General features: G+C 46.2%; 4 protein-coding genes and 1 pseudogene across 6 annotated transcripts; 2 read left to right on the top strand and 3 right to left on the bottom strand.

The window, feature by feature from the left end:
* Positions 1-9,900: 9,900 nt before the first annotated feature.
* On the bottom strand, positions 9,901-16,106 carry LOC123411565 (cyclin-dependent kinase F-4-like). Of its 3 annotated transcripts, none has more exons than XM_045104530.1 (17): positions 15,917-16,106; positions 14,300-14,696; positions 14,068-14,205; positions 13,760-13,949; positions 13,590-13,668; positions 13,171-13,239; positions 12,992-13,081; positions 12,765-12,903; positions 12,033-12,135; positions 11,902-11,954; positions 11,754-11,820; positions 11,359-11,467; positions 11,208-11,273; positions 11,040-11,108; positions 10,885-10,951; positions 10,557-10,805; positions 9,901-10,470 (listed from the first exon to the last, which is right to left on the bottom strand). In XM_045104530.1, the coding sequence occupies exons 4-17, from the start codon at positions 13,765-13,767 to the stop codon at positions 10,190-10,192; spliced, it is 1,449 nt and encodes a 482-aa protein (XP_044960465.1). In that variant the 5' UTR covers positions 13,768-13,949; positions 14,068-14,205; positions 14,300-14,696; positions 15,917-16,106; the 3' UTR covers positions 9,901-10,189. The 3 variants fall into 3 exon arrangements, with proteins under 3 accessions (XP_044960465.1, XP_044960464.1, XP_044960466.1); XM_045104529.1 differs by having other exon boundaries at positions 14,068-14,202; XM_045104531.1 differs by having other exon boundaries at positions 10,557-10,793; positions 14,068-14,202.
* Positions 16,107-24,219: 8,113 nt separating this feature from the next.
* LOC123411535 (60S ribosomal protein L22-like) lies at positions 24,220-25,285 on the bottom strand. The gene has a single exon (XM_045104501.1). It carries the CDS (start codon positions 25,145-25,147, stop codon positions 24,398-24,400), a length of 750 nt encoding a protein of 249 aa, XP_044960436.1. The 5' UTR covers positions 25,148-25,285; the 3' UTR covers positions 24,220-24,397.
* A 3,497-nt stretch (positions 25,286-28,782) lies between these two features.
* LOC123411534 (putative serpin-Z6A) lies at positions 28,783-30,422 on the top strand. Its single transcript, XM_045104500.1, has 2 exons — positions 28,783-29,450; positions 29,558-30,422. The coding sequence occupies exons 1-2, from the start codon at positions 28,929-28,931 to the stop codon at positions 30,359-30,361; spliced, it is 1,326 nt and encodes a 441-aa protein (XP_044960435.1). The 5' UTR covers positions 28,783-28,928; the 3' UTR covers positions 30,362-30,422.
* Positions 30,423-41,466: 11,044 nt separating this feature from the next.
* Positions 41,467-44,897, bottom strand: LOC123411533. Its single transcript, XM_045104499.1, has 4 exons — positions 44,724-44,897; positions 43,325-43,469; positions 42,916-43,242; positions 41,467-42,323 (listed from the first exon to the last, which is right to left on the bottom strand). Exons 2-4 carry the CDS (start codon positions 43,466-43,468, stop codon positions 41,679-41,681), a joined length of 1,116 nt encoding a protein of 371 aa, XP_044960434.1. The 5' UTR covers position 43,469; positions 44,724-44,897; the 3' UTR covers positions 41,467-41,678.
* An 8,542-nt stretch (positions 44,898-53,439) lies between these two features.
* Positions 53,440-54,573, top strand: part of LOC123411630 — a 2,373-nt pseudogene continuing 1,239 nt past the window's right edge.

The raw sequence follows: 54,573 nt of genomic DNA, 5'->3' as shown, positions 1-54,573 counted from the left end.
CTGTGACGTGACGTTTGATGAATTTAACCGCTCCCATGGGGAGCAAGTTGATCTAAATGATGCAGGTGAAGAAGACTCTCCACAAGATATCTTAAACATGGGTGTAGGTGCATTTCTGCCTATGGAACAAAGACCCCATTATGATGATGAAGATGATGAGAACAACTCGCATCCTCAAGACAGTTCACTACCCGTACCTCCACAAGATATTAGCACACCCATCATGCCAGTTTTTGAGGATCAAGTGGGAGATGACACTCAAGAACAAGTTGATCTTCAAGAGGTAGACCAAAGTATGGGTATGCTTGATGATGAACCTCAACAGGTGCAACGCGAAGAGGAATATCTTCCTCCGCACATAAATGATCCATATGTTGAGGACATTGATGATGGAAACGAAGTTGAACCTCGTGAAACCTTGACCTCCATCATGCCACGTGTGGCCGGTCGTGTTGGTATTGATCAAATCCTCACAGGCGTATCGGAAGGTAGAGTGACTCGTAAACAATTAACAAACTTTTGTGCTCACTTTTCGTTTGTCTCTAGTACCGTGCCACACAGGGTTCAGGATGCACTATGTGACAATGACTGGCTACTTGCTATGCAAGAAGAGCTAAACAGTTTCAGACGCAATGAAGTATGGTCATTGGTAGAACGACCAACTGAGGAACATAATGTTATTGGAACTAAATGGATTTTCAAGAACAAGGAAGATGAGAACGGAACTGTTCTACGCAACAAGGCAAGGTTAGTAGCACACGGGTACTCCCAAGTTGAAGGTTTGGACTTTGGTGAAACTTTCGCCCCTGTTGCTCGTCTTGAGTCCATTCGCATTTTATTGGCCTATGCTGCTTTCAATGGTTTTACCTTGCATCAAATGGATGTGAAAAGTGCTTTTCTTAACGGTCCTCTACAAGAAGAGGTATATGTATCACAACCACCTGGGTTTGTTGACCCTCATCACAAAGACCATGTATATAAACTTTACAAGGCACTTTATGGTCTTAAACAAGCACCCCGTGCTTGGTACGATCATCTTAAGAAGTTCCTACTCGATGATGGCTTTGTGGTGGGGGTGATCGATCCCACTCTTTTTACTAAGAGGGAAAATGGTGATTTGATCTTATGCCAAATCTATGTAGATGACATCATTTTTGGTTCTCCTAACATCCATTTGTGCAAGAAGTTTGCGGCCTCCATGACCAAGACCTTTGAGATGTCACTCAACACGGACTTGAAGTTCTTTCTTGGTTTTCAAATACAACAATTTCAAGAAGGGATTTTCTTGTCTCAAACTAAGTACCTCAAGGACATTCTTGAGAAATTTGATATGACAAATGCTAAACCAATGAAGACACCCATGGCCACCGATGTAGTTCTAAATGAAGACTCAAACGGTATTCCTTTTGACCCATCTACTTATCGCTCCATGATTGGTTCACTGCTTTACCTTTGCGCATCTAGACCGGACATCATGTTAAGTGTAGGAATATGTGCTAGATTTCAAGCTTCCCCTATGGAAAGCCATCACACGGCGGTTAAGCACATTCTTAGATACCTTGTTCACACCCCAAAGTTAGGCTTATGGTACCCTAAGGATGCAAAGTTTGATCTTATTGGGTATTCTGATGCGGATTGGGCCGGTGGTAAAGTGGGACGGAAATCCACTTCCGGTGCATGTCAGTTTCTTGGACGCTCATTGGTAAGTTGGTCCTCGAAGAAGCAGAACTGTGTTTCTCTCTCCACGGCCGAGGCCGAATATATTGCAGCCGCAAGCTGTGCTACTCAATTGCTATGAATGAGGCAAACACTGAAGGATTATGGTATCATGTATCGACACGTTCCTCTTCTCTGTGATAATGAAAGTGCCATAAAGATCTCCGTAAACCCCATTGATCACCCTCGCACAAAACATATTGATATTAGGTATCATTTCTTGAGAGACCATGTGCAAAAGGGTGACATTGATATTACCCATGTGGGTACCGACATGCAGTTAGCCGACATTTTCACCAAGCCACTTAGCGTAGCTAGGTTCTGTCAACTTAGGCGTGAACTTGGTATCTTGGATTTTGACAATATATCTTGAAATCTTGCACACATACATACACTCACATTATGGTTGTGTCTTGATGTGCGCATATATTTAGGGGGAGTGCGTAGTAATTCTATGTGTTTCTAAGCTTACAACGTACGCACAGATCATTTCATGCATGTAATGCTTCTAGGAAAATAGTGCTCATAGCTTGTTCTATATATATTTATACCATGCAAGTCATCATCATCAAAACACCCCTCTCCTCCCTCTCTCTCGGACGCCCGGCTCATCTCGGACATCCGGCGCCAGAACATCCTCCGATCGTCCGACACCTCTCGGACCTCCGGACGTCCGACGCCTCTCGGACGTCCGACGCCTCTCGGACGTCCGACGCCTCGGGGCCCCTATATAAAGCTGGGCGCGGGGCTGGGCCTTTTGCCCTAATCCCCTGCGCCCCCTTTTTCCCCCAGCCGCCGCCGCCAGCCCTGGGAGCTGCTCGAAGAGCACCTCCCCAGCGCCGCCACCCCCGAGATCAAGCCGATCTCCTCCACGGATCCCCTACTTCTCCGTCCGTACTCTTCACGGGATCCATCTCAGGTTGCTCCTCCGTCTTTTCTCGCGTGGATTTGATTTATCCCATGTCTCTCCTTGTTCGTTCCTCATTTGGGGATTCTTCATCCGCGTAGGGCTCCATGGGCAAGAACAAGCACACCGCTCGGAAGACCGTGGCCGGCTCATCCTCTCGCATCCCCATGAACACGGGGTCGGAATCGGATGAGCCACACCGTCCCTTCAAACGGGCTGCCCGGCGTTCTCCGCCCCGGCGGTCGCCGTCTCCATCACCGTCTGATGATGCTGACCCCGACTTCGAGGAGGAGCTTTCCGCCGAGGAACTTCCTCAACCCGTCGCTCGAAGGTCCAAGCTCGGGTCTCGCAGGGCATCCTACATGCCACAACCGCCTCCTGCCCAGCCTGAAGGTGAAGCTCGCCGCATCTCCTTAGAGCCTCCTGCCACGTTAGGTCGTAATATCACAAACTTTACCACACTTGGGGCAGCTTCCTATCTTACTTTCCGCCGCGACGTAAATCAATACGAGGTCATCAGTGATTCTACGGATTCACGTTTTCGCACAAACGTCCAGGCGGACGTCTTTTCCACGGTCATAGTTCCTAAGGGCTTATCTAATCATCTTTACATTGATATTGAGCATATTCGCAAGCACCCGGCGAAATATCCGGGTGCCATTGAGCTTATTGAGTCTTCGGGGCTTGTCGCCCCGTTTGCTTTTCATTGCGACTATAATGCTGCTGCCATCCACCAATTCTATGCCACATGTCACTTTGGCTCCGACAACACTGTCACCTGGATGACCTCTGACGTTCGTTTCAAAGCCACTTATGCTACTTTTGTTGTCGCTCTGGGTTTTCCCCATTCCGGTCATAAAATACATAAGGATGATCCTAACCATGCGCCTAAGAATATTGACGTGTGTGGACACCTCCTCAAACCACTACGTGAGCTAGATGAGGATGAGCACCAGAAGGACCTTAACCAGGTATCCATCTGGCGCTCACCCTACTTCATTATCTTTCAGTGTGTCATCCGCACCATCTATCCCAAGATGGGTGATAAGGGTTCTTGCAGTGGCTATTGTATCGACATCATGTACCACTTGTTCGAGAACCCCAAGACCAAAATCAATGTGCCCCATTTCCTATGGCATGAGATTCGGCTTGCTAGCTTTCAGTTCAAGCGAGCCTTTCCTCATGCTCCTTTCATCCAGGCACTTATTAACCACGTTGCTGATTTCTATGTGGCTACCACTCACATCCATCACAAGTGGACCATTCCCGCTCACATGGCGAATGATTTTGCTCCCAAGAACGCCCCTTCTTCCTCTACTACCACTCGCCGCACTGCTGCACGGGCCGCCACCCCTTCATCTAGCTCCGCGTCTCTCGGTCGCATTGCCAAATTCCTTGGCAAAGCTCACTCTGCGCTGATGAAGGCTGTTTCCTTTCAGTGTGGTCAAACTCATGATGTGGTTTCCCGCTTAGTTTCCTCCCAGAATGCCCTCAAGGCTCGTCTGAGAGCCTCGGGCGATCTTACTGTGAGTGATGATGAGGCCCCTCCTGCTGCTCCTTCCATTGACTTTGGCTTCCCTTCTGGTCCTGAGTGGTCTGAGTTCTTTGACGAGGCTGGGGGCAGTGGTTTGGCTGATGATGTTGATGATGATGGTGATGAGCTTTGAGTTTGGTTGGTGTTATTGATGGCTCCCTTTTTGGTACTTGGTGCCAAAGGGGGAGTAATGTATCATAGTTAAAAAAATTATTCTCGTCATTTTTAGTCTTTGGAGATTTAATTTAATGGATAAAACTCATGTATCGCTACTTATGAATGGTTGTGATTTGCTATGATATCATCATAGACTATTATGTCTTGCTCCTTTATTTCTATGATGATCTATTATTCTTCCATGTTGATCCATTTGGAGCTTATATTTGTTTATCATGCATATCCTAAGGGGGAGCTCCGTACTAAATATCTCCTAGACTATAATGTATGGTTAATATTTTTGAGACCTATGTATATGTTGTCATCAACTACCAAAAAGGGGGAGATTGAAAGTGCATGCCATGCCCCTAATTGTCTTTTGGTGTTAATGACAACACATACATAGAAAACTAATCCTATTTGTTGAGTGTATCTCAAGACGGCAAGTACTTTAGTAGATTAAGATTTATGTGCCAAAGGTTGCCTGAAAAGATTGGTGAGTTATATTTCGAGAAGACTCGGGATTAAGAAGTGATGTTGTAGAATAGTCTTTTGAGTTTACTGATATTGAGTATAGGGATCCCGCACTATTAAGAGGGGATCACAGGCTTTGCGATAAACTTTCTCATACCACATCTCTACAACCATATCAAACACCACATACTGTCCACTCTCTACAATTCAACATATGTCCAATCTCCTCGGACATCCGGCTCCCTCCGGACGTCCGAGGGCCGGACGTCCGGCTGGCTTCGGAAATCCGCAGCCAGACACCAGTAGTTTGTTAGGCTTATAACTCGGAAATCCGGCTCCCTCCGGACGTCCGAGAGCCGGACGTCCGGCCAAGCTCCGGAAATCCGGAGGTCAACACCAGTAGTTTGTGTGCACTATATCTCGGAAATTCGGCTACCTCCGGACGTCCGAGCGCCGGACGTCCGACACCCATCGGAAATCCAGAAGCCACCACCAGTAGAAATTGTGCTTTATAACACAGACTTCCGGGCCACTCCGGACGTCCGTATGCTGATGAATTCAAACATGTTCACACACATCTACAGGCCTCGGACGACCGACCCCTGTCGGACGTCCGGCCGCTGATAAACTCAGATGTGTTCCAGTCATGCCTACAGGTCTCAGACGTCCGGCCTCCGTCGGACGTCCGGCCCCTCGCGGACGCCCGGACGTCCGGCAAGTGTCGGACGTCCGGACCCTGTGTGACTTATTGCACCTCCAACGGCTGGATTTCACTCCACAATATAAATACTCTTCTCCCACCTCGTGAAAGGTTGTTCAACACAGCTAAGACACATCCAAGAACACCTTTCCTCTCACTCACTCTTGTCTACACCAAATCCTAGATCCCAAGAGCATTTGTGAGTCCTTTAGAGTGTTGTTCCAATCAACAGATAGATCGTCTCCCTCTCCTCCTTCCCACCAAAGTGATTTGTGATTTGAGCAAGTTTTGAGCAATCCCCGTGATCTTGTTACTCTTGGAGGTTGGAGACTCCTAGACGGTAGGAGTCTTCGGAGAGGAATCAAACCATTGTGATATCCCCCGGAAAGTTTGTGAAGGTTTGGAAGCCACCTTAAGGCTTACCACTAGTGGTTGAGAAACACCTTCGTGGAGTTATCTCAAAGGGAGAATAGGGTGAGCCTTCGTGGCGTTGATGTGCCTTCGTGGTAACATCCGCCCCTCTAACGGTGACGTAGCTTCCCTCCAAGGAAGTGAACATCGGGATACATCCTTGTCTCTCTCGGAGTTTCGGTTATTCCTAACCCTAACTCTCTACTTGTGTTAATCCTTATTACATACTTGTATTTGCTTATTGTTTACCGCTTGCCTTGCTTCACTCCTAATAGCTTACTCTTTGTCATAGCAATTATTAGGCTTACACTTATATTCCGCACTTTAGCCTAAAATTGCTAAGTAATTGTTAAAATTTGGATTTGTACCTATTCACCCCCCCCCCTCTAGGTCCATCTCGATCCTTTTCAACCTTCCCAATAGCTTGCTTTGGGTTTACCTTGGCCCTTGCGCTTGTCGACCCCAGTACCGCGCACTTCTTCTTCTCTGCAATCCTCAGGCTCTTGAGCATAGCTTCCACTCCTTCCGACCCCTCCTCCTTTCCCTTCCCCTTCCCCGACGCCATTCCTCAGCAGCAGCACCACCTCCTCTTTTGGTGGCAGGGGCGCACAACAGCATCACCTCCTCGTCGGCCCCGGGCTCCACGGGAAGCTCTTGGTGGCTGGGACGCACAGCAGCGGCACCACCCCCTATTTTGGTGGCAGGGGCACACAGCAGCAGCACCCCTCGTTGGCTCCGGGCTCCCCGGGAGAGGTCTTGGTGACCGGAGCGCACACTGTTGGAAATATGCCCTAGAGGCAATGATAAAATAGTTATTATTATATGTCCTATTACAAGATAATCGTTTATTATCCATGCTATAATTGTATTGAATGAAAATATAGATACATGTGTGGATACATAGACAAAATAATGTCCCTGGCAAGCCTCTAGTTGGCTAGCCAGTTGATCAATGATAGTCAAGCTTTTCTGACTATATGCAAGTGTTGTCACTTGATAAGTAGATCACATCATTAGGAGAATCATGTGATGGACTAGACCCAAACTATGAACGTAGCATATTGATCGTGTCATTTTGTTGCTATTATTTTCTGTGTGTCAAGTATCTATTCCTATGACCATGAGATCATATAACTCACTGGCACCGGAGGAATACCTTGTGTGTATCAAACGTCGCAACGTAACTGGGTGACTATAAAGATACTCTACAGGTATCTCCGAAGGTGTCCATTGAGTTAGTATGGATCAAGACTGGGATTTGTCACTCCGTGTGACGGAGAGGTATCTTGGGGCCCACTCGGTAATATAACATCACAAACAAGCCTTGCAAGCAATGTGACTAAGTGTAAGTCACGGGATCTTGTATTACGGAACGAGTAAAGAGACTTGCCGGTAACGAGATTGAAATAGGTATGCGGATACCAACGATCGAATCTCACGCAAGTAACATACCGAAGGACAAAGGGAATGACATACGGGATTATATGAATCCTTGACACTGAGGTTCAACCGATAAGATCTTCGGAGAATATGTAGGATCCAATATGGGCATCCAGGTCCCGCTATTGGATATTGACCGAGGAGTGTCTCGTGTCATGTCTACATAGTTCTCGAACCCGTAGGGTCTACACACTTAAGGTTCGATGATATTTTTAGTATAGTTGAGTTATATGTGTGGTTACCGAATGTTGTTCGGAATCCCGGATGAGATCACGGACATCACGAGGGTTTCCAGAATGATCCGGAAACGAAGATTGATATATAGGATGGTTTCATTTGGTCACTGGAAAGTTTCGGGCATTACCGACAGTGTACCGGGAGTGGCGAATGGGTTCCGGGTGTTTACCGGAAGGGGCCCACCCACCCGGAAGTGAGCCCATGGCCTGAGGGTGACGCACCATGCCCTTAGTGGGCTGGTGGAGTCAGCCCAAGAGGGCTATGGCGCCACAAGCAAAAATACCAAAAGAAAAAAAAAGGAAAGAGGGAGGTGGGAAGGAAGAGGAGGACTCCTCCTTCCCAAACCGAATTGGAGGAGTCCTCCTCCACCCTTCGGCCGGTGCACCCTTGGGGCCCTTGTGCCCAAAGGCTAGCCCCTCCCCTCCTCCTATATATATTGGTCGTTTAGGGCTTTTTGATACACAACTTTGCCACGTGCAACTCAAACCTATTCCACATAGTTTTGCCTCTAGATCGGATTTTTGCGGAGCTCGGGCGGAGCCCTGTAGGAGTAGATCATCACCACCACCGGAGCGTCGTCACGCTGCTGGAGAACTCATCTACTTCTCCGTCTTGCTTGCTAGATCAAGAAGGCCGAGATCGCCATCGAGTTGTATGTGTGTTGAACACGGAGGTGCTGTCCGTTCGGCGCTAGATCGGAACCGTTCGTGGGACGGATCGTGGGACAACGGTGATTTGAATCACGAAGCTGTACCACTACATCAACCGCGTTTTTTAACGCTTCCCGCTTAGCGATCTACAAGGATACGTAGATCTTATCTCCTCTCGTAGATGGACATCACCATGATAGGTCTTCGTGTGTGTAGAATTTTTTTTGTTTCCCATGCAACGTTCCCTAACACACAACAGCAGCACCCCTTCGTCGGCGGCCAGTCGGCCGCTCCCAGATCTTGCCGCCCCCTTCCTCCTTTCCTCTCCAGCCTCCCCCTCGTCGTCAAAAAGCTCCGCCCCAACCACCCCAAGGAACAACCCTCATGGCTGGCGGCACCCGCACTGGGGGAGGACACAAGGACGCCGGAGCGGATCCGCGCAAGCGACGGCGGACAGCCGGCCTCTTCCCAAATCTGGCCGCCCGCTTCCTCCTTTCCTCCCCCACCTCCTCACTCGCTGCCGAGAGAACTCCGCCCCAGCCACCACACGGAAAACCGGCTCTCATGGTTGGCGGCACCCGCACTAGGGGAGGACACCAGGACGCCAGCCTGGGATCCGCGGGAGCGGCGGCGGACAGCGGCAACCCTAGTCGCCCACGCGTCGCCGCGGGGTACCTTTCCGTCACTCACGGGGCGGACTTGTGTTCGTTTGAGTTAGAGACGCAAACGTTTTCCGTGGAATCCATCCATCCAAGAACCAAGCATCATACGAATAGGACGGATCCATCCTATTGTTTTCAGATGCGCGTGCGTGTGCCTGATGTCACAAGTGGCAATGATGTATCACCCGGGACGACGACGATGTTTTTCTCTTCTCCCGTCCAGGAAGAAGAGGAGAAAGATATGCACGTGACGCGCGCGCGCGAGAGAGAGGGAGAGCTCATATGAATGAGGGAAGGAAAGGGCGGGGACACGGTGCTGAGGCAACGCAGCGGGCACAGCCTTTTGGGGCTGAGACCATCTGGGAAATGCCAACCCAACCCAACGGCGCGGTGCGGCGAAAGGATGGACTGCAGCGGCGGGACGGACGTCTCGTCGGCCCCAAAAAGGCCGACGCGCTGTACCGGTTTCAGTACTGCCGCTGCTACGTAGTCAAACAAACATTGCACGACGCCCACGCGCTCCTGACCATAACGCCCAGAGAAATCAATCCATCCACCCATCCATCCATCGCGTCACCGTTGGTACCCGCGGCTGGAAAATATTACGTACATCGCGTCGCCCGATCCATGACACCTCCCGCAGAATCTGTCTGCTAGTAGAATATAATACTACTACCACTAGAAACAAACACGAGTAAATAAAATACGGATACGATTGAACTAGCAAGCAGTAAACCGCGTAACAGAAGAAACATCGCTGGTCATGCAGTAGGACACGACCAACCACGTGAGCAAGCAAAGCATCCAACGATCTCCCGAGCCAAATCAAGCAGGTAGGAGAAGAGCTCGAGTCGGTATTCTCATTAAAAAAAAAAAGAGGAAGGAAGCAAAACCAAGCCAAGATGATCCTTGCTCCAAAGATCTTACGGCAACATTTCATTTCAGTTTCGATGATCAACGGGTAGAACCATGAGACAGCACTGGAAGTAACATTGGCCGCTTGGGCTCGCACACAAATAACACAAAGCATATATATCATCGTCCAAGTTTCTCACACTCGAAAGCCCAAAGGAAACACGGCAGTGCTCTTCACTCTCCCCGCTGCAATGCGACCCGAGGAACGGGGGAGACTGGATTTTATTTTCAATCACAACACAAACGATGAAAGAGAGACACAAACTTGGTAGCGACCGCCAGGAAGGAGACCGCCGGATTATTGTGGTCGGGGTGGTGGTGGTGGTGGTGTCGATGATGCGAAGAGGCAGATGGATGGCGGAAGGGCGGGCGTCGGTGGGATGGTCCTCAGCTGACGAGCTTCCTCTGGAGGAGAGCCCTCTCGCCCGGCATCTCATAGGTGCGCCGGAAGGGGTCGTTTCGGGCATGCCACGTGTCCCTGGGTCCCAGAGGCACGGGCCGCCTCACGGGCTCCCCGTGAGCTCTGGTAGTGGCCTTCAGGTCCACAAACCTGTCGGAAGGCATGATCGGCGCCCGGGTGGTGGTGGACATCGACAGCTGGGACAGCTTCTCGGCTATGTCTGGCGCGCCACCACGAGGGATCTGCTCTTTGGCGGCAAGGTAGTTCACTGCACGATGGAATTGATTTGCATTAGAGAAGCGGAAAATCCAGGACTTTGAATGAAACGGAAGCCATTCCAAGTACGGCACTCACTGTTGTTCCTCACTGGTGCTGGAGGTAGTCTGGACCAAGGCTGGTTCATTGCGTTCTCCTTCGTCGTCAGCTTATGGTTGCCCTCTGGTTTCACCTGATGATCCAACTCTAGCTTCCTTTGCACGCCAGCTGCTCTTGCTGGGGCGTTGGTGCTAAGGTAGGAGTTATTAACTGCCGGCCTCCCATTGGATAAAGTCCCCACAGGGTATCTCCTAGCATTCTTCTGGTCCATAGCTCCTTTAGCCCCGACTGCAGAATCCGTTATTTGAATCGCTTCAACAAATCTAATGGAACTGATACAGATGTCTGCGTGAGAATACCGACAAACCTGATGGCGGTGGTGTTGCATATCCTGTCGATCTGTAACGAAGTGAAGGGGGGACATAGAAGCATGGCTGTGACATAAACAATTTTGGTCAGGTCCACGAGCCGAATCAATGCATCATCTAATGTGGTATGGAAAGACACTGGAAATATTATGACCTGAAAGAAGGGATGCTGCAAAACCTCCACTGCGGTTGGCCTTTTACGTGGGTCCCATGAGCAAAGCCACTGTGGCAAATGTAAAAGTTGAAGCCAATCATTAAATCTGGACATGATCACTTCGCCGCTACTTTCAGGAAAGACAGGAACTGCTGATATCACACTTACCGAAATAAGGTTCAGCGCATCTTCACTTGCTGTGGGAACCACTTCTGAAAGATTTATGCTTCCAGACTGTTGAGAATATGAAACAGCATTTAGCCACCAATAGCTCCTAATAATCTCGGAACTGGAGAGGAAGGGTATCAAAAGATTCTACCTGAGGAAACTGAAAATGGATAGATGCTGCCAGCTGCAGCCCTCCAGCCCAAGTATGCTGATTTGGAGTGCCAAGAATGTTACAGATTTTGTAAATCTCATCCGCTTCACTGAGGGACAAAGAAGAAAGTTATAAAAATACCCTCGCTTAAGAAATTACTTGGAAGAACATACCACCACAGAATCATGACACTAAAAAAAATCACATTATAGGGAGCTTTCTAGACTAAAAGAACTTGGTTTACTTGTTAAAATGGTCAATGATGGTTACTTCATACATAAGTAACAGCATCTATGCCGAATATTTAGCTCCCAGTAATTATTAGGACCAAATTGAAAATAATCAAGAGAACAGGGGAACCAAACGAGGTTTGGCAGAATAAAGATCATATATACCTTGAGCCAGGGAAAAGAGGTCGGTGTGAAAAAAGCTCTGCAATAATGGCGCCCATAGCCCACATGTCTAGAAAAGCAACAGGGAATCAGCACATTGCAAATTGTAGCAATTTGCTTTCTTGTAAAGGAACAAATATTCTCTACTCACCAACTGCTGAGCTGTAAACAGAAGATTGAAGCAGAACCTCTGGGGCACGATACCTAATATGGGACTAGATATTAGCATCTTTGCTTTATTGCTGTGTATAAATTAAGCTGTTTAGAACTGAAGTAGCCTACCAGCGAGTTGACACATATTCTGTGTATGGTGGTTCAGAAATAATCTCCCTAGCAAGCCCAAAATCAGCTACCTTGATGAGCTCCTTTGTAACCAGCAAATTTTCTGAGACAACAAAAATGTCAAAAGAGCAAAAGATGATGGCTTTTATTTACTAATGCCAATAAGTAAGGTCAATCTGAACTCTCAAACAGAACACAGTAGCATTTAGGCTAACAAGGATTGCTGGCTCCTTTTTTACTGACGCATGAGTCATATAAAACTAGGGTCTTTCAAGTCTCCCTAGTATGCCTAATTTTTTTCTCCGTCGTTGCTGCAACCTTTACATATATATCCCACAGGGCAAGGGAAAGAAGACCCAACATATAGTAAAATTGATTGATGAACAACACAAAATATCTTTTAGCTGTGTTAGCCTATCGGTCAATGGCCGATTGGATGGTTACCCATCCACAGCTACTAGAGTTAATTTCTTGAGTTGTTCAAACTAAAATTTGCATGAAACCACAGCTTTTGAGAAGGAGCATAGGTCGAAAGATGGAAAAACAAAAGATGTTCTCAAACTGTTATTTCTTATCCAGACACAGCACGAAAGACGTTTGATAACACTCTTTCCTATATTTCTTCAGGTATTGAGTCCAGGCTCTGACACCAAACCACATAAATGAACATAGTTCCACAATTTTCACAATAACCATTATCAGCAATTCCAGAGTCCAGGAAGCATGCCATACCAGGCTTAAGGTCACGGTGAAAGTATCCACGTTGATGCATGTGACTAAGAGCTTGAAATACTTGAAAGCACCAGTTCCGGATTTCAGTCTCCGAAAAGGGCTTGCCCTTGCTCTTCATCAGCTGATAGAGATTGCATTCCTAACAACCCCACATTGAGCAATAAAACATCAGTGAACTTATACTGATCACAAAAACCGAAACAGAACAAAATATCGATAGTCTGTACCATGTATTCAAAAACAAAGAATAGCATGTCATTCTCTCTTATGACCTCCTTGAGCTTCACAATGTTTGGATGGTTCATCCTTCGGAGGGACTGTTGAAGTTGAAACACATACATTTAATCAAACAAAGTGACAGAAGCCATGATACAATATGGCTGCATGTTATGTAACAACAAAATACCTTCACTTCACGGAGATTGATGCACTCCTCCCAAGAAAAATATTTTTTCTTCATTTTCTTGATTGCAACCTGCGAAGAACAGGTATGTGCATATATGTCAACAAGATGAAAGAAAATCCAGGTATGGCAGTGGCAACATGAGAATATCGGCTAGTCGTGAAGATATATCATAGAGTAACAATACAAACTGAAAAGCAAGTGTTCCACATTATTTAGTACTATCTCTGTTTCTAAATGCAAGACGTCTTGTCAGTTCAATTTAAACTGCCAAAACATGTTATATTTAGGAACAGAGGGTCTAGCAAATACAATAAACAGCCCTAAGCTTTGCTAGCCTCCGGCATAGCAACATAAACGAAGGTTGCCACTGCAAAAAGTAAAGCATAACATGCAAATATTGGGCAAGCAGAGCAACATACCACTTCGCCACTTTCTTTATTGATTGCACGCCAAACACTACCAAACGTACCGTCACCCACTTCCGTAATAATGTTATACCTGTATCGCAAATATAAGAAAGAAGCTAGCAAGTATGTACAGTGTTGGAAGCTCAGTATCATCTGACAAAATAGGGAAAGCGTCAATTCACCTCTCCATTTTATTAGCTAGAATGCAACGCTGTCCTTATTTTTGAACAGTCCTATAAACACAAACAAGACTCATACGCGTATTGCCGGAATGTCTTTGGAGAGTAGGTCACCAAAGTCACTGCAGGCTTTTTTCAAACGTCTGTAGGCAATACCCATACTTTGTGACAAATAAACTTGAACACCTTTGCCCTGAAATTAAACAAAGTGGATTAGACCGTTAGAAGAAATGCTAATGTTCACATTTCTAATTATGCTTCATGTCTGAATCATGCATAGCCCTGCTTAGATTCAAAACTTTCAAGCATACCTCGCGTCACGCCATCAGAAGTGAAGCCTGATGAAGAACAGTGCACACTATACACACCAAAGATCAAGCCGGACAAACTGAAAACTCGCAGTGATAGGGGAGAAGAGAGCTGACAGAAGCAAAGAGAACCAGAACCTGCTGAGAGCAAGAGATGCATGAGACAGTGACAATAAGAACAGAAGCGCCATGAAAATTAATTATTATGCTACTGGCTTCTCGAAGAAGAGCATACCTAGAGCTTGTAACCGACAGGGAGGATCTACGGGTTAGATCCCAAGTGTCCAAAGAAGTTCTGATGGTAACTTTTGCTGGCTGACCAGTGCCACGGCAAAAATTACGAAAATGTTGGCAGAGAAGAGACGCACCATGCTCGAATAGATGTGCACCGCAATCACTAGTCGGCCCTAATGTCCAGTAGCATGGGACCAGGCACTGTAGTCACTGAGCCAGGTATGTTCTTCAGGTGCAATTGACGAAGGAGATGACAAGGAAGTCTCCGTAAAGACAAAATCTCCAGCCAAGAACTTGCTCAAGCAGCGAGACGTGGGATACAGGGGAACTTGCATAGAGGGTGCGCTCCATATCCTTTCTGAGAATGCTAGAAACCCAGAGGCGAATGGTGTTGAAACCTGCAAGAATACAAAAGTTGTTCGTAAGCAACAGACCTATAGCTGAAAACGTGTGACGAGGTGGTAGCCCAATACATCAGAGCCAAACTTAGCAGACGACAATGGGATGCTGAATGGCCTGAACAGTTTGGTCTAATCGAACCTTCTGCTAATTATCCCGACTCATTTTACTAACAGCATATGCATGATCAAAACATCATGCGACGAGTCAGGATATGACAAAGTACCCAAAACATGTAACCACCACAACAACCATGTGTTCCCATCATCTGTTCCTACTTCCTACTCCAGATTCACGCAAGTAACACCGTATGATGCACCGAAACTGTGATGGGAACTTAATCCAGCCGAATCGCCACAGAATTCATCGAAGTACAAGAGCAGGGCAAAACTATGCCTCCACCGCCAGCCGCAGTTCATCTAGAACCGCATCAACCAAATATACACCACGCACAACCAAAACACATACATAGGCCACAGAGCCCGTCGTGCCCGAGTTCGCGTGAATCTGCACGAACGGCGACCAGGACCCAGCCATGACAAGCACCGCCGAACGAATTTCAAGCACAGTTCACCGACCAGACAGGCTCCGATCCCCCCTGCCAAACTACCCCGGATTCTACCAGCAACACCAGCAGCGGAAACCAGCGAATCTCGCATCGACCAGACCAATCCCCCTACCAGGATCTCAGACCACACGTCACGCCCGGCCGAGCAACAGCCGCGCGATTCCCGCCGGCTAAAAACCCGAAATCCAAACCTCAAACATGACCCAACCCCTCCCCGGTTGTCCCGTGTTCCCATCATCCAACGGTACCTCCAATTTTTTTTTCCCAAAATCAGTAGCATCATATTCGCCTGAATCTAGGAAACCGCTGGTGTAGGGGGGCTGCGACCTGGCCGCCACGAGCACCGCGGAACGAATCCCCCGCATAGTTCCCCCGCCAAACCCTCCCCGGTTGCACCGACAGGGGCGGCGATGACCCAGGCCGGCGAACCCCGCGCCGATCCGACCAAACCCTCCCACCGGATCTCGGGCACCGCGACCGCGCGAATCCCACCGTCTAAACCCGAATTCCGCACCTCAACAATCAGTCAAACCCCTCCCGCGCCGATCCTACCGAGCCCCCGGCCGGAATCGCGCGGGGACGGGACGGGAGGGGAAGGGAGCAGAGCAGACCCCGGCGTATACGGGAGGCGAAATCGCGTGGCGCGAGTACCTGGGCGCCTCTCGGCATAACAACGCGCCGCCGCCGCCGAAGGACGCGCCCGCCGCCGTGGAGGGATCCAGCGTGGGGGGAGGGGTCAACACCGCGGCAGCGCGGCGGAGGGGGGGCCTGCTCCTCTCTCCTCTGCTCGGTGGATTGATTTTTTCCTCTTCCTCTCTCTTCTCTCTCGGTCTGGCTCGGCTCGGCGTGCCTCCCCTCTTCCTCCCGTTATTTATCCCGTCGGTGGGTCCGACGTGGCGGGCGGTCTTTTACGTCTTGGTCCCTGGGGAACTCGGGCGTTGCGTAACCGTGCTCCCCGCCTCGTCGACGCCTACTACGCGTGACGTGAAGTGGATGAATGGGGAAGGTGTTCTCCTCCACTCCACGTGCCCGCCACCGATATTTCTCTGCTCTCGGGTTTCAACCAAGGAAGGAAGGAAGGAAGGAAGGATCTCTTGTTTGTTTGTTTGTTTGTTTGTTTGTTTACGAACGCCCGCCGACTGCTACTTCATATATATGACAGTATACCATAATTAAATAAGAAAGAAATGGGTTTATGGTATAAAATTTGTAAGAAGCTACTCTCTCTATATATATATGACTAAAGAAAGGCCACAATTACCATAGTGGGAAAAATAGGTCATGACATACACATAATTATATGTCCCTATCACCAGCTCGTTCTTAACTACCTTCTCTGTCTCGGAATAAATGTTTCAACTTGATACGAACTATAATGTAATAAAGTTATACTGAAGTTAAGATATTTATTTTGAAACAAAGGGAGTAGAATGTGACCTCTCACTTAAAAGATGAGCATGTGTGGGTAAGAAACAGAAGATGCCTAAACTCACTTTTTTTACTGCTCTTAGAATACCAATTTTTATATCCTATGAAACATACCAAGATCGAATTAGATATCAAATAGCTTGAGATACACCAAACCCATAAATATCTCTATGTTCAGAATCAAAAAAAGGACAAAATATGCACATGGAATGTATAGTGCGGTAGTTTATTACTCCCTTCATGGACTATTATAAGATGTTATAACATTCTTTTCTAAATCGAATGTATGTGAGCACGTTTTAGTGTTTTTGTTCATTCATTTCAGTCCGCATGTAGTCCGTATTAAAATATCCAAAACAGTTTATAGGAAAAAGAAAATGTCATCGTCCCACCATGTACAATTTCGTTTGAGAGCGGCACCACCATTCCAATAATGGCGGGTGGTCCATGACCACCTTGTTTAAAACATTTGACCGCACGATTAGAAATAAACTCTACCAAAATTGGCCATATAATGGCTTGCATTTTTTGTTGCCTTCTAATGTGCTTGACTGAAAACTCCCGTCCACAACAAAGACTAGCTTTGATCTCCTCAACAAGCATGTCATGTTATGATCTAACGATGTTATAACCTTTGATGAGTTGTGTGCCCTCCAAGCAATTCATCTGGACTATTATCGGTAGCTGCGTCCACTAGGTAGCTAGCACAATCCCCTCTCGGCAAGCTTCAAGTTCACCCTGTAGTGGCGATGTACATGACCACTAGGATGATCACACCGCTATCGTCCCGCAAGATCATTCCACGCCCACCCACTTAAGAGTCGAGAGAAAACTAAAAAGAAAGATGGACAATAGATTGACAGTATGAGTATCAAGTAAGAAAGGAAATGATTTTATGGTAGAAAATTTCTAAGAAACTACTCCATACATATGACTAAAGAAAGGCCGCAATTACCATTGCGAAAAATAGGTCATGTCATGGAAAGTCATCTTCTGCTCCCGAGCTCATTTGAGCTAGGGATGAACAGTAAAATAAATAAATAAATAAATAAATAACATTTGAATTTTTTTGGGTGCAACCATTGACAAAAGTTCTTGGTGCTTGTAAAATTTCACCAAAAAATTACATTCATAAAAGTCGTGGAAAAAAAATAAAATCAGCACTCCAAAATGTTATCGAAAATAACATTTTGGAGCATCCGTTTTTGCTACGACCTCTACAAATGTTATTTTTTCATGAAATTTTCTGAAAACTTTTGTCAATGTTTGCACACAAAAAAATCAGATTTTTTTAATCTTTTTTGACGGTAGCTCATTTGAGCTCGGGCTCAAAAACATCACGTTCTCATGCCATACACATAATTATATATCCCTATTATCATCTCGATGTTAACTAGAATGTGACCTCTCACTTAAAAGACAAGCGGGTGAGAAACACAACATGCATAACCACACTTTTTTATATATAAATCTAGCTCTTTGGGGGTACAACCACTTGCATTAGTCACACAACCTATGGCCATGGCCGATTGTTCTTAGAATACCAATTTTTATACCGTATGAATTATACCAAGATTGAATTAGATAACAAATAGCTTGAGATACGTTGAGCCGCCTCCGTGTTCAAAATCAAAAAAAGGACAAAAGGTGCACATGAATGTATAGTGCCATAGTTTATTACTCCCTGTGTTTACTATTATAAAATGTTTTAAGATGTTTTTAAAATTGGATATGTTTACTCATTTCAGTTTGCATGTAGTACATACCCAAATATTCAAAACATCTTATAATTAGTGAACGGAGCGAGCAGTTTAATCACATGGCATTGTCTACTTAGGAAAAAGGAAATGTCATTGTCCAACCATGTACAATTTCGTTCGAGAGCGGCACCACCATTCCAATAATGGTGAGTGGTCCATGCCCACCTTGTTTAAGCCGTTTGACCGCGCGATTAGGAATAAGATTTGCAGCTTTGATCCGATCTTAATTCCAAGACAACAACATGCATATATGCATGCGCCAACTTGTGCAAAGATATTTTTGTGCGAAGAAAACTGAGCCATTCATTCGTTCAAGCTTGCGTGCGCCCGTCGATCGGCTCGTGGTTTGACAATATGGATCAATTATTAGTAAAAAGTATGAACGATTTGAGGGAAAATCAAATCCGATTTCCCGATAAAATATGCAGATGGCGCCATCGTGCCGCGATTATTGATAGACAGAGGCGGCGAAAATTAGTGTTATCCTGACAGGTTTAATTAGGTTACTTTCGCAAAAAAAACTTAAAAGGTTTGTAATTAGGTTACGAAGGTACTATTAGTCGAAGTAGATGGATGCATGGTTGGTTTGGTTAGGTTAGATGATGAGGCGATGAGGTTGCTAGGCCTGGCTGCATCCACCGCGGCAACGAGCGTGCTGCCGGTTTGAATGGTCTGCGTTGGTTGGGGATTGGCCCGCATGATTAGTTTGGATCACCGCTTTACAGTCAGGGCCGCGTCACTGCTGCGCGTTTCTTCTTGTTTATACCTTCTCTCGTATCTGCGACTGATTTCCATTGGGTTTTTTAGTGGAATTTCCATGTTATTATATACTGGTACTAGTGTACTGTGTTATGGCAGTTAACATGAGGGGAAGGGGGGCTGACTGCTTTTGGAGCTAACTGTTAAGTATTCCTCCGTCACAAAATTATTGTCTTAGGTTTATCTAAAAATAGATGTATGTACATACTAAAATGTGACTAGATACATTCATATATAGACAACCTTAAAACAAAAAATTTGAGACGGAGGAAGTATTTAACAGTTTTTTTAAAAGGAACACTTGTAGTGAAAAAATCATTTAGGACACGACGAGATGGTATCTGTCGCCCCACGCACATTCATTGTCAATAGCTAACCCTGCACATGCGCTGGCCTGTTACAATCACGGTTAACATGCACTGCACATGCCTGAATGAACTGGGTTTCGAGCTTCAGCTTGATCTCCTTGATAAGGTTGCCCGACGGTGCAAGATCATAAGCATCACAGGAAGGAAGGAGACTGCATGTTGGATAACCACGCTATCGGTCTCACAAAGGACCCTCTCCACTCCCATCTCACAAAGGAATTAGCATGCAAGAGGGCAACTTATTCGGTACGTAGTGAGTCGGATAAAACATCTACAAAGGAAACATTTTCTCCTGAATCCGTGCCGCGGCGGCTCGCCTTCGGAGACGGCGCAAGGCTGTGACGTGGTGGTGGGCAGAGGCGACAGAGCTGTAGGGCAACGTGGAAGAGCCGGTCATGTTGGCCGCTCTGAGTGTCCGCACGGTCACGGCGGCCTTGGCTGAGGTGCTTGGTGGATCGGCGGTTCGGCGACGGTAGGATGTGACAGTGGAGGTAGCAATGTCCGGCCTGGATCCTGGGGCGGTGGCTTTGGAAGGCGATGACAGGTGAAGCTCAGGCTTCCCGCGGCAGCATGGCGTGGTGGTGTCCCTCTACAAGGCGGATTTGTGACGGCGATCTAGTAGCTTTGGCTCTGGATTGGATCGAATCAGGGACGGTGATGAACGTGGGGATCCCTCTAGGCATCTCTTGCGGTTTCGTGAGGTCTGGGTGGCCGATACTTGTGATCTGCTTGGTTTTTTCCATTAACAGAAATGGGTTATCGCAGCACAATATGGATAAGTATTTCCCCGAATGATGAAACCAAGGTTTATATCGAACCAATAGGAATATCAATCACAATTGTCTTCAACGGCTGCACACAAAAGAACAAATAACTTGCATCCAACGCGGGCAAGAGGGTTGTCAATCTTCTTGGTCTCGTTATTTGCAAACAAGCAAGGTGTGTAGATAGTTGTAGATGATTGTAAATTGCAAAAAAAAAAAAAGTAAATGGCAGCAGGGTATGGAAGGTTTTGTAAATATGTTATCGATAGACTCCGGGGCCACAGTTTCCCTAATGGCATCTCTCATGGAAAATAGCATATGATGGGTAAACAAATTATTGTTGGGCAATTGATAGAAAAACGAATAGTTATGCGGCTTTCACGACAATGATCATGTGTAAATAAGCATCACGTCCATAAACAAATAGGCCAATTCATGTCTGCACATATTACTATTGCTCCACTCATCGATCGCTATCCAGCATGCATCTAGAGTATTAAGTAAAACAGGTTCATGATAATTAGTTCAATTAATCAAATTACTAATGAACTCTAACTCAAATCAACATCCCTCGGGTTGAATAAGTGTGATGTGATCCAAATCCACCAATCCATGTCCAATCAACAACAATCCCCCCTCAAAGTGGATGACCTTAAGGTTTATCGAACCAATAGGAGCTTTAAACTACACACACTGATAAGTATTTGCCCACACATATACAAAACCTGTCTTGGCTCCCAACACAACTAGTAAGTTTGTAGGTCTTACTAGCCTTGCTAGTTACAATGATTAGTGCAACCTGTGTTTGAAACAATAGGATTGAAGGAAAACAAATAAAAAAATTGAAAAGAAAGCACAACAAAGTTATCGAGGTTGTGGGAAAAGAATGGACTGCGATCCATAGGTTCACTAGTGGTTTCTCTTAAAAATAAACACTCCCTCCGTCACGGTTTAGAAGACACGTTTGGAAAATCTCTGGGACCAAGGTTGTCATCAATTGGTTGTGAGATGTAGTAGGTGTAGATGCTAATACGCCTAATCAACTGAAAAAATACTAGTACTAATACGTGAGCAGCAAATTAGGAGGGCGCATGCATGAGTAGTACTAGTATTAATTAATGAGAGTAATTGCTTTCACGCCTTAAACTTTGTCTATTTTGGAAACGCACGCAAGTTTAACTGTGCCTTCTAAACCGTGACGGAGGGAGTATCAAGGTGTGGTAAACAAATTACACTTGTGTATCGATTAAATTGCAATTTTTATGATCATAACTATACATAGCTCAATTGCATATAGACATCATGTCTGGACATCCAGCATAGAACATTAATACAACTGCATGTACAACTAATATTCCACCCCAACATTGCTATTCGGCATGCATCTCAAAATATTAAGTAAAAAAAAATAGGTTATTGTATTAAGCATAATGATATGATGTTGATGATATATCATCTTCACCCTTCGCTCAAAGGACAACTATGCAATCATTTTTTGTCATAGCGGCAACAACACAACACACCTTTTTTACTTTCTATCATTGGGGTAGATTACTCGCAAGATTGAACCCAACCAACATACACAGCTCTCTCATGGAGATCATCCATCAAACTTGTCCAAGGAAAGACAAATAGACCGAGAGATTTCTGATCATTTCTAGCATGACTATAGCTTTATTCATGCAATTTTAATTATACCATCAAAAACACATATTATTTTTATCACTTGCATATTAACCATTGTCAACTATCAATTATTATTCAACTCTCAAAATAAATATAAGTGAAGCAAGAAAGTAATCATTTCTCACAGGACTACCACAATGCTCTAAAGAGTATAAGTGAAGCAATAGAGTAATTCTATAAATGCAAGGACATGGATAACTCCGTATGCACATTTATTATGATGTGATGTACAAGGATAAACATATATGTGTAGCTCTCCAAGACCGACACTATACAGATCTAGCAACCTCTCCATAATGTCGATCCCAAGACTCCACCTTCACAAAACATACACGTGAAAATGTGCAAGCTATGTGGTGAAGCGTCAACATCCCACCACATATTATTACAAATACTTCGCACACAACAAAAATAATACATATATGCAACAACCCGTAAAACTAGTTTTTTTTTACAAAATCCAACTTATACAATGGAAGTGAATAAACCTTTTATAGGTAAGTTTGCAAATTCCCTTAAGAAGGCTCAAAGTAAAAGCAAATGGTGTCTGTGACCCTACCAGACCGCTATCTGCTATCTGAAGTGTAACCAAGCTAACGTCATCCGCACCATACTTGTTCCAACAAATCTACAATGTTTGTTCTCGCAAGGGTGAATACATGGGTAGTCAGCAATTTTCAAGAAGGGAGACGACACACATGAGTCGCCATCGCTGAACTTTAGCTCAAAACCAAGAGTCCCCAACAGTCGCTAGCTCCTCGAGAGAAAACTCCATGATGACGCCTTCAACAAGGAAGTAGTGTCACGGACAGTACTGTGATAGTCTGGCTTATTAGGGTGATAGACTACTCATATCAATAAGGAATTCCTTTTTTTCCGGGAGCCCATTCAAACAGAACTTCCAGGTTAAGCGTGCTCGGCTTGGAGTAGTTCTAGGATTGGTGACCGACCGGGAAGTTCATCCCGGGTGCGCATGAGTGAGGACAAAGTGCGCAGAAAAGACTAGTATTGATATGTGGGGCCAGTGTAGATCCCGCCAAGAGTAACGACCGTCGGTGGGTGCGGTTACACGGATGTTTGCGGACAGATGTGCGGTCATGTTGTTCATGACGTTTGTGACCCGTCGTGGCACACGGCATGGTACATGTACTGGCCTGGATGCACAGACGTTTGTACCAAGAGGGAACGCTCCTGTGGCCCGACGAACGACCGTCGACGGGTGTGTCCGAGGCGTTACAAGTACCCTCCACGAGACAAGCCCCGAATAGGCCAACGAACTACGGCCACGTGCAGAGCATCGGAGCCTCCCCATCGACGCAACACCAAGGACTGCGGGGCTTGGAAGCAAATCATTGCAAAGTGGGACCATCCATGAAGGCGACGACAAGCGGCAACCTTTGCTCAGGGAGCCAAGAGCTAGCACAACATCGCGGATCGGCCCAAAGCAGAGGAGGGGGATGCGCTGGGGACGGCGCGGAATGGGGCATGAAGCACCGTCCAGATCCACATAAGGCACAGGTTGTCGAGCTACGAGGTGACGATAGACAAACTGTAAAAAAATAAAATTGAACACTTTTAGATCTCCGTTCAAGAACTACTATATTATTTTTCAGAATCAATCAGACAATATTTGAATGATTTGATTTAAATATAGAAAGAAACACGGACATTATATTTTCTCCAACATTTCAATGAACACACAATGACACAACAACTATTATTTCAGGATATTTTAGGTTTGATGAGGCATATTTTTGTAAACATGACATATTTTTTCATTCCAGCATTTCGACAAAGATCATACATCAACCTCGGCAAACATAGTGTTAATAGAAGAAGCATCAAACATAGGCAAAAAAATGGAACATTTCCACATCTCAGTAGCAAGAACAAACAAGGAATTGCACTTGAACTCATTTTGCAATTCACATCATAGCATCAACTGAACTGATAAACAAAATGTAAGAAACAGCATCAAACATTTTCAGATCACAGAACAGGAAGTACCTAAATTATTTCAGTGGTTTGGATCACAGTAGGGGAATATACTATTTTCAGGGTTGATCTTAAGGAATTTGATTTCAGATATAGTAGAAAGAAACATGGACACTGGGTTTCAGATCTCAGTAATCGCATCTCTAGACCACGCCTCAATACATCAATTTTTATTTTAGGAAGATTTTCAGATCTCAGAGCAGGAACAATTATTTCAAGATAATTCGGAGTTTACCAGAGACATTTGAGGGATTTGATTCATATACAGAAAGAAGCATGACACTAGATTGCATTCAAGCATTTCAACGAACACACAGCATACTGCATTTCCAAGATCACACCACAATCGCTAGAGCCACCGATCTGAATTCATCAGTGCTTCGACCTTGGGGAGGTCCTCCTTGCCGCCGGCGGCTCAGCAGCCTTCCTCTTCGGCGACGTCCTCGCCGCCGCCCCAGCCGGAGGCGCCACCGCCTTCCTCCTCACCTGTACCTCAGATGCCGAAGCAGGGGCCGCAGCAGCAGAAGCAGAAGCCTTCTTCCTCAGCGGCGCCTTGGCCAGAGCCACGGCAGAGGGCTTCTTCTTCCCGCCGTCCTCCTGCGCGGCGGCGATGCGGTCGAACTCGTCAGAGAGCTTCCTGGCACGCTTCCTCTTGGCGGCGGCAGCGATGGTAACGAGCGGCACCTCCTCCCCCTCCGACTCGCCGGACTCAGAGTCCTCATCATCATCCACGACCTCGCGCCGCAGCGCCTTCTCCTGGGCCGCGACCTCCGTCTCATCCTCCGAGTCGTCGTCGTCGTCGGAGCCGAGCGCGTCATCGAGCGTGGCCGGGGCAGGCCCGTGCCCCGCGGCGCGGAACTTCTTGGACGACTTGGAGGACTTGGCGGAGGTCCTGGCGTCGCGGCGCGCGATGCGGCGGAGCTTGACGAGGTTGCCCTCGATGCGGCCCTGCAGGCGGAGGCGCTTGGCGCCGAGGCCGCCCATGGACCAGTGCGCGTCGCGCGCCCAGCAGAGGAGCGCGTCGGTGACGGGGGCCGGCGGGTCGACGCGGTCGCCGGGGAAGACGCGTGGGCGGGGCAGACCGCTGCCGTAGAACCTGCCGGGACCGAGCGCGACGACCATGGTGACTGTGGCTGAGATGAGATCCGGCCGAGCGGACTTCTTGATCTGCTGATCCGGCGAGATCCTTCTCTCGATCGCTCAGTGGATCTGGATGAAGGTGAGGAGGGAGGATTGCGGCGGCGGTGATGGGGATGGATGAGAGAGAGGGGCCGGTGAGGAGGTTTATAGGTGGGAGCGAGGCGCGCGTGGCGGGAAATTGAGCAGAGGGAGAAGGGGTTGGCGCCAAGAAAATGGCGGTAAAAAATCTTGGCGCGAGGGAGGGGAACAGGGTCTGCGCGGGAATGGAAATGGCGGGAGACGGGAGGCCGTTCCCTTCTGTCTATGCGCATGGGTCCCACTTGGCAGGCAGTTCCCGTTCCCGCTCATATCTCCATGCGACTGGGCCCGCTTGGGAGGCTTCCTCGCCACCCTCTGTGCAATGGGCCCCGCTGCCATATCTTCGTTTGGTTTACACGAGCCGTGTATTCATTTAAACTTAGTAGACAAAATACTTCCTCGGTTTCAAAATTATTGTCTTAGATTTTTTTAATATGAATGTATCGGTCAAATTTTAATATTTAGATATATTTATTTTTAGACAAACATAAGACAAAAATTTTGGAAAGAGGGGAGTATTGTTTACCTCTAGTTTTTTTTAGGGACAATTGGTTTTTGGAACTTGGTTCCACACGCGCCCATTATAAAAAATAAAATCAAAAGAAAAATGCGAGGAGATCAAATCATTCTGAAACATTTTATACCATATATGGTCGAATATTCTAGTTACTTGTGAAGCTTCACAAAGAAATGGCATCCGTGGTTTTGAAGGGTTGATCTTGTTTTCTTCACTACGAATAGCACATGTGTCTTTCATTTTTGTGAAATTTCATATATGAGTAGAACCGTCGACCAAGTTTGATAACCTACAATATTAAATTCTTTACTATTTTTAAACTTTTGCTAGTAAAGAATAGATAATACTACGGAGGAAGTACGTGATACTGCTGGACTGTCTAACCAAAAGTGTACACACTGCTTGTACAAAACTTGTATCAAAGGCCTTATATTCAAAATTACTCTCTTGTGATAGCGAATTACTCCCTCCATACCACAAATATAAGTGTTTCACAAGCTATTAGCAAAAAAAATGTTGCGAGTACTTACATCTCTTTGCAACACATGAGCAATTATTTTATCTAACTAAGAAATATGCAAATATTTTTTGAATGTGTAATAAGTGTTTTTCAAAGTGGTTTCATATTTTAAATTATATAAGTGATTTAAATTATATAATGATCAATGTTTAATGAATTATAAAGATGTTTTAGTTGCACCAAGAACATTTTTATTTATATGAGGAATACTTTTAAATACATGATAAATATATTTTTGTGATAGATAGTGCTTTAATACACAATGGACCTTTTTCAAATAATATGATGAACCTTTTTTTAACACACGGCGAACATTTTCTTGTATGTGATGAGCATTTTCTAATACTTGTGGAGTCTTTTTAGAAACTCAATGAACATTTTTATAATACACGTTTTTTTTAATACATGTTGAACATTTTTTTTAACATGAAGGACACATTTTTGATATGCAGCTAATAATGTTTCAATACACAAAGAACATCTTTTTAATACACGATGAACCTTTTTAGATAAAGTTTGTGCTCCGTGCCATGTAGTTCCTCCGTTCCTAAATATTTGTCTTTTTAAATATTCAACTATGAACTATATACAGAGCAAAATGAATGAATCTATATTTTAAATTATGTCTATATACATCCGTATATAGTTCGTAGTGAAATCTCTAGAAAGACAAATATTTAGGAACGAATGGAGTATAAAATAAGTGTGCATGGAACAACAAACAAATAAAAAACACAGCGGAAAAGGGTAGAAACAAAGGAAAATAACCAAATAGGAAAAAAAGAATATATTTTCATACATGGCGTACAATTTTTTTAATGTTTTTGTAAGCGTTGAAGGAGTGATAGCCTTGTTCCTGGTGCCCTCATCCACGCCCAACTAAAAAAAACTACGGGCCTGTTTGGTTCATGACTAACTTTGCCACAACTAACCTTAGGCAAAGTGTGGCTGCCACAAAAAGTGTGGCTAACAAAATGGACATCACAAGTGTGGTAAGATTTGGCAAAAAAATTAAGTGTGACAATGAACCTAACACATGCCTAAGGTATTGTGGCATGAGTAAAGTTAGGCGTGGCAACCTTAGAGCATCTCCAACAGGCGCGCTTCGCGCCGCGCCTAAAAAACGACTTTACCGCGCGCTGGTCGTCTGGTTTTGCGCGTTGCGGAGCGCTGGCTCCAACAGCCGCGCTATAATGCAGCGCGCGCGCCGCTCCAGCAGTGCCCAAAAATGCAGCGCGCACAAATTTTTTTTATAAATAGATTGCATTTAAATAAAAAAGATACAAAGTTATTTTACATAGATAGCAACTAGATAGGTAGTTCGAAAACATAGATAGATAGTTCGGTGCTAGATAGTTTGATAAAAAAAATACTAATCCTAGTCGCTCCAGTCATCTGCACCACCATCGTCGTTGGTGTCGTCGGAGGTTGACAGCCAAATGTCAAACCATCGTTCATCTTCTTCAGTGAAGAAGGAACTCCCGCCTGCATTGACGAGGTCGGCCTGCGCGCACGCCAAAGCCTTCCGACGACGTCTATCCAACCGCTCCTCGCGGCGCCGGCGCGTGTCCTCCTCGCGACGCCGTTCCCAGTACTCCTGCTCGTAGGAGACGTCTTCCGGGTGGCGCCGACGCCACTCCGCCATGACCCGCTCGTCCTCCTGGGCGACGAGGAGGCGGCGCTGCATCGCAGTATGCTCCGCACGGTCTTGTGCGGAGTTAAGACGAGGCGGCGGGGCCAGGTCTAATGCCTGCTGGAGCGTGCGGACGTCGGGGAAGTTCATTTACAGTCGCGGCCTGCCTAGGCGCCACGCCGCCGCGTCGAACGCGCGGGCGGCCTCGTGCGCCGTGTCGTACGTGCCGAGGCTCAGCCGGAGATCGCCGGAGCGTATCTCAGCGCAGAACCCGCCGTTGGGGCGCTGCGAACGCCGCGGTAGCCCGACGCAGACCGGCGGCGCGGCGACATGGTGGCTCGTCGGCGGCGGCGGCGGCGCGAGAAGGAAGAGAGAGCGCGGCGCGAGAGGCAGGGAGAACGCGGCGGCGGCGCGAGTGGCAGAGGGAGAGAGAAGAGAGAACGCGGCACGAGAGGCAGGGCAGCGCGCTGCCTTTTATGGCGCGCGGGACGCGGCGCCGCAAAAATGACGCGCGGGCTGTCGCCTTTTCGCGCGCGTGGTTTTTCCGCCGCCGCTGGAGCGCGCATTTCAGTCCCGCGTACGGTAAACTGGCGTTTTCTAGCGCGCGTGGATTTTTAGGCGCGTGTTGGAGATGCTCTTATGCTGAGAACCAAACAGCCCCGTACATTCTACGCGCATCTTGGCATTGGCGCAATCAGTGAGCTTCAGTCGAAGTCTTCCATACCCATCATGCGCCAGCACTCCACTCCTGCACTTTCTGCAACATTTTCAGCTGCAACGTTTTTTTATTTCTTCCAAATGCTGCTGTTGTCGTTCGTCCCGGCTATGCGTGGACCAATGGACGTCGGGCACCTCCCGAATCAGATGCCACACCGGGTCCGGGCGCAGTGCAGGGAGCCATGTCTCGGCAACCAATAATACTACATCTACGTAACCTGTTACTGCTCGGCAACCACATTGCTAGCTACTATAGTTGTTCGGGCCAGAGAGCAAGTGCGCGTCAACACCACACAAGATGCAATCTGCCAAGGAGCTCGTCCTCCGCTGCCTATGGGTCTGCACGGAGGCCGAGCCCGCCCCCGCCCCCGCCCCCTACCCCGCCGTCGCCCCCGCCGTCGCCCCCTACCCCGCCCTCGCCCCCGCCCTCGCCCCCGCCACCAGCGATGGCCTGCAGGCGTTCTTCCTGGGCCTGAACAAGCGCCTTGCCGACGACGACGACGCCGGCAGGAGCGGCAACCTGGTCACGTCGCCGCTGTCTGTCTACGCGGCCTTGTCCCTGGTGGCAGCCGGCGCCCGCGAGGGCACCCTCGACGAGCTGCTCCGTGTCCTCGGCGCGCCTTCCCGGGACTTCCTCGCCGGCCACGTCCGCGCGCTGGCGGAGCACGTCCTCGCCGACGGGTCCCGGACGGGCGGCCCCCGCGTCAGCTTCGCCTGCGGTGTGTGGCACGACAGCACGACGCTCCTCCGCCCCGCCTACCGCACCGCCGCCGCCGAGTCGTACAAGGCCGTCGCCCGCTCCGCCAACTTCCGCCAAGAGGTCAGTGCACGTCGGCCGTGACCGTGATCGATCTGTGGCATGGCATGCAGTAGTATCTGATTGCCATTATATATGTTGTGTACGTACGTCGACCGTGGTACGTGCAGCCGGAGGAGGCAAGGGAGCAGATCAACGCATGGGTGGCGGCCGCGACGAACGACCTCATCCCCTCCATCCTCAGCCCCGGCGCGCTGTCCAGCTGCACCGTCCTGGTGCTCGCCAACGCCATCTACTTCAAGGGCAAGTGGGAGAAGCCGTTCGACAAGGAGCTCACCGAGGACGGCAAGTTCCACCGCCTCGACGGCACCGCCGTGGACGCGCCCTTGATGCGCGGCTTGGGCCGGCACAGCATCGCCTGCCACGACGGCTTCAAGGTGCTCCAGCTCCGCTACGTGCAAGGCCGCTCCTCGCCGGGCCAGCCGCAGCCGCCGCCGATCTACTCGATGTGCGTCTTCCTCCCCAACGCGCGCGACGGGCTCTGGGGGCTCACCGACAAGATCGCCCGCGACCCTGGCTTTCTGCGCAAGCACCTGCCGTGTGACGACGTCCTGGTCGGCGACTTCCGGCTGCCTAAATTCAAGGTCAGCTTCGGCGTGACAATGAAAGGCATCCTCCAGGACATGGGGCTCAAGGAGGCGTTCGAGCTGGGGAAGGCTGACCTGTCCGACATGGTGGAGGACGGTGCAGGGAAGCTGGCGCTGCACAAAATAGTCCACAGGGCCGTCATCGAGGTGAACGAAGAAGGCACCGAGGCCGCGGCCGCCACCGTTGCGACTATGATATTGTGTTCTTATAGTGTTCGGCCACGTGTGGACTTCACGGCTGACCATCCGTTTGCCTTCTTCGTCATCGAGGAGGTATCCGGTACTACCCTGTTCGCCGGGCACGTCCTTGACCCCACAACGAACTGATAGGGGAGGAAAGTGCATTCATGATTGGATTTATATTAATATGGATTTCTCATTATGTCTACTTTAGGGCTTGTTTGCGACTGTTTCAATTCATCAAAATCAGCTTTATTTCATTAAATTTATTTTAAAGCAGTTTCATACTGAAGCTATAGCACTATCAAAAATAGAAAATTTGGTAGAAAGAATCTATATGATTGGTTGAGGGGAAATAAATGAAGGGGTATCCACTTACTTGTGGCAGTGCTGAGTGATTTCCCCCCAACTCCAGCTTCTAGAGTTTTTTAAAGCACCCTGTGAGGAGCTTCATAAAAACTTTGAAGTTGTACCCAAATATCTAGTTTTTTTTGCGGAGCATCATATCGTGGAGCTACCCCGTTTGGCTTGTCTTTTCTGGAGCAGAGCTGAATTTTAAATAACAAAGCAGTCTCAAACAGGCTCTTAATACGTTTGCTACATACTATTTCCCTTCGTCCAATAGTATAGGGCAATGTCGGGGTGGGAGTTGTGACACGATCGGTATCGGGCTTAAGGGTGCATGGTGCAAGACGATCACAGGTGTTACAGATCCTCTTATCGCGGAGGCTCTACCGCTCTAGGCCTGAAGGAAGGGGTAATTTTTGCTACACTTCGGGGCTACACGCATGTGATCATGGAGACCGACTGTCTAGAGGCAGTAAACCTTTTGAATACTTTGCACCGACCGTTCGGTGATAGCATCCATTCTGGCTGAAACTGAAGAGCTAGCTCTTGTGTTTTATTTTCTTTAATATTCAACATATAATAAGATCAGCATATGGTCCAACACATTTATGGGCTAAGCGCGGTTGAACGCTTACTGTGATCGAGAGCTGGTTAGACTCTACCCCTCCTTCCTGACCAGCAGCCTTTTGGCTGACTGCTCGCCGAACGCTTTTGTTGAATAAAGCTCTCTCAAGTTTATCTGGAAAAAAACACTAGTGTAGTGTCGAAAACGTTTTTATATTATGAAACGGAGGGAGTACTATTCTATATATTCTTGTTACATGGTTACATTCACTTCCGATAACTAAAATACTTTTGCTATATTTTAGTTGCATTGCACAAAACAAAGATTCACACGACTCTACTTTCATTGCAACTAGATGATACCCTGCGCGATGGAGTAAGAACATGCGGAAGTTGGGTACAATATATTCTTTTGATTTGATTTGATTGTCTTGAATTTAAAGACGTGACTAAAGATAAAAAAAATACACATGATTTGTTGTATTTGATTATTGTACAGTTATAGAATAGTTATTAAGTACTACTCCATCCTATAATAAGTCATTTTCTGACACTATGGAATGTGTGCATGTTGATATAAGTATCTTTTTCCACGGGTGAAAGAACTATCATAGGTGGAAAGTCACGTTCTGCTCCCGAGCTCATTTGAGCTCGGGGTGAACGGTAAAATTTAAATTAACTGAAAAACATTCCAAAAAGTTCTGAAAAAAAATCGGTGCAAACATATTCAAAAGTTCTCAGTGCTTGCAAAACTTCATCAAAAAATAACACTCATAGAAGTTGTGAATAAATAAATAAAATCAGTACTCTAAAATGTTATAGAAAATAACACTTTTGGAGCATCAGTTTTGTTTTGTTGCTACGACCTCCATAAATGTTATTTTGTGATGAATCATTGAGAACTTTTGTCAATGTTTGTATCAAAAAAATTCTGTTCGAACTTTAAAAAAAATCAGATGTACTATTCACCCGAGCTCAACACCATGTCCATCATAGGTAGCATTTTCGTGTATGCATATTAAGATAAATACAAAGTAATGGAGTTGATGACGTGGCATGTGTGCATGTTGGAGCATCCACCTATACGCCCGAATGCAGTGTCCGCGGATAACACCAGGCAACCCCTCATACGGGTTGCCACACATCCACATCTTAAATGTGGAACCTCAAATCCATGCATGTCGATCATACGATACAAATTGTTCGAAGTCAACAGTTCAAAACAAAGCAAAACAATTAATAGTTCAACAATCCGGATATGCCAAAATGAAAATCAAGATCCGAGCGTGACAGATGCCTTGCTTGTTGGCCGAATCACTTGTCAGATGCCATCCATGCCTCTTGCTCCGCCTGCATCCAAGCCGCATGCTCCATTGTTGCCGTTGCCATCGTCATCGTCTCGTGCTACCTGTGGTCGTTGATCTCCTCCTTCTTCTCCGCAAGCCAATTCTTTGCATGCTCATCCAAGAGGGTTTCATTCACAAACATGATATTTGCGTCCTCCACGTCCCTTGAGAGTTGCAACCACTCCTTCTCAAGCTCAAAAGTCTTCGCCTTCCCGAGTTCTCATTTGATCGCCGCCTCTTGCTTCTCCAACTTGATCTTCTCCCACTCAATTTCCAGCTTCTTCTCTTCCCTCTTCTGGTTCCAATCCATCCTCTCCTTTTTTGCATCCAACATGAGCTTGTACCCCTCCTCTTTCAAGTTCTCCCTCATCAAAAAGGTGAAAAGGGGGCCAACATAGCAGACCATAAAATACATAGATAGGGCAAAACCATAAAAGATGTTCCTCGAAACATATAAGGGATTCAATAGATCTCAACCAACACCCTTTCTTCAAGTTTCACCCGGTAAGAGATTGGTAGACTCCAGAATATATGGATGGACTAAAGCAACGGATAAAGGAGCAAGGCATATGCGAAAGATGTGAATAGAGCAGTGTTGGTAGGTTGGAGGAGAGTTGCGGATCAGGAGAAGAGAGAAGGGGAGTGGCGTGCTATGGCCTCGCTACGGAGACCAAGCAAAAAAACAGCACTTCCATACAGCCATCGGGAGTTCGGGACCGAGCTTCAATGTCGTACTCCAAATGTGTTGTAGGTGCATCGCCACGCCCACCCAAAGGCACCTGCACTTACGTCACTAAAACTCAATCCCGATAGTCATAGAGAATATGCCACACACATAGTCGAATCCCATTAAAATGTATTACAAGACATTCAGCAACAATGTGCGGGGTATAATCTAGTTAAGGGAGAAAAAAAGGATCATCGCTGGGCTATGCCAAGTCGCTCCACCGGTTGGCTATGATGGGAATTATTTATTTTTGATTTTTTAAATAGACCTGGGTTCTTTTTGAGAAAGAAAGGAACAATGTTGGTCTATGCCAAGTGGCGCCCACTGGTTGGCTGCAATGGAAACATTTTTTTGGAGATGATGTTTTCTTTTTTCTTTTTTAAGATGAAGATGAGTTTTTTTTAATACAGGTGAATACCCATATACACCTACCGACCCAAAACAAGTGTCGTCATTTAAGTTCAAACTGAACTATAACTAAAACAGGACACTTTGGATTGGAGGGGGTACTTTTTTTAAATGAAAACGAGCGTACAACTTGCCACATGGCACTTATTTGTTGGCTCGGTGAGGAAGATTTTTGTAATATGAATGTGAGTTTTTTTTTCTTGAGATGAAGGTGAGGGCACACGTTTTTCTTTCCTAATCTATCCCTACTAATAAAGCACCGATGGCTTCTGCCATACGTCGCGGCGTTTTTACGAAAACGCCCTTGTACTTTTTTGTAATTAAACCCGCGGTCCTTTTTAGTGGAAAGATAACGTTTTCTTTTTGCAAAAGGACCCCTTCATCTTTCCTTCGCACGGCTCGCTTCTCCAACCCGCCTCGCCACGCCTGTGTCCGGCTTGCCACGCCATGGCGGCTTCCACGGTTCCACCCCAGCACCGCCGGCTCGCGTCCGCCACTGCGGCGTCGCCCCTCCGTACCAAACTCCACATCCTGTCTGAGCCGCCATGGCCCGTCGTGCCTCTGCATCTGGCCACAGCCGTCGATTTCGCCCTGCCTCACACTAGCCGCTCCGTCGCTGCATCGGTCGTCGTCGGTGCCCGCACTTGCCTCGCCCTGAGCACGCGAGCGCCTGCCGCCTGGCCGCTGCTCCTGCTGCTACGCCGCCTCGCCATCGCCGCCGCGTCCGCCCCACGCCTCGCGAGTGCTCCCCCTCGCCTCCTCTTCCGCCACCACGCAGCTCGATCCGTCGCATACGCCGCACCTCACCAGGCCACCTCCTCGCCAGAGACCTCAAGCTCGCAGAGCCGCCCCGCTGTAGTGTGCTCCGCCTCGCCCGCGTCCGTTTGGGCGTCGCTCCCGCACTGCTACGAACACCATCCACCTCACACCATCTTTACTACTCTCATACATATTCTACTGCCGGATTCTAGATGCAGTATTTCCATATTGGAAACCTTTGTATGGTCCATGGACTGAGAGTTTATTTGTTCTGGGGAACTCTTACTGCATTTATTCCTGAGAACATTGGACGGCCCAGTAATTATAATACTTATACTCCAACTGTAAAGGTCTCATACATGGGAGAACGCGTCGTTGGGACTGGTTTGTTTGGTGTAGTGTATCAGGTGTGTTAATTTGCCGTCTTTCCCCCTTGTATATCACACTACAGTTTCTGTTAGTGGATATTTCTAATGCTGGGCCTTAAGTCATTGATAATATCTGGTACAACAGGCCAAGTGCTTGGAAACTGGAGAGACTGTTGCTATTAAGAAGGTGCTGCAGGATAAGAGATATAAGAATAGAGAGCTGCAAACAATGCAGTTACTTGACCATCCAAATGTAGTTCACCTAAAGCATCACTTCTTTTCGACAACCGAGAGGGGTGAAGTGTACCTAAACCTTGTACTTGAATATGTCTCACCTACTGAAGTTGAGAATAACAGTTGCATATAGAGCCTTTTTCTGTATTTAAAAATTATAGTTGACTTTTGCCTTGATCATGGTTTATTTTTGTGTACAATTTAACAAAAAATCGCAAGGAATATGAGGAAAGTTAATGTGATTTTGTGATAATAACCTTTGGATTACTAATTCGTATTGTGAACGAATTCGAATATGTGTGGTTTAGAAAAATTATTGGCCAAAAGGATGACATGTGTTAAGATAATGCAACTTTTTTATGAGAACCATAGCCATTTACCAACACATTGCATCAATGAAGGCTTTTCACATACTTTTTCTTGCAAGATAATGTAAAGTTGTTCGTGACACATTCTTAAGTATTTACTTTTATTATATTGTCGAGCTTGCCGGTGCTTCATTTGATCATGTAAAATGGAGAGGGCTATGCGTCTATATGAAATAGAGGATGTGTATTGTGATGGGTTTCGGTCCATATTTATTGAACTAAAGCGTATGATCTTTTTACCCGCTGCAACGCACGGGCATGTTTACTAGTAATAATAAAGCGGCCACTGCTTCTGCCGTACGTCATGGATATTTTACAAAAAAGTCCCTGTCTTTTTAAGTAATTAACCCGCCGTCCCTTTTTAAGTGACTAACCGGAAAACGTTTCGTTCTTACAAAAATAACCTCGTGTTTTGGAGTATTCCACCCGAGATCCTTCTGTTAAGATAAGGTTTTGGTGGTCACGGCCGAGGTGAGGAGGCTGGAGCGCGCCCCGGTGCCGGCGCCGGCTCGGCTGGTGCAGCACGCGCCGAGGGCTACCGCGGTGCTGAGTGCTGACGGAAGGCTCCGCGCGCCGATGTGGCGACGCATGTGTCTGCTCCCCCGCCGCATGCAGGCGCGCCGCGCGGTGATAAATTGGTTTTAATTCCATTCCTCGATTCCGATCGAACAATCCGTCGACTGTCCTGTGGAGAGTGGAGACCTGCGGGCGGAGCAGGATCGGATTGTCATTCTATTTGTCCGCGGCTGCCATGGCGTTCATCGAGGTGAGCGCCTTCCTTTCCCCCCTTGTCCGTGGACTGATGGCTCGCTAGCTTCTTGATTCCCTCGTTGACAAGCACGCAGCACCTTGATAAATTGTGTATTGCGTCCCACAGTTGTCCTTAATTTGAGATGCCTGACAGAGCTGTATCTGTATCAAGTGCGTATTACAGGGGATGAGTTAGTCTGCCTTCTTTCCAATTCGTTTGCTATGGAGAAATTGACACTAATATATTGCTATGATATAATTCGCCTTGAGATACCTTGCCTGCTCCAGCGGCTAAGCTACATGGAGGTGCTTGATTTCTTGAGACTTAAAGTTATAGAGAACAAAGCTCCAAATATCTCCAGCTTTCAGTTTGCAGGTAATGAAGTACAACTCTCACTTGGAAAATCATTGCAGGTGAAATCCCTTAAATTGCACCATAGCTGTGTCATCAGTCATGCTATTGACAAGCTTCTATCCATTGTGCCGAATCTTGAGAGACTCAACATAATTTCTCCTCATGAGGTACGGCACGCTTAGATTCAGGTGATAAATATGCATGTAACATTAGCCATGTGCAAACTAGGAAGGAGGAGGGAGAGGGACAAGCGAGGGGCCAACACAGCAAGAGAAAAAGAGCAAGCTTTGAAAAAACGAACGGAGAGCACGAGGAAGGAGGTCGGGGCAAAACACTACTCTGAGCACTTGGTTCACGCTAGCTCCTATCTCTGTTATTTCTTCATATGTAGTTATGCTGGTTGCTCATAGGATATTCAGACTAAAATGTCCCATAAATATATTTCGTTTGCCCACGGGTGTCCACGTATAAATTTATGCAGCCTAAATTAGTGGGTGTGGTCTTGAACCATGGTTATTGGGTTAAGAATATGTTTTCTTTTTCTCCCATTGCAACGCACGGGCTCTTTTGCTAGTTAATAAAAAAAGGCACACAACTTCCTCTTAGATTATCTCCAACAACATGTGTAAATTTGAATGTCTATATATTCATATGGACAATGACCTATAAAGATTCTCTCGTATACACGTATGATTTTGTCTATATTCTCTCTCCTATATTTCAATATTATTTTATAGCTACCAATTCAACTATCATTTCACCGGAAATTCAAACAATTTATAATTGCATTGGCCTTTAACAACTACTTTCCAAACATATACATTTTCAACTACTTTCCCAAAGACTATTTTTCAATAGTTACTTTTCCAACGACTCCTTTTCAATGGTTACTTTTCCAACAGCTCTATTACGACGCCTATATATAGGCATACTAGATCATCGATGACGCGCGTTGTTGCGCCCGTCAATTTGTATAATAGAATAATCATAATGGTATAACTATATTGCACATGAATTGCGTTAGTTAATTTTGCATAAACAAAACTATGAGTTGAGAATTCCACACTCAGAAAATGCTCACATACAATTTGCTTGGTACAATAACATGCATGACAATCTTATTGTAAGGCAAACATATAAAATAAAATAAAGCACAACACAACACATGCATGCTCTTCCAATGATAAAAACAAAATGCATCAAGGTTAATACTGGAAAAAGACATCATAGCACCATTAGTGACCACAAAGACATCTAAAAGGAAGCAAAAACCGAAGGTATAGAATGTTCATTAGTAATATATATAATTACATGATACAAGTTAATTTGTCGTGCCCATACATTTGTACAGTAGAATGATAAAAAAAATCATAAATATATATCCACATATAACAAGCAATATTTGCACACTAATGGGAAGACAAGCTGCAAAAAAAGGTAACAAATTTTTTTCACATTATATCCTCTAAAGAGGCTAGCACCTTCTGCTCTTGCAAAGAATTTAACTCTTCGAGTGCGGCTGACCGAAAATTCTATGGCGTTCATGGAACCGGCCATATCCTTAAATATGTATAGACTGAACTACATGATTCTAAATTCTAATTACCAATTACATAGTGAGACTGTATCAAGAAAAAGTAAAAAAGAAAACCTAGATATCTAAATTTTATCATGCCAAGAGCAGCCAAATCCATCAATCCTTCCTGCAGGAGCAAGAGCACACAAATTTCTGTAGAAGAAATCAATGCAAGTCTTGAAGAACTGAAGAAAGGGAACATATAAATATAGACAAACTATGACAGAAACATTGGCAAGATGAACTGATCTACAATAAAGACCTAGCCTGCTGAAGCATATGATTCTTTTTCCGTGGGGAAGGTATAAACAATAGCCACTTCAATCGAAAAAACAATTCAATGTCTATTCATCACAATAGATGTGATATCATCTTATATTCTGAAGGAGGGTATAGATCAATATAAAAATAAAAATAGCTACCTCACAAGCCACGTCAAGAACACGAGATGCTTCGTTCAAGGAAATATTCAACTTTGACATGAGCCTAAAAGTTCATCAGGAAATCAAACTAATAGCACAGGTGCGCTGCCAGTACCATCCCAAACACCAACACAAGAGCCTCACATCACAAGAGTCAACAAGTAATCAACATAGGAAAGGTTACAGATAATAGTTTTTCATTATCAAAGAGGTTCATTGCCACTTAATTTTTCCTAGTTGCCACTCAATAGTTGACACTACCAACTTCAAAGCTTATTGCTTGTATGGAAGAAATGTCATGAGAGGATCCTACGATTTGAAACTTATCTTCTCTCAGTTACAATGCAAGTTTAAACTTGTTCTCATCATATTTTGCTACTAAAATCAAGAAACCAATATGAATGACTCACATAATGTGTGTGACATTTCAGTAATTTTATGCATTTTAAAAGAAGATGTAGCCACTTGTGCAACAGAAAAAAAAATCTGCTTAGCAAGAATATATTCATCCTATACTTCAACAATTTAGATTGTATAATAATTAGAAGTATGAAACCTTAGCTTTTCACTTAAGAGTAGCTTATCAAGAATATGTTCATCATGCAGTTCATGAGAACTTCTAGTGTGCACTCTATTGTGAAATTCATTAGGAGGCAAGTGCATGTTAACTTGGTGAGAGTACTATCCAAACTTGTGATGTACAAGTGGAAATTTTGTTTTTGAGAAGAAATCAGAACCTTAACTTTTGGATGACAGTAGTCAAAGTAAACAAGCTGCGATTAATATGGCGCCTTCTTTCAACCATGCACCAACAGCCTATGTTTGTGCAACACGCTCGCTAGCAACAAGGTCAACGAAATTCTGTGAAAGAAAAAGTCAATTCATACGGATCAACTATGCATAATCAGCATACCATGCTCCAAAAGCACAAATGCCAGCTTACCAAGTTAGCAACAAAATATATAACACAGCCTGGTGCTTCATGGAGCATACTCTCCACAGTCTGGACATAGATATAAAGGACAAAATAAAGGTTAATCATCTCCTATGTATGCTTTCCGTACAAAGGTTAAATCTAAAACTGGATTGGTTCTTGTTATACATACCAGCCTAATGATTTGGTGGAAACGTGAACTTGCGTCGTTTAGTGCAATTTCCCCAACCTGTCTTTTTTCTGCAGTTATTTAGAAGGTCATTAGGTAACTATCACTACACCATCTTCTTCTTTCTCAGATGGTAGGATATATATACATACATACACACATATGTAGCAGTGCCTTCACAAATGGCTATTAGATGCCTTAGATTCTGTCTGTCCTTAGCGATTCCTTCATCCAACTTGTCCATGACGGTTCCTTTCTTTTTAATCATGTGAATTTGTGTGTGCACGTGCGTGGACAAAATTGTAAACCTCGGGATCATCTAACAAGCGAAGGGGGCAAGAGTCATAGAAGATCCTTGACGATCTCGTTGTAAATTTGCATAGCACATTTCTTGGTAATAAGTTGTTCTTGTTCTGGTATGTCCAAGGCTCAACCCCTTACTATTCAATTCAAGATGAGTATCTTGATTCCAAGAAATTTCTTGTGCAGCTTGCTCCTGAAAATAAAATCAATAGGTAATTTGCATTGCAAGCGAGGGGAGAATAAATCATCAGTAAGTGTTTTGAACAGTAATGTCCAGAACGAATGCTACATTGATTTTGCAGGGCCATACCTTGCTACATGTGGGCATGCTCCCGACAAATCAATGTGAAATTACACACAACCTTAGGAAGTAAAATGGAGTGTGGCGGTGGAGAGGTGCAAAGGGGGGCATGTGAATCCATCTCCTACCATCGTCGTGAATAGAGAGGAAGGTCGTCACAGTGGTCATCACCATCATGGGTAAGGGCGCACTTGGGAGACAGGAGTGATACTCTTGTAAATAACGTACGTACAAATGTATTTTACCCTCTCATGAAATAAACCGGTAAGGGCAGTATTCATATGATTGTATCGCAGGGAGAGACATGCGCACCTATGCTCCAGCCACAGGATTCCTGAAGACCATCCGCCGCTGTCCGGACGAGGTCCGTGCGGATGTCCTGCTCATGCCTTATCACAAAGAGCGGCACTGCAATGACAAGATGGTCTACCGGAGGGACGACTGCAACCAGCTTAACCTGGAAGTTCTCGAGTGTGGCCCGTACATCACCTGCATCCTTGCCGACCGCCCGTTCCAGAGAGGACACCTAGTCAGGGCGTTGGCAGTATTGGTGGCCGGCGAGACGGTGGGCGCCCGCAGATGTTTTGAGGACACCGTCCGGGTGCATACAGCGGGGAAGGCGGTGGTGGGAGCTACTGCTTGTCGAGGCGCACGTTGAGGCGAAGGCACAAGGAGCGAGTGGAGGGGGCTCGGCTGCGGGGTCCTTGAGCAGCAGTGCCGCCGTTGGTGTCGCCTCCGACGAGCGGAGGAGATCGAGATCGAGATCGCTTTTTTTAAGGAGATGGAAGTCGGTCAGGACTGGATAGATTTTTTTTTTTTGAGAAACTCGGGACTGGATTGATTGGACGTCGTTGGTGCCTCGCAAGCCCAGCAGTGGACCCCCTTTCGCGTTGGAATGGGCTGGCGGCCCAGTGCACCACACATCTCCATTTCGGCCTCCGGAGCAGCAGCCCACGGGACAAACTGGGCCAAATTTCACATAGTTCAGAACATGTTGCTTTTTACACGAGATCTGACGGCCAAGAACATCCAGCGAAAACGGACGGTTGAAAATGCAAAACGCTCGGAAACACGAGATCTGACGGCCAAGAACATCCAGCGAAAACGGACGGTTGAAAATGCAAAACGCTGGGAAAGCTCGGTTTAAGGTTCAGTTTTACTGTCCTTAATATAAGTGTTTCACAAGCTATTAGCAAAAAAAAAAATGTTGCGAGTCAAGGCTTGAATGTGCAATTTTAAAACACATCTTGTATATATATATAGGGACGAAGCTTTTTGTTCTGTAACAACCAAAGTTTCAGATAAAGCATAACAAATTGCTTCAAGGACAACCACAATATTATTGTTTCTGAGTAGATATATATATCAGCATCAGATTACAGATGCATGGACTGACAACACAACCACGACAAGTTTCACAGCAGGACGTGGTACTATAGCACCTTATTCCACTTGTCTCACCCAGGGGCAGGCAAGCCAATTACATACACGATAAATAGAAATCAGTACCCGGGGGCGGCTAAATTCCACGGTTAGAAGCACATGCTAGGGGTCGGTGCAGGAGCGCCGGCGTTAGCAGAGCCAGGTATCTTCAGCGCAAGAGGATCCCACGCCTTGCCCTCGGCGTCGCTGCAGCTGCCGCTCTTGTCTGGATACATGACGGTGACTGTGGCGGCGGGACCGGCGGTGCCCTTTGCAGCAAGAGTCTTCAAACGGATGCGCTCAGCCCTAGACCCGATGGTTTGCCCGAGGATGGAGGCTGCTATGGTGAACACCATCGCGGTTCTGGGCATGTTGACGGACTTCCTCAGCATCGCGATGAACGGAACGGCGGCATGGACTGCTGCGAACCACTGGGGGGAGAATTTCTTGGTGTGCTCACGCCACACCCCGAGAGGGACGTTTGCTGCCATCCCGAGCATTGCGATGGCTACCATCTTTGCAGGTAGGGGCTGTGGACGGAGGGACTTCACGAGGGTTGTGCGTGCGAGGGCTGCTCGTGCAGCAACAATTGCAGGCGGGCACTTCAGCTTCATACCAGCTGGTGGCTGTAGTGCCTTCGCGACAAGGGGCAGAACACCACTCATTGCCCGGTAAGACCGAGCGAGTGGGCACTGTCCATTTTCTAGCCATTCATCGCTCATTGCCTCGTGGGACGGTGGGTTGCCTCCTTTTTGCTGAAAAGAATACAGAGGGGAACATGAGAAAAATCTTGGTTACACAGCATTACCTTTCTGATCAGCACTAGCATTTGACTACCGAGAGATGCTAAACATGGAAAAGGAATGATAATTATTCGCTTCCAAGAAAAGAAAAAAGACATTTGTTATAACAATAATCCTGAACTTGGAGCTTGGGAGAAAATAATGCGTTGTAAGTCACAGTTAGCACTGGGTAACAGTTTAGATAGAAGTGGAAGTAATTGATCACAAAGGATAACATATGTAGACCGTAACTAACATTACATATCAAGTCTTGCGTTATAGAGAATACCAAATAAGAAGTTGCTTTTCCTTTATTTATACAATATTAATACTATCTGAATGTAGTTAATGAAGTGAAGACTTAACGAATCAGAAATTGGCTATTATGCTGTGTTAACAGTTCCTTGCTATTTCTAAATCAACTAATAACATTTTAGATTTCTATTACAGTAAAGCTGTGTGTCGTGTGGCTCAAGGTTTCTAATATGCAGGACATTTATACAGTAAAAAATCACTTGACAATTGCAAATTAAGATGGAGAATGAAGAAAAAACAGAGGCATTACTTTCATGGAATTCTGATTTGGCTTGTTGGGCTTCTTGTGTGACTGGTCTAGATTGTTGGGCTTCTTGTTCTGCTTTTTGCCCTTGCCATTAAAGAAGTTGAACCCAAATGGTCCAAATGATGATAGACTTATGGTAGCGGCTCTAGCAGCCAATGGATTAAAGGGCAGAGCAGGTTCAGGCTTGACATCAGTGCTCTCACTGCGGTTCTCATCAGGCACATATGATCTTCCTGAAAGGGGGACTATCCCATCCTGTCCATGGAAAAGCTTGAATGCCGACTCAAAGCCTGGTCCATCCTCAAAGATCGGACCCTTGCCTCCCCGGGCCTGCGAAATAGCGTGGATTGTCAAGGAAAAATGCACTACGTTGGTCACTGAGTCACCAAGTGACATAGGAAGCAGATCTTACAGCTACAGGCAAAGCAGAAGAAAATGAAAAGGTTGTGGCTCCATTGATGTTCCTCAGGAATGGGCATCTCTCAACACCGGGATGGCCAGAAAAGTTCTCCGATGACGCTGAGTCACAGAACAGGCTGCTGAAGAGCATTTCCATCCTGTGAGAAGACATAAAATAAACATTAACTACATAAAAGAAATGCAATCAATCCAGGACGAGGTTCAGGAAACCGAATAGATGCATCTTATAATGTACTAAAGGTAGTTCCAGAGAAGCTTAACTGATGAGCAGGAAACTAAAACACGCGCCTGGACTAAATAACTAAATAACTGTAAGAATCAGGACACATATTATCACCAGGGTAACCAAAAAAATTCAGCAGTGATGGTCATGAATTGAATTACAATCAAATTGCTTTAAGTCGGTTACCAATCTCCATAATGGGAGATTACACAATTCAAACAACTATGAATTCATCTGAAAGTAATAAATAAACGAATATAGTAAGTGATTCCATAAATCTACGCAGTTGCCCAAGACTTCACTATATATTATTAATCAACGATTTCTTACATAGAGAGAACGACCCTCACAAATTGAAAATATTAATTTGTTAAGAATCAATCGAATTGAAGCCATGGTACTGTCATCGTTGGCTGGAATCGATATATTCGCTCTATTAATAATGTTTCACTCCAAGGACCAGAGTAGGCGACCGTTAACATACAAGGCTGCTCGCTATCGTTGTTGCGTGCTTTCAGAATGATTCGTGCGAGAGAGCAACGGCCCATTGTTACCAGTTTCTTACTATGCACAGAGTTCGCTAGTATTTCAGTGGCTACTCAATCCTGCACATGAGTTGCAAATACAAGAAAGATCATACGCCAATACATTTGTCACACTCTTCTCGAATTACATCTACAGCATGAAATACATCGGAGCGGATATCAGCGCTGATCATGAGCTGGAGTCCCAGAGCAGACATGACAAAATCGCGCGCGCAGCGATCGTGCAGCACCCCGGGGATCCCAGATCAAACGTTGCCAGGCACTCGACAACCATGCCCAACCAGCCAGAGATCCGCGCAACCACCGCGTCGGGATTATTAGACATGATATATACCACGTGCCTTCCTGCGCACTCACCCGTCCACCCACCTAGCCAGGCAAAGTCCCCGGCCAACTGGGGGTGGGCAGATTCTTCCCAAATCCGAATTGGATCCGAGGGCGGGGGAGCCCAGATCGGCCCCTGCCCCGGACAGCCGGAACTGATCGCCCTGCGCCCGCGATCCGGCCCGCCGCTCAGACGGACGGGTCGCCGCCAGATCCCGCCCAAATCCTAATTCGCCGAGCGACGAGGCTACGCCGGCGTACGGCACCGGGAACTACTCGCGGGTGGTGGGTGGATTTACCTCGCCGAGTCGCTGGAGAGCTGCTCGCCTGCCTGCTTCCGTCCGTGCGGTGGGGTGGGGGAGAGGAGTCGTGTGGTGGGCACAGCGCGGTGATGGAGAGAGGAGAGGAGAGGAGAGGAGGGGAAGCGCGGCCGGCACGCGACAAGGCGACCGCGGACTTCCGGGAGGACGCGTGGGTCGGGTCGGGCTTCCGCCTCTCCTTGGGAAGAACTGGGCTGGGCCGGGCCGGCCCTGGGCTACCTGATAGCCTGGGTTCTTCATATCTCCTTTTTCCCTTCCCTTGTGACCGTGGAGACCTATGACAGAGCTGAATGTGCTTAGGTCAAAGCTCGGTGAAATCCTCAATACTAGGAGTGCTATTTAGTGACGAGAAACTTCAAGAATAATTCAAACCATCTCGCGGTATTCGACATGGAAAATGACCCGGTATTCGACATGGGAAATTGACCTCTTCGTATTTGTTCTTGTTGACAGCACACGGCCTTTCGTCCGTCCAAACAACAAAAATAGGTTCATGCAAACTCCGTGGTATGCAAGTCGTTCCTACTAACGGTAAACCGTTTAGCATTTGCTAGTGACATGTTGTTTTTCAAGGCTAATGGTGTGGGAGCATCCAAGGTGCGTCTAGTGTTGAACATTTATTTTTTGGCTACATGACAAAGAATAAATCATGACATGTTATCATTTTATTCCAGCAAAGAAGTTCCTCACAATGTTTAAACATAGATTAAGGGCTTGCTTCAAGTTCCAAATGAGACTTTGAATGAAAAAAAAACATCATGCCATCTAATGTGAGACCATCCAATAATGGAGTTTTCAAATACTTAAAGATCGACTCTCACGCAGAGTTCATGGGTGGATTAAAGGAACCATGTATGGCTGGGAAAGAATTTTTGGTCAATGCTAGCCCAAGCACTACAAGTTTAATCCATGTCATGCTTCAAACTCCCAAGGGGACTATGTGAGAACCTGAATATGTTAATCATAAAATTTTCCAGGGAGGGGGGGTAAGGACGGTCGGCGAAAGCCACATTGAGTTTGGTGGAAGGATAAGACACAACTTAAAGGTATAGGAGGTCTATGGTTCAAAGAATTCAAGCTCTTTAATCTACTCCACTTGCAACGCAGGCCTCGCGCATATTGTAGAATCTGGAGTCCTTAAGTGCTCGTATTCTCAAGAGTGTCTATTTTTCTACCAGTACTTGTTTGGAAGCAAATTTGGGATCACGTCAAAGTCAAATTTGGAGGCCGACTGTCGAAGGAAAAGACGTTCTCAAACGTGAGCTAATTAAAAAGGATTGACAATGGCCTGGACATCAAGTTATGGGAGGATAACTCGATCCTTAGAGACGAGCTGTTGAGGTCGTATGGATGCGTGAGCTATAACCCACCCCAGCTAGCATCTAAACTGGTCGATGCCACCTCAGCAAGGTGGGATGTGCAGCGGCTGTAGGAAGCGTTTTTCCCCATTGATATCTAGCACACCATGGGTATTCATTTGTGCACAAGGGATGTACCAAATATTTGAGCATGGAATCATCTTGTCGGTAGTATCGGCTTCCAAAATGTTAATTTCCACTAGACGGAGAAGGGATGCTTGGCTAGATGGAATGGTGGGATCATCAAGCGCTGACATGGACGTGGGCTCGTGGAAGCAACTATGGAAAACTATAGTCCCAAGAAAGAAAAAATAGAATGTTTCCGTGGCAACTGCAAAGCTAAAGATGTTAGGCCACATTGCCATATGTCTACAATAAGTGTTTGTGATATGTGTGGTGCACAATACTTATGGAGACACTCATTGCTTGAGTGTACTATGTCAGGATGCATTTGGGCATTGGCAGATGGAGAATTTACAGATCAATTAATTGCAAAAACCGCCCCTAGTGCTAAGTTGTGGGTCGCATGAGGCATTCCTGAAGCTCGACATCATGTTGTGGGCAACTTGGGCGACTTGATCCACTAGAAGGAAAGCAATCCACGAAGGGATATTTCAAAGCCCTCGGGTCCACCAGAAGGAAATATTTTATTAGCCACTTTATTGCCGAGTTAGACATATTAAACAACCAGCAACGGGTCCTAGGGTTGTGACTGCACCATGCGGGCCAAGAACTCGCCCTAGGGTGCCACCGATAGGATATGCTAAAATACACATTGATGTTTGTTAGATCATACTTCTTCATAGGTGGTTTTGGTAATTGATGACAATCCCTATGGACTAATGGTTGCCTTAAGTTATATTTGTAGGATTTTCCCATAGGCACTTCTTGAAGTCCATCTGTTGGTTTCAAGGAGTTTATATGATGACCAAGGTGACATTCAAGGTTTTATCCAAAGATCGGTTATAAAGACACAAGGTTGATCAAGACTCAGTCAAAGAGTGAATCAAGTTGATCAACACACAAAAGTGTACAAGATGTACCGAGAGGGATCAAGTGATCCCATGGTATGGTAAGCATTGTCCATTACGCTTCGTGTACTACTCATGGTCTTATGAGAGTTCTTTGTGGGGTTAGGTAAGTTCCATTGGCGTACGTTAAGAGGAAGATCTCATACAAACCATGGAGGATGACGTTAAGTGGTGATCGTCATCAATATTGCGGTGTGCAAGTTCAAGTGGAGCACCATGAAGATATCATGCTTGAAGCTTGCCGTCCATTTGTGGTGGCAATGGAATTGTGAATATGTGTTGAAGAGGGGCTCACCCATAGTGGATATGAGGGAGCAATCAACTAGTCTTCATCGAGCCAGCGCAATCAAGAAAGGTGGTCCATCTTGAGGAAGTCAAGATCGTCATCATCTAGCTCAAGTGGACTATGTGCAAGGTATAGGTTTTCCCTTGATAGGTTCTCTATTTTACCGGTCTCACGGTGGTAGTTGGAGACCAGGTTATAGGATATATTGTCGTACTGTCAAGGGGGCTCTCAAGTGAGTAGCTTGGTGTTTCTCTTTGTGAGTTTTAAAGCTTATGTCATCTTTATGGCAAGCTCGAGTTCATCGAAAACAGAGTCCATACGCAATTTCTATGATGTTTTCGATGTTGGAGTTTCTATTGGCTCTTCACTCATAGAAGTTTCACATCTCTATATCATTAGCATTTTTATACTGCCTATTTTTAAGATGTTCCTTTTGCTGTTGGATAGCTCTTGTCGTCCTGAATCCAACAAGCTTGAGTTTGCTCAATTTGGAGCTCGTATGCGAAAATTATGGCAGTTCTGGTATTCATGTTTACCTCTTATCTGAGGTAGTACCGCCCAGGTCAGTGGTAGTACCGCTCTCGAGTGGTAGTACCCTATCTAGTGTCGTTGCCTCGGTGTCTTGACACTTTTCGTGTCCGATTGAGCGTTTTGTGGAGCGGTATCTGAGCCGTAGTAACTAGTACCTCTCAAGCGGTACTACCTCTCCCACGAGCGGTACTACCTCTCCGTCGAGCGGTACTACCGCTCAAGCGGTATTACCCCTCGTCCAAGCGGTACCACCTCTCCCCCGAGCGGTACTACCTCTCTGGCAAAACTTCAGTCGTGTTTTTGTGTCTCATTGGGCTGTTTTGACCATGTTAAGTGGTAGTACCACTCTCTCGAGCGGTAGTACCGCTTGAGCACAACTGGTGGGTATAACGGTTGGATTCGGGGAGCCTATTTAAGGGGGGCCTTCTTCCCCAACGGTCCCTAACTTTTAAGCTTGTGTTTGGCCTCCATTATTGACCTTCTTCGAGCTTGCTAACTCTCAATCCCTCCAATGATTCTTGCCACTTCTTGGGAGACAAGAGAGAGGAGATCTAGATCCACATTTCCACCAATCACTTTCTCCTCTATGTGAGGGGAACTCCTTAGATCTAGTTCATTGAGTTGTCGGTGTTCTTCTTTGTTCTTTCTCTCATTTTCCACCATAGCAGTAGTTGTTGTGATGAGATTTGGGAGAGAAGGACTTGGGCACTTCGTGTGCCATTGCCAGTGCATTTGGTGCATCGGTTTGAGTTCTCCACGATGATACGTGGAAGTGAAGTTTGAGAAGCTAATTACTCTTGGGTGTTTGAGCACCCTAGAGCTTGTTCCTCTTGGGTGCCTTGGCTCCCTAGACGGTTTGTGGTGCCTCAGAGCTCAATCATTGTGGTGTAAAGCTCGGGGTAAGCATCAGAGTCTCCAATTAGGTTATTGAGATTGCCCAAGTATTTGAGGTTACCTCGAAGCCATATTTCATTGTAGTGAAGCTTCGTGGTGTTGTAGGGAGCCTCAAATTAAGTTTTGGAGATTAACTCAACCTTGTTTGTGTATGGGTTCGATGACCGTCCTCAAGGGTCCCTTAGTGGAATCACGGCATCTTGCATTGTGCGAGGACATGAGGAGAATAAGATGACCTTAGTGGCATCTTGGGAGCATTGTGTGAACTTCGACATACATCGTCGTCTCCGCGTGCCTCAGTTATCTCTTACCCGGGCCCTTTACTTATGCACGTTACTTTGTGATAGCCATATTGTTTCTTGTTATATATCTTGTTATCACTTAATTATTTATCTTGCTTAGCATAAGTTGTTAGTACACATAGGTGAGTATAGTTGTTTTAGGTTTTGTGTTTGACAAATTAAATGTTTGTTTTATTTCGCATTTGTTCATGTCTAAACCGTAATTATTTGAAAGCATCTACTCCTGGCCCCCTCTAGACGACATCCACGTCCTTTAAATGTTGTTGTATCAAGATCGAAAGGAACTACGACTGCTGTTTGCCATGACGACGGGGATTATTTGGGAAGCTCTTCTCTACTCATACCCGGAATGTGCGACTCCACGACCCTCGAGTCAATTGATTGCCATGAAGCTCTGTCGTTGACACAAGACCTGGATCTCCAAAGTTTAATTATAGCATCGAAGGTAAACAGATGGCCAGTGATACAGTGAATGGAAGCTGAGGCCGACATGGTGCGATCATCAACGGAATCAAATCCAGAGCAACTAGTTTTACATGTAAATTTTCTTTTGAAGGTCGCTTAGTTAACGAGTAAGCTCATATGAAAAAAACTAGATTTTCTCTTTTGTTAGCTCAGGGTTGTCATGTGTGGCTTGTGTTTTGTAAGGTGTACGAGAGCTGCATGAGGACAAGATTTCTTTTCTCGACCCATTTTTAGGGCGTGTTTAGAAGCATAATAGATTATGATAATCTGGATTATGAAGGTAGATTATATAATCTGGTTTATAAAAATAATTCAGGTGGACATGTTTTGAGGTCAGATTATATAAACTGTAATTCAGATTTTACATTGCATAATGACATGTGTTTTCTCTGTTTTTTTAAAGAGGAGAGTGGCGGTGTTAGAAATGTAATTATCTCCAACTTTACAAGGATAATGGGTCATTAGCAATTTATAATCTGATTTTAGCTGGTGTAGAGTAGATTATGAGTTTTTAATAATCTGTCTATCTAATTTTTATAATTTACATCATAATCTGTCCCGTTTAAAGACATAATAAATTATAAAAACTGGATTATATAACCTGGCAGGGTTTAGTAGGGTGCATGAGGGATATACGGGTCTGATTAGCATACACGAACTCAACTCATCTTTACCTAATAATAAAGAGGCTATCGTATCCGTCGGAAAACCCACCGAGGTGATTTTACAAAAAAGCCCATACTGTTTATGACATTAAACTCGTAGTATATATTAAATATATTTTTTAAATACTCATATCTTTTAAACTGTAACTCCAAATTTAACATATTATACATGAAATTTGATTAGAAAAATATGTAGAATTTAAATATGATATTATTTTATCTGTTAAACGTTAAATAAAAATACTATCTAGGGTGCAATCTTAATAAATAAGTCATTATTCGTCTTTCTTTCATACCGGTACTCATCGGGGTTGGGGATGAACACGTCAACAAAATCAGGATTAGAGATGAAACTGAAGGTCACTTGACTGATTCTTTGCACGTATTAAATCTACATGCAAGCCGTGTTAAAATGGAAGACCTGTGAAATTTTGAACTGCATTTTTGTAGGATAAGACCATCTTCATTTGTATCGTAACTATAAATTCTCAAATTATAGACATTTTTTATAAATTAAGAGTGTGTGCCGTGTGGTATTTCTTTCTCCCGTTGCAACGCATGTGCCCTTTTGCTATAATAATAAAGCAAATTAGGTTCCTGGTCGTCCGTCGTGGCATTTTTGCGAAAACATCCCTGCCGTTTCGGGTAATTAACCCGCAGTCCTGTTTTAAGTGGATACTTTGAGAAAACGTTTTGTTCTTACACAAAACCCCTTGTAGTTTTGCCTACTCAACCCGCGATCCTTTTTCACCTGAATCTGGATAGGGTCAACGTGGCGGCTGGGGCGATGCGGCGGCTCGAGCTCCCCCTTCCCTCCCGATCCGGGCTTGGCGTGGATGGATCTGGTGGCGGGTGTGGCGTCTTGCTCCGGTGGCGACGACACACTGCCTATCCAGAGAAAGAGAGAGTGACATGGCGTCAGGAAGAGAGGACCCAAAGGAGAAGGAGAAGGGGCACAAGGCGAGGGAGGCGGTCGTGGGCGCGGATCAGGGCGAGGCGGTCCGGGTCGACGTCCACCAAGACGTCCTTGTCGTAGGTGAGGCGGTGGAGGAGCCAGTCGTGGCGACCGGTTAGGTGCCGCTCCTGCGCGATGTCATCGACGCCAGGGAAGAAGGGGCGTTGGCAGGTCGGGAAGAAGCAGGGCTCGTACCGGCAGCTCCGCTCGTGCTCCTCCACGGCGTGCTGCGGCAGGGACGCAGCGCAGCCGTGCTGGCGGTTGCGACACGCGAAGAGGACCGGCCCGACCATCCTCGCGACGGCGCGGCTGTGTGCGTAGTCCTTGGAGCCGAAGAAGAGGCGTTGGCAGGCCGGGAAGAAGCAGGGCTCATACCGGTAGCTCTGCTCGTGCTCCTCCACGGCGTGCCGCGGCAGGGACGCAGCGCAGCCGTGCTGGCGGTTGCGGCACGCGAAGAGGACCGACCCGACCATCCTCGCGACGGCGCGGCTGCGGGTGTAGTCCTTGGAGCCGCAGCGGGTTCACACCGTCGCCATGTGGTCGGCATCGTGGCAGGACACGATGTGGCAGCCGAAACAATCGCCCATTTGCCGGCATCAGGTCCGGATCAAGCCGGATGCCAGCACCATCGCCCGATCTACTACCTGGAAGCGGCAGCAACCACCCCACGCGACCACCGAGCGTGCGGGCCCCGTCGGAAAGCACGCAAAACCCCAACACGGGAGCTGAGCGAGCGACGACACGGCAGGCGGCTGGAACGGGGAAAGGCACACAGATCGATCGGTAGGGGTAGAAGGGCCTCACCTTAGTCAGCAGTGACGGGATCTGGCACCTCTCCCTGAATCGAAACGAAGCGGGATCGAGCCCAGTCCCTACTGCAGATCGCCGTCGGGGTCGAGCCCACTCTGGGTCGAGCATGCGGGAGATGGCCGACTTCGCTCGACGGACACTCCGGTGCATAAACAAGAGCTGGCATGCATCCTGGGCGAGGATGCGGGGACACGCTCGGGAGATGGGGGATCTGGGAGGAGGATTAGATCACCGCGGGGGGTGGCTGGTCCGATCTCTTGGAGAAGGAAATGGTGGGATCTCGGAGGAGAGCTGTGCTTCGCTGAGATGGGGAATATCTATTTGATCAGGAGGAGAGGTGAGCACACACGTCCACTACCTGGGTCCCAAGCACCGCTACCACATCATTTTTTTGGTCGAGTCTTCTCTTTCTATCGATCACACACATGGAAATGGCCCGGAAGTTGCATTAGAATATGCTCGTGTTGAATTAGGTATTATTTTTTTTACAAAACAACCCTCATACTTTACTAAAAGGACTCTTAATGTTAAAGTGGGTAAAGCAATTGGTCCTTCCTCACGAGCTTTAGGGCATCTCCAAAGCTAATTCACAAATTTTATGTTGCAACACACGGACATATATTATTAGGGAGAGATAAAATGGGATGGGAGAAATGATGCTGCAATTTGTCTACCAAACGATAATGCCTTTTTTAATAACATCAATTGTTATTTTACTGCAAGTCATTTAGGCCAAGCCCAAAATTAACAAAATGAACAAAAAAAATATTTATTTCAAAAAAATCATTTTCAAAAAATAACTGGAAATTCATAAAAAGAATACTTCTTTTTTAAAACATTTAACATTTAACCTTATCATCGACAATTATTAAAAATCCATATAAAAATGATACACAATAACATATGAAGCAAGTTTTGCCAAAAACAATTAAAAATAATATTCAAAAAATATTTATGGAAAATATGTTGTACACACAAATGACATTTCCAATCAAAAAAACGTTATTATCACACTATAAAAAATCCTTTGGAAAAACAATTAACAATTTATCTCTTACAACAAATTTAAAAAATTAATTAAAAAAATTATCCAGTTTTTATGTAGGCATTACCTAATATTTTAAAAGAAAACATTTAACATTATTATACACATTTATTTCAATTAATATCGCATAATGGCACAACAAACAGATTTCATATTTTATATAATATTTTCTCATAGCATTATCCTAGAAAAAGACATTCAATTCGTCGACATAACAAGGACGTACGCGACGACTCCGATATTCCACTCGTTGGTAGTCAAATTTGTACGCGCCGCGTTGCTAGAACATTTTTTTTTTTGACATGTAGCGTTGCTAGAACCTATGGTGCAAATAGATGCCGACATTCAGTTTTCATTCCTGTCCTCAGGGTGCGCAGGACGTGACCGGCCGCTGACAGCTTACTTGGCGACGACTCGCTATGCGCCCATGGCGACTCCTCTCTGAACCACGAGAGCCCGTTGCCAGAGACCTTCAGCCCATCGCAATATATCCGCCTCTGGTAGACCGGCCGGAGTAGTCCATGGAGCTCCTGCATCACTCCATCCAGCTCAGTGCGGGTCCTGGCTCGGCGGCTGCCCCGACGCCGACGCAGCCGCCGAGCGACGGTGGCACGATGAGCTCCGAGCTGTACCTTGCCCTGTGTCGCGGGAGAAAGAAGGAAGCCATGGCGCTGCTCCGGCAACAGCACGGTGGCACCGCCGCCGCCGCCGCCAATCAGGTTGCCGGTAATGTCTGCCTAACTGGTAGTCTCCCACTAGTTGGATCTCCGGTCATCCTTATGGCTTATGCACACATCATGCATATCATGTTGGAACTGTTTCAGGCATACACCAGGTGAGCGCGGAGGGGAACAGCGTCCTTCATCTGGCCGCGGAGCACGGGCACGACAAGCTCATCCATGATCTCGCGAGCTTCGGGGGCAGGAGCTTGCTCTCTTCCCGGAACTCGACTCTGGACACACCGCTGCACTGCGCGGCGAGGGCGGGGCATGGCAAGGCCGTGTCCCTCCTCGTCCAGCTCTCGTGTGAGGGCGGAGACGAGAGCACCTTGTGGTGCAGGAACGAGGCTGGGAACACGGCCCTTCATCTGGCGGCGAGGCTCGGCCATGCCGCGGCAGTCGAGGCTATGGTCTCCGCGGCGCCGGGGCTAGCCTCTGAGGTTAACAACGCCGGCGTGTCGGCGCTCTACTTGGCGGTGATGAGCAGGTCGGTGCCAGCCGCCAGATCGATAACGACCAGGTGCCCCAACGCGTCGGCTGCCGGCCTGAGCTCGCAGAATGCTCTCCACGCCGCCGTCTTCCAGGGCTCAGATGAGCTAGCTAGCTTAATTACCTAGGGATCCGTGCCCAAATTTGTTAATCCTCTCGTTATACATCATATAAGTATATACCATCTGAACATTGTCAGAAATGGTGAGGCTGCTACTGGAGTGGACGCCACCATGTGGCTCATCGCTTGCTAGCCAAGCCGACGACAACGGCAGCACT

This window comes from Hordeum vulgare, chromosome 7H (genome assembly GCF_904849725.1).
Source record: "Hordeum vulgare subsp. vulgare chromosome 7H, MorexV3_pseudomolecules_assembly, whole genome shotgun sequence".
Classification (NCBI taxonomy): Eukaryota; Viridiplantae; Streptophyta; class Magnoliopsida; order Poales; family Poaceae; genus Hordeum; species Hordeum vulgare.
The sequence above is the reverse complement of the archived record's forward strand: the minus strand, read 5'-3'. Positions and strand labels throughout refer to the sequence as shown.

What these genes read in the sequence shown, in the direction of transcription:
- LOC123411565 (XM_045104530.1), bottom strand. An exon ending in TCACCGTGACCTTAAGCCTG is followed by an intron (nt 12,136 to 12,764) that starts GTATGGCATGCT and finishes TTGTTGTCTCAG; the next exon opens with AAAATTTGCTGGTTACAAAG. An exon ending in CCTCTTTTCCCTGGCTCAAG is followed by an intron (nt 11,468 to 11,753) that starts GTATATATGATC and finishes TTTGTCCCTCAG; the next exon opens with TGAAGCGGATGAGATTTACA.
- LOC123411535 (XM_045104501.1), bottom strand. Translation starts at nt 25,147, where the DNA reads ATGGTCGTCGCGCTCGGTCCCGGCAGGTTCTACGGCAGCGGTCTGCCC.
- LOC123411534 (XM_045104500.1), top strand. Translation starts at nt 28,929, where the DNA reads ATGCAATCTGCCAAGGAGCTCGTCCTCCGCTGCCTATGGGTCTGCACG. An exon ending in CCGCCAACTTCCGCCAAGAG is followed by an intron (nt 29,451 to 29,557) that starts GTCAGTGCACGT and finishes TGGTACGTGCAG; the next exon opens with CCGGAGGAGGCAAGGGAGCA.
- LOC123411533 (XM_045104499.1), bottom strand. Translation starts at nt 43,468, where the DNA reads ATGGAAATGCTCTTCAGCAGCCTGTTCTGTGACTCAGCGTCATCGGAG. An exon ending in CTTCTGCTTTGCCTGTAGCT is followed by an intron (nt 43,243 to 43,324) that starts GTAAGATCTGCT and finishes GCTATTTCGCAG; the next exon opens with GCCCGGGGAGGCAAGGGTCC. An exon ending in CAAATCAGAATTCCATGAAA is followed by an intron (nt 42,324 to 42,915) that starts GTAATGCCTCTG and finishes TATTCTTTTCAG; the next exon opens with CAAAAAGGAGGCAACCCACC.